This window comes from Spermophilus citellus (genome assembly GCF_964194105.1).
Source record: "Spermophilus citellus genome assembly, chromosome: 14".
Taxonomy (NCBI): Eukaryota; Metazoa; Chordata; class Mammalia; order Rodentia; family Sciuridae; genus Spermophilus; species Spermophilus citellus.
Genome location: NC_138194.1, coordinates 55,833,881 through 55,905,969, shown reverse-complemented (window position 1 = coordinate 55,905,969; position 72,089 = coordinate 55,833,881). Strand labels below are relative to the sequence as shown.

Below are 72,089 nucleotides of genomic sequence, written 5' to 3'. Positions count from 1 at the left end.
ATTCTTCCAAGGACATTAATATTACCTAAGAATTTAAGAGTCCCAAAATTTTTATCATAAGTATTTTTATGGAAGTGAGATAAAATCCCTACAATTATAACGTAGTCATGTTCCAAAAATTGGGAGAAGGACACAAAGAAAAGAAATCTGCATTCATTCAGCATCTTATAAGATAGAAAGCCCCGTGATGATCCTCTCAACAATTCAAAGGGCTAGATTCTCATATTCCCATTTGACAACGGTGCACCTGAGGTTTAAAAAGTCCATTGCTGCAGGTTACACAGCTGTAGATAGGCAAAGCTTGGAGTGAAACCTGGTCTGTGTTGCTCTAGAGACTATAGACTCTTTCTAGTAGTTCCTGTCATGCTAAAACTAAGACTTAGCCTATTTTAAATAGTAGGTTTTATAGAAATCCAAACCATAAAATCTTACTAACCAAAGAATGTTGACTCACATGCAATTTATAAAATACCTGAGGATAATTAAAAAAATATTGATCTACATGAAAAATCCATATGTGACTTGTGAAAAGAAAACAGGGGCCAAAATCCCTTCCTACCCACTCAACAAAGGCAGAAAATGTTTGTTCTATTAACTTATAAAATTATATTTAAAATCTTTATTTTGGGCAAACTTTAGGAAGCATGACAATATTGTCAACATATTTTAGAAAGCATGACAAATATACCAAGTATTGACATTAACATGGTGGTGGAAATTCAAGATTGGTATGTGAATTATAATTCTAGTGCAAAGTGTTCTAAGGAGTGCCTCTCGTCCCTTTTGCCAAAATTGCAATTATCAAGCTGTTACTTGACCCAGCTTGCCTCTTGGTAGCCAGGCACTGATGTGTCCCCATGGTCATGATCTCTACACTGAGTAGTCAGCTCTGTTCTGGGGAAAGCTGTTGCACAACCTCAAACAACATGCTCAACTCAAGCCAGCTGTCGTGAAAGTTCACATCCCTGATCAAAGGAGACCAGAGATAATGTAAGAAAGCATGGATAACTTGGCACTTACAAAAAAAGAATCACAACTGGAAAAACCATGTTGTAGGTCACATTTTACTGAGGAACTGTCATTAGTATCAATATAATGATCATATAATTTATCATTCAAACCAGAATTCTTTTGATATGAGTATTAATAAGAACCCTAGGAGAAGAGGCATATAATGAGGTTGCACCAGCAAGTGGAGAGCTTATATTACACTTGCTATTAGCATCACCTTTATAAACGAGAAGACAAACATCTAAATGATATCTATACACCTTGTAGTCTTGCAAACTCTGGGATCATTTTGGATGAAAGATGTCTACACATTCATATGAGCTAGAAGCATAGCCAATTATCTGGAAATAAACGTCCATGGTTAAATGAACCTCAGGAAGTATTAGTACACAACATGTGAGAACACTATTTTTGTTTTGCTCTTTGTCCTAAGAATATGAACTCTTAGACATAGGAGTGATAACAGAGAGAAATTAAGACTTGAGCTATTACCCAATGATTCACAGCATTTTGTTCACAATTATGTACTAGAACTTAACAAGATCTATAGCTATTTGCTTATTCCGTGTCTGTTTATAAGCAACTCAAGAACAAAGATGTGTCTTACTCATCTCTGCTGCTTCAATGTTAAGCACAGACCTACTAGATGTGTCTTCCGTAAATGTATATAAAATGAAGGAAAATGGTAGGCTCCAGAGTTCAAATCTTGAACTATAGAATCTACTATATGGATTAACATTGACTTAGAGAAATGAATTTCCCTTGACTTAGGGAAAGAGAGACGGACAGACAGAGGGACACTGACCCTCTCCTGACCCTCCCCTGATTTATTTTGATTTCATATGCTTTCATAAGAGTGAAAGCAGAGTAGACCTTTTCAAGCTTGTTCCAATGCTAGCCAGAGGCTGGAAAGCAACCTTAACTTTGCCAGTTACTTGTGCTGTCTCTGCAGGGCCTTTCTGGTGATCTCAGCCTTGCTCTACAGGCAGGCAACCAGTTTTACCAAGCTATATTTGTGTCTGCTAAGCAGAAATTACTTCAGCGTTTCCTAAGATGACTGGAATGGTAAATATTCTTTTTGAACTCTCCCTGCCTGCCATACCTTTCTTTCTCTTCAGCCACCATGGAATCAGAGTTCTAAATAAAGAGCTTACATGTGTTTTTAAACAGCTAAATTCACCTCTATTATTTCACTTCCAGGAATACTCTTTGGCTAGAAACTCTGGAGCTTCATTTATGGATAGCTCAGCTAAGTTGGACGACAACACACTTCCAAGATGGCCTTTGGGCAGAATTCAAACAGAGCTGCTTCAAATTCTTTTTAAAAGCAGACAGGGCATAAATACATATATTTTTTATACCAGCTATGGAAGAAATATGGCATCATATCTTTTTTGAAGTGAGGTAGGATATAAATAGGTAACTATGCAGATTTCCATCTCAGATATTTGTTTACAAGGAAAAGTTCAGCTCCCTCCAAACCATCCACTTTATTTGCCACCAGAGTTATTTTCCTAAAGTGACAAGCTGATCCTATCATCGTCTGCCTCCCATCTTCCAACTCCCTCATTATCTACCAGGATACATTTCTTACCTCCACTTACGAAACTGGGGGTTCTATATAACTTCCAAAGTCACCTCTCACCACTCTTCCATCATCACTTCTTCCATTCCTACATAGAGTCATGGTTCCATAGCTAAAATGACCCCAGTTCTGTATCCCTCCATACTTTGTAATGTTATTATGGAGCAGCTACTTTTTTTCCAGCTGTGTGAATCTGCACTGGCCTAATGACTTGCTTCACTTATAGAATGTAATTTGGGTTGATTCTATGACTAGTTATTAGGAGGATTTATGTACTTTTGTTCTCTCTTAGAAGGTTCTAAGATTTCCAAGAAACTTCCAGGCCTCTGCCATGAAATCAAGACTAGACCAGCTTGGTGGAGGATGAAATCACCTAGAGTAGAGACTAATCATCCCAGCCAAGGCCATGTTCAACCAACCAGCTCCCAGCTGCAGGCCAGGTGGTCACACATTCATGAGTGAACCCAGCTTAGATCAGCAGGTGTGGCCAGCCCAGCAGAAATCTCCTGCCTACCCATAGATTCATGAGAAATAATAAATGGTTATTGTTAAGCCACTGGTTTGGGCATGTTTGTTATTAGCTTTTTGTGGCAAAAAATATCTGATAAGGGGCTGGGATTGTGGCTCAGCGGTAGAGCACTCGCCTAGCACGAGCGGGACCCTGGTTCGATCCTCAGCACCACATAAAAATAAAGATATTGTGTTGTGTCCATCTACACCTAAAAAATAAATATTTAAAAAATATATCTGATATACATACCAAACTACTTATAGTTCCAGAACAAAATGTTGTTCCATTCCTTCATTGCTTTTAAAGGTGCTATTTTTCTCTGCTTGGAACAAGTCTCAATTCAGTTCATAGTCATTAATATGTCAACCACATTCTCCAACATTCATCTTCTCTTTTTCTGCAAGAGATAATCCTACTTACATTTCATGATCTTGCAACCTGTAAATCCCTTGTCAAACCCAGCAATGGTGTGGTAAAATGAGATCTCCCTGATTCTTCCTCTCTCTTACCTCATAGTTACTCACTCTCTCCTCCATGAGGTTGGCCGTGTTGCTCCTATATACATTCTAGCAGTCGTCACTTTATATTGAATTTTTTACATTTTTATCTCTTCCACTGGACTACAAGATCTTAGAAAGGAGAGACATACTATTCATTTTGGAGAAGCCAGGGCCTAACTAAGCCAGTTGCTCCACACATCTTTGCTGCATGGCTGTTTTAATTTTTGAACTCACTATGAGTTTGTCTTATCAATGAATCTTCAAATTCATAAAATAAAGACCTGAGGATATAACATAATATGAGTGAAGTCAATGTTTATTTTCAATCATGTCTTAGGCACTGCTAACATTATGGAAACAAAAGGCAGGCGAAGTGGTAATTAAGCCTTCCACAGAAGAAACAGGTTAAGATCATCATAAAGATTTGTGGGTTGAATAACTCCCAAATGATCTGATTTATCAAAGTCTTCATTCAGAAACTAAAAGATATATTCTTATTGGAATTTGTACATTTAAGAATGAGGCAGAAAAGGATTCAAGCTATTCTATCTTAGCCAAAACATCTATTTACTATATATGCTTCCTCTAGAAGAATAGATTTTCTGACCAGGAGAGACTAATTAATAAATTCATGAAATAGATTAATTTTTTTTAGGTTTTTGATTTATTTATTTCAACTTGATTTGTACATTTCATCATGCAAGTATTTCATATTTGTTCATTGCACCCAGAGATGTGTGTGTTAGGACTATAAGACCACAGGTCTCTCCTGTCCTCTCCTCCTTCATACTCCTTAATAACTCTGTTTTACCTATAACCTCCCATAGGTCCTGATATAAGGTACAAGAAGCTAAAATCAATTTGGCATAGAGAATTAAAAGACTTTTTTGACCTCAAGATGCCTGTCAGCAATGTGTGAGCATACCACAAAATCTCAAAATAAGCTCATAGGTTTGAACAGTCTGGGAATTTGTAGATATTAGTCCCTTAGCAACTTTACAATATATTTCTAATCCCTTCTTAATTAGCCTCTGTCTCATCACCAAAGGATTTAAAACAATTAATACGTGAAATAATTAACAGGAATGGCAGAAGGTGAGAACATTTGGAGTTTACCTCCAGGATCCCTGCTCTTGTCCATATCATCTTTACAAGAGTTTCAAAGAGCATGTTATGATATGCAGTTTTTTTTAAACATCAGAAATTTATTAGTTGCTCAAAACATTACATTATATCAATGTAATGTTTAGATTTTTTTAACATTACAATGTGTTCTCTGTTTTTTTTTTTTTTTAAACGGCAACCATGTTGAGCAGGTTGTAAAAACTTTATCCAGATAGCTTGAGTGATTCAGGCCAATTGTAAGGAAGCTAAGTCCAGGGTTGACAGGCACTTATTTGAATAAATCCAAAGGCACAGGACCGGTGTGACACAAAGGGAACTGGAAAGGGGAAATCTCATAAGATTTGTCCAATCGGCAATGGGGAATCCATGTGTTCTGCCATTAACTCAGCTCCCATCCACCCATCTTGGGGCTACCAACAGTTACTTATTCTGTTCCTCCAACTCACCTGGACTATGTTTACACCTTAGTTAGGCATTTCCTACTTTGGTCCCACCTTCCTTGTGGCCTCTCAGTTTGGCAATCAAGTTCAGACAATCAACTTCTGCTCATGTATTAGAGTACTGATTTGTTTCATGTTCCTAAATCAGTTGCCAAAAGAAGTAAACCAACTGACCCCACCATTTCACCCTTGACAGACTTTTCGCAGCAGGCCTTCTCAGAGGCCATGGGTCATCCCTGAGATTGGCTACTTTGCCCCTTTGAATGGGAATACTGTGTAGGCCTAATAGTAAAGGATGAAATTTACATATTCTCTAAGGCCCCGAGTATCATTAGCTTTTGTTTCAAAGAGAGTAACTATAACAAAATTTTAAAATTCTGATTGTTTGGCTCTTTAAAGTGGATTTTATTTTCTAGAACCGTTTTGGGTTCATGGGAAACTGAGCAGAAAGTACAGAATTCTCATATATCTCTTGCATACACACACACACACACACACACACACACACACACACACAGAGAGAGAGAGAGAGAGAGAACAATCTCCTGGACTATATTGGTATATTTGTTAAAAATCAGTGGAATTACATTAATATCTGATTATTATCCACAATTTATATTAAGGTTGACTCTTGGTTTTGTATATTCTATGAGTTTTGACAAATGTGTGACGCATATCCACCATTGTAGTATCATAGAATAGTTTTGTTGCCCTAAAAATCCTTTGTCTATTCTTCTCTCTCTCTCCCAAACCCTTGGTAACCACTAATCTTTTTATCATATTCATTGTTCCTTTTTTTCCCCCAGAATGTCATAGAGTTGGAATTACCAATATGTAGGTTTTTTTTTTGGATAAGTTTCTTTCACTTAGTTATATGCATTTAAGGTTCTTTCATGTCTTTCATGACTTGAAAAATCATTAATTTTTAGTCTAGACAATATCCCATTGTCTGGCCATACCACTTTGTTTATTTATTCACTTACTGAAGGGTATCTGAATTTGTTTCCAAGTTTTGGCAAAAGTTAAGAACCCACATGTGCAGATTTACACATGCACATAAGTTTTCAACTCATTTGGGTAAATACCAAGGAGTTTTGTCTGGATCATATGGTAAGAGTATTTTGAGTTTTGTAAGAAACTGCTGAACTGTCTTCTAATTGGTTGATATCAAAACTTTCTGCTAATTAGTACTTTTTTTTCTCTGAAGGATAGAATTGGCAATCATAAAACAATCCAGTTGTGCTCCAATCCTCTTCTATTGCCATTCTTACCACTTTCTCTTATTCTTCACAACAGTATTCCAATCTCCATACATTGGCCATCATCCACCTATTGCCCAAAATTATGATTCTAGAGAAAAGGTAGCTCTCCATGCTACCATTAGCCTAGACCTATTGATGGGTGATAAGATATCTCAACCATCACCTCATCAGAGTATATCAACCTCCATGAGCATACTAAGGGCTCACAAATTTTTATCTTTAGCTCTCTCAAAAGCACCCATCAGGATATCTGACAACCATCTCAAACTTGAATCTCCTCATCTTAACCCATCTAATGTGTTCATTCTCCAATATTCTCTTTCTTGATAAATGGATTTCTGGTCATTTAAACAAGTTATGTTTTTGTTCCAATAACTTTGAGCACTATTACAATACTCTTCACTGTTCTCTCTAAACTTAGCCAACAATTAACATGTATCAGAGTGTTATGCTAACAAGCAAATCCAATTGCCACTTCCCTATTCAGAAATCTTTGATAGCTTTCAGCTCCCTGTGAAAGAAAGTGTAATCTGCTTAGAGGTCAAACAAATCCTCCATCATCTGGCCATTCTCTGATTCTCTAGTTCCCCCCTCTTGTCAGACTCACTGATATACTTTATGCTTCTAGAATATTAAATAATTTATTCACACGTGTCATAGAGGACATTTGGGATTTTCAAAGCTATGTTATTCAGGATGAAGAAAAAAACCCAGGAATAATACCAACTTGGTTAACTGAAAGGATATATTTTAAAATTTTTACCCCAAGTTTCTTTTCTTTTTATTATTATAGTTACTAATGGATATTAACTGCACAAATTAATGATTCACTGTGAGATTTCCATACATGCATCTTTCAGATCATGACCATCCACTCTTCTAACCTTGAACCTCTCCCCCAATAAGCTTTTTAGTCCCTGTTAATTTCTTTCTATCCCCAAACCTTCTACCCTTCTCCACCTCTAGTCATCAGTATTTGATTAACAGGCAGAATTTAATGTAAGGAATTGGTTAAACAGATTCAGGAGATCTATACAAAGAAAACAACTGAGGAAAAACAAGAGTTGGTTACTATTAAGGCATCCGCTCCCTACTCCTGTAGTTGGGGGAAACAGAAAAGATTGGAGTTATAGAGTTTGGACCCAGAGATCTTAAGAGCAAGTTCAGCTCTTCTGGTACATCAGCAGCTCAGAAGTGCATCCCCACTAAGCTAAGTCCCAGCTCATGGAAGAGGATGTGGGCAGTTACTAAATTTGTTCTTGGAATGTGGGAAAAAACTCAACACTGGGACTGACTGCCCTAACAGGGTGAATAACCGTTCCTGTGACTCTCACAGTAGTAGGGAGAAAAAGAGAAGGCACAATGCCCTTATTCCTTCCTTAGTTTTCTATCTCCTTTTAGTGCCCACTATTAGCAGACTGTGGAAGAGGTCCAACTGGCATGGAAGAAAAATGGCTTGCAAAGTCCTAGTGCCACTATCACTAAAAAGAGAGCAGGAGTGAATGGCTTAATAACTAGCTTTCAGTCAAGTTTCTTATCTGAGGAATTGCCAGGACTGACATGGAGTCCTGCTTCTCCCTCTATAAGATGCAAGTGGTGGGGCAGGGATGATATCCCTTTCTGAGCTCCCTGAAGCTGGAGCATCTGTTTTCAGTCAAAAGAATGTCTCTCCCAGGGCTTTATTCCTGGAACTAGTGATGCAAAGTGGAAACAATAGTGCAGAATTCATTCCAACGGTGACTCCAGTAGCAGCAGAACCCAGTGTCAAGAGGCAGTGGCCTCATATAAAGCAGTAATAGTGACCTGCAGTGGGGGTGACTGCTGGTAGTTCCGATTCATATAGTATAAAGAACTATCTAGGTGTGAAAGAGGGGGAGAGAGAGAGAATTTTTAATATTTATTTTTAATATTTATTTTTTAGTTCTCGGCGGACACAACATCTTTGTTGGTATGTGGTGCTGAGGATCGAACCCGGGCCGCTCTGCATGCCAGGCGATCGCGCTACCGCTTGAGCCACATCCCCAGCCCACAATATCCTTTCAATACTTCACTTTTTCGCTAAGTCAACCAGTGTCAGTGTCTTTTGCTTTCAGTTTCTTTTGGAATATATATATATATATATATATATATATATATATATATATGTATGTGTGTGTGTATATATACATATATATGTGTGTGTGTGTGTATATACATATATATATATATATATGAAAGCAAAAAAATTATATATATATATATATATATAAATATATATATATGGTATACCCAACATTCTCTCTGTTATGTGCAGTATTTTACCACTTATGAGATTCCTTATTTCCATTTGATCACTTACTCATCTTTCTGGTGCTACTTCCTCTGCTCCTAGACTAATGTGGGTATCCCCACTGCAAAGAGGGTATGCCTTCCATATCAGCAGATGCTATCACACTTGTAGCATGTTCTAGTATGTTCTCTCCTATAGTGGTAAACTTCTTGAGGTCAGACACCTAGCACAATGACTGGAGAATTCTAGAAACCCAAAAACTATTTGTTGAATAAATGAGTGAATGACTTTAAATTCATTGCCATTGTTCATATTTACTTTTAATGTCTAGATAGTCCCTTATACTATATGAATCAGAACTACCAACAGTGAAAACTCACTATCCTTCAGGGCCAAGGTACCCAGTAATTTCAGTTTAAAACATTTAGTAAGATTACAAACATTTTCATCAGGTCATATTTTTGTTTATATCTCTTCTAGTTAAAATGTTCACATAATTACAAGGGAATTCTGTTGATTAATCTAAATCTCAAGTTCAGAAAAATTAAGTCACTATGAAGAAACAACTTCCTTCCACAACCACCTATGTGCTATAATTTATGCATGACTATGATATGTATACAATGTATCTATTCTGACGCTCCTTTGACAACTAATAATAGAAGAATCTGAAGTGATTTTTCTTTTACCCTGTGAGCCTCTTTAATCCCAGGGTAGAGAAAAGACTGGCCACTTATGGACACTTGGGTATAGTGAGAAGATCTCTCAGTCCCCCCTTCCCCTCACAGTGCTATTGTTAAATGCCTTACCCAGACCTTGGCCACTAACTGTGGATGGTTCTGCACCATCTCTGGGGATGGCAGTTTCCTTTTCTCCTTTACAAATCTGACTTTTCCAACCTCTATGACACTTAGTGCTAGAGACTTCCTAGAGTACAGAGCTGGTCCCTGTGCCAGTACATTTGAGTACACTCTACAAATGACTTTCGAACAGAGCTTGTACCTCAGAACATTGGCTCTCCTAAACCACGGGGCTAAGAAAACTGATAATCTTTAAGAAATCATAGGAGATAATTCTAGAGGACAAATGCCTTTAGGGCATTCACTTACAGGTATTCATTCAAGATTTATATGGGCCCAAACCTTGTCCCTGATCCCCATTTGACCCTGAGTGTGCCAGAATGAATTCACTAACCTCTTCTTACTACACTGGAGTAAATGGAGGGGAAAAAATCTTTGTTTCTGGTTTCCTTGAGAAGCACAGACCAAGCTATGAAGTCTGAACAGAATACAGCAGGAGGTCATTCTTAGCCCCTTTCAATTACGGAAACTTTATTTAAGCTTGCTGACCTTTGAGAGACTTGCTGGGAGGTTGGCAGTCACAGAGAGGCTTAAGAGGACAAAAAAAACTAAAGAAATTAAGAAATGTTTATTGGTTTTGGTGGGTCTTTGAATACAAATTTTGTGATTTTTGTGAGTATTATTCAGAAATTCTCCCACTGATATACTTTGAGGAATTGATATGGAGCGAGCCACAAATAAACAGATGGTTATATTCACAATGTAACTATTTAAATTCAATTCAGAATGAAGTACAGTGGATTGTATGAGATTTTACATGTAATCATGTTCATTGTAATGAGAACCCATGTTTATATTTCATTCTTTAACATCTGAAAGTGCTATGAGGCTGGAAGAAACCATTGTCTTACATCATCTCATAACCCAATATATGCATATCCATCTTATTAATAACTTTGCTTAATCACGTGTCTTTTTTTCTTATTAAAGATTCTATGAAAAAATATTCAAAGAAGGAAAGGAATAATGGCTTTTTAGAAAGAAAAGGGAAGAAAACAAATGGATAAGAAAGAAAATATAGGTAGCTGATACTCTCAGTTCTCTATTGGACATACCAATGGCTTCTCTGATGGCTTTAGGAGAGGTCAGTTGTCAGACAGAAATTCATATGGTCCCATAAAATGAACTGACATACAAAGGCTGCAAAAAATGTGTCTCAGTAATCACACTGAGATGCACTAAATGTGAGACAAAAGTTCTGCAAAGGTCTCATGCACAGAAAGTAAAATTAGAATTTGTCCCACAATTTCCCACCCAAATTGCTATGTATGTGTTGAAACCCATATTTCTTCCAATTCACCTTTTCTAAAAAATGACATTTTTGAGGTTTTTACCTTTAGAACAATTTTTATGTAGCCTAATTTTTTATTGTTTATGGATTTCACATCATAGTTGAAAATCTTTTCCTAAACATGGATTATAAAATAATTCATACAGCTTTAATTACTCATATGAGTTCTCTCTCTCTTTCTCCCCACCTACCCACTTCTAAATCCTTGGTCCATTTGAGCCACTGATATCTTTTCTTATGCAAGGGGTGAAATACTGATCTGACTCTATCTTTTCTCAATTATCTTTCATATTCCCAGCAATTTATTTAAAAGCCCATCTTTTCTCCAGTAATTTACCAGTTTTAGAAATACTATATGTTGAGTCTATTTCTGGATTTTAAGTTGTATTTCACTGAGCTGTTTGTCTATTCCTGTGATAGTATCAAATTGTGTTGAGCTTAGAGGATGACTAGTTATGTTTTACTAGCTAGCAAATAAATTTGGTCCCCTTTCACAGCTTTTCTTTTTCTGGATTCTATTGGCTATTCTTGTTCATTGTTTTCTCTTCTCCTGTGCACATTACTATCTTATTAAGATCGACAGATTTATAAATTAACCTGTTATGACTAAGTCATCCAAATTTGTCCAAGTGTACTTTTTTTGTGTCTTCTCATACTGCCCATTTCTTAAGTTAATTTCTAAACATATTCTCTTTTTTGCTATGTATATGGATTTTTCTGTATCATTGCATCTTTTAGCTGACCTTTTTTGTGTATATAAAGGCTACTTATTAATCTATATTCTGCTACATTATTGAACAAAGCTTCAGTTACTATAGAGAAATAAGTTTAAGTGATCTAGTATGCAGAACGGTGACCACAGTTAATAAGAATGTATTGTGTACTTCAAAATTCCTTAAAGAATAATCTTTAATTTTCTCACCACAAAAAATAAGTCAGTGAGGATATGAATGTTAAATAGTTTGACTCTATAATGCATACCTAGATAAACATTACAGGGTAGTCCATATATACACTATTATTTATCAATTTTAAAATATGAACAGACAAAAAGAAAAAGGTTAAAAAGAATTTAATATGATTACATACAGCATTTCAAATAATACTGCATTCATATTTTATGATTATAATTAAAATTACAATGCTATACATTACATAAGCTAGAAATACATGATGTCTTATTAACAAGTAATATATTGATTTCAGAATATTTGTTGAAGGTAAAGAAAGAATTGTCAGGGCATCACTAAATTTATTTGTTTGTTTGTGTGTTTATATATTTATTTTTGCATCACTAAGTTTATAAACAAAGTCTTTAATCTTTAAATGGATGCTGATCTCAAAGTTGGTACTATTTTTGGAAAACTGTTATTTGTAAAAAGTAAAAAATTTATACAATCAGAATAGAAAATTGCATGGAAAATACCATTTTTAAACAAACATTTTAGGTAGAAAAACTACTTCAGCACAAAAGTTATACATACAATCATACAAAGTCATTGTGTTTTTAAAAATATAATAGTAACTGTAGTTTGTGGAAAACTTGCTAGTTTCTAGGCCCTGTGTTAGTACTTTAAAATATTACTTTATTTAAGCCTCAAAACCACTCTAGGCTGATGGTATTTATAACTATCATTTTACAGACAAGGAAACTAAATCTGAGAGACACTGGGATCTTTGTCAATAGTCCCCCACCACAGCTGGTTCATGGTGGAACCTGTCATTCTAGCAGATGCTGTGTCTGCACACAGCAGGGCTCCTAATAATTAATACTTGTCAACATGTCATCAATGTATGAGAGGGAATAAATTGACTAATAATATAAAATTCCAGTATTTATCTGAGATTGTTTTAATTTATCATCTTCTAAAAGATTAGGCTGATCTTTTTTTCTCTGGTGTCCCTTTTGTCTGAAGCAGAATCAGTGTTATATAAAAATATGATCACATTTCCCCAAAGGCAAGGTGGTCAGAGAAAACCAGTGATGATGATATGATACTGGGTATTAAATAGCCTTAAACCGACTTAAATTTCAAGCGGAGCCACTGGTCTGCAAAGAGAAATATCAACATTGCCGATAAGGGTTTTTAGAACCCAGCTTCAGAGTTTTGGATCCTGAGTGATAGTTCCAAATGGTCAGCTAGAATCTCAGATCAGCACTTCAAATGAACTCTACAGAGTCATGGCACTGAACTCAAGAGAAAGATTGATTGTATGTTTGTAGACTTGGCAGCCCTTGCAAAGATGACTTAGGGCAATCAACTTTCACCTCTTCTTTTCCTCTGAGATTTATGGAGAATAATTTTTATTTTTGGAGGCATTTTAAAATTTTTACTCATAGTAGGTGAAATGATGCTTTTGTGACACTCTGATTTCAGGACTAACTCGGAAAATCACAATGAAGAGTTTAATATTTTCCAAAATAATGCACATTATAATTTCAGAAAATGTAGGACAAATCACTGCCCAAGCATTTTTTTAACCAATTCTAAAGTAAAAGCTGAGCACAGACTTGCAAGTTAGCTCAATTATATGTCTTTTCTTCTATTATTTCTACCAAATTTAGGCCAATCATTAAAAGTTGAATAGAGGATGAGGAAATAGCTCTAAAGAGACAATTATTAAAATGAAAAGAACCTGAAATTAACATGATTACCTTCTAGTTACTTAAGAATTAAAATTTTCATCTACTTGTTCCCTATTCCTATAAACCTCTGGAAGAAAAAAAAAGTTTAAAGAGGCTTTTTTAAGAACATATCAAATTTGTATTCTGAAGCGTAAAAAAGTTGTTATAAAGATGGACTTTAGTGGGTGTATACTTTCTCTTTAAGAAATCAACATGTAAACGACTAAAGAAAAATGTGAAGAAAATCATTAAAACAAGTCAGAATCCTATTATATTTATTTTATATATATATATATATATATATATATATATATATGGTGATAAGTTAATCAATAATCTGATTTCTCGCATAAGACATTTCACTATGTACATCAGTTGAATTCAAAATGATATTTTTACCCATTGATGGCTCCTAGTGTCTTGGCCTTAGACCCTGGCTCTTCCTTTGAATATTTGGCTTAATTCTAGGCCAACACATCTTCATTACTCCTAATAAAAGCAGGTATCTACAGCTCTCAAATATTGCCCAGATCAACCCTTCTCAGCCCAGTTCACGTCCTCTCCAGTGACCTTCAACCAGCCTGGTCCTGGCATTTACATAAGAACAGGATATTAAAACATTCCCTGTGCGTGTTTGAAGTTGATACTCACTGCCCAGTTATTTCAGAAACTTTTTAGAACAACTGCTCCATCTTTAAAGTGTCTGCAGACAGGTGTCATGGGTGAACTATCCAAGGGTGTCAGAAGCCATCAAAGCATTATTTGCAAAGTCAAAGCACTTTAGTGATGCTATTCATGAAACCCTATCTCAAAGCCTGGAGGTTATCTGGTCCAGCTCTCTATCTAATTCAAGAACTCCTTCCCCAGCATTTGTGAAAGGAGAAAAGAAGGGGAAAGAACTTGGCATTTGTGAAATCTGAAAGCCTGGGTTTAAACCCTAGCTCCAGCTCATTTACTTCTGTGATCTCAGGCAAAATGCAAACCCACTGAGCCTCAATTTGCACATGTAAGTACGAGACTTGGGACGTGTTTAATAAATAATTGAATGAATAAAAACCTCAGTAATATTGGTCTCTCAAAGTTGTACTTGTAATTTTCCAAATTATTCTCTTCCTCTCAACTGTGCTCTTATACCTTCTATATTTTCTGAAATTGCCTTTGCTCTCTCTCACTGATTTGCTTGGTTAACTAGTACCTATCCAGATAATGCTCTCCTGGTAAGAGCTTTCTACCTGAGGCATCTGCAGCCTGCCTGTCTGACAATCCGCTCATGCAGTTGATGTTTGTGTTTATCACTGAGTTAATCAGGTGGTATAATCATAGGTCTCCCTCTGTATCTGCCTGACAGACTGTGAGTTCCTTTATTTTTGTACTTTTGTGAGGTGCAGGAGGTAAAGCTGATTTCATCTCTCAGTCTAGGGAAATCTACCACTATTTCCACAGAAGTCCTCTTTCTGGCCTTCTCCCTTTAATATATTTTTTGTAGGTTTTTTGGTACAAGGGATTGAACTCAGGGGCACTTGACCACTGAGCCACATCCCCAGCCCTATTTCGTATTTTATTTAGAGACAGGGTCTCACTGAGTTGCTTAAGCACCTTGCCATTTATGAAGCTGGCTTTGAACTCAAAATCGCCCTTCCTCAGCCTCCCAAGCTGATTATTTTTTGTTTATTCATCTTTTATCTCCATATCCATCTCCTAAGTCCTGCACCTGTATAAGTACCAATTATAATGTGATTATATGTATCTTTTTGTTTATGCATATTTTTCAAAATGATTTTGGATTGGACCAAAAGGGATTGGACTTACTTAATTTTAAAATTAAGTAAGAAATTACTTAATTTTAGGGCCTGGGGTAGTGGCTCAGTGGTAGAGCGTTCACCTCGCACGTGAGAGACCCTGGGTTTGATCCTCAGCACCACATAAAAATAAATAAACAAAATAAATATATTGTGTTCATGAATAAGCAAAAAAAATTTTAATTACTTAATTTTAATAAATTAACAGGCTTTTTGCATCAACAGCACTTGTTATAGTAGACCATCTTTAATTTTCAATAAGTATCTATGCACTTAATGCAAATAAAGAATAAGTTAAAGGGCCAGGATGTAGCTCAGTGGTAGAGTGCTTGCCTAGCAGGCATAAGGTCCTGGATTTGATCTCCACTACAAAAAAAGAAAAAACCTAGAACAGGAGTGCTGACACATACAAAATGAACAGAACAGAGTTAGCAAAATTCTTCCAAGAAGCTGGGTTCCATTGTAGAATTCCCCTGGGTTCAATCCCCTGTACAGCAAAAAGATAAGAAAACAATAAGTTAAAATATGGTCATTGAAATTACTATAAATCAGGATTAGAAAGAAAATTATGAAATAAGACATGTGAAGTTGATGGAAATAGTCCAGCGACCCCCGACCCCTCTTAGGACCATAGGAATGACAGGTCACATAAACTGCACTTTTCAGAACCAGGTCCATCCTGTGCTTCTGGTTATCACAACCTATTTGGCAGAGACCTATTCCAGGGCCCATGATTGCTGTGGTGTCAGTGTTTATTATTATTCAGGGCAGAACTCTGGTATGTCCATATGTTTCAGATGGACATTTTTGGAAGAGAGTGGCCCCTCACCGACAGAAATGGCACCACCCAGGTCTCATCTCCAATGTTGCTTAGGTATGGAGAGGCCTGACATGTCTTCTTCACTGCTGTATCTCTCACTCTGGTTGCCACAAACGTCATGCTTCCCAGCACACAAAGCATTGTGGACTGGCCAGGGAGGACATCGGCCAATGTTTAATTCAAGGGGACCAAGGAAATGAAGATTTTTATCCCTGCATTCCTAAAACACCAGCTGAAGTGGCCCCATTGTTCAAACAATATAAAAGCCTGACAAAGTCCATGAGCCCTATCAAGTACCACTGCAAACCAATAGGCCAAAGCTCTGATGAAGAAGGCCACCTCTATAAATGTGAATCCCAGCTCCTCAGAGGTAAGCTGGGCAGAAGGCCCAAACAGAGACAGCTTCCTATGAAGAAAGTCACTGGAAACTCCAGAGAGTTTCTCTCTCACCACCCAAAAGGTCCAGGTGGTTGGTAAACCACCAGAAATCAAATTGGAAAGACATACTTTACCAGATGAAAAAACACAGAGAATATGAAGAGAGCTTTTCCCAAAAAGATCATTTTAAAAGGGCCAACTTACTACTTCGTCTGCTTACCATAAATCAGAGTGACTGTTTTCTAAAGCCAAAATGAGATGATTATCTGATTTGTCTATAGATCAAAAATTGCATGATTTGTTAAGAGCACATGACTTTATAAGCTAAAACTGCCCATGATCATGAGAAGCCACAACAGAGTAATAGTCACTCACCAGTAAAATAGAAGTCAATCAGACATAGAAGAGGGCCCCACTTTCTCTGATGAAGCTTACCCCTGGTGTTTCCTACCCTTGATACACTGGGTTTCCTGGCTTGGAAGGGGGCCAAACCTCCTATTGCTGAATAGCTGTTAAGATTTAGCCCCCTTGAGAAACTTTGGAGGAGGCTCAGACAATGCATACAACTGGCATGGTGCAATGGGTATCATTTTGCAGAACTCTCCAAGGGAGAATACTCTATTACTATAACTGGCGCAGCACCTGCCAATGCTAAAGCAAAAGAATTCTTTTGACATGGTGCTCCTATCTCATTATCAGGCCACCTTGCTCCCTTAGTCCTACTAATACATTTAGAGATTAGATAGTATAGAGATGTCAGCCCATAATGAAGGAACTGTTCATCCAAATGCCTGTGTAACCACTATTATAGCCAGGCATGGTGGTGCACACCAGTGACTTTGAGGCTGAGGCAAGAGGATCACAACTTCAAGACCAGCCCCAGCAACTCAGCAAGGCCCTATCTCAAAATAAAAAATAAACAGGATTGAGGAATAGGGCTCAGTGATAAACTCCTCTAATAAAAAAAAAAAAACTATTATAACTACTTTCCAGTGAGGCCCTCCCGATAAATTTAATGCTCCATGGCCTCCATCTAACCCCTTGCCATCTCAAAATTCCCAGGAGGCCTTCTATCGGCCATTAACGTGTCTAGGTACAATTAGTGACTCTGTTTAGGAGCACTCACTCCAACAAGAGCAAGATATTCTGATTTCCATTAACACACTGCATCCTCAGGGTGGTCCCAAGCACATCCCAAGGGCCCCCCCGGGACCTCAGCCTCTTTAGCTCTGGTCCAGTCCCTTACTGATTTGCACTGATGTCAACCACCCAAACCCCTATCTTAAGAATTGACACGCTCCCTGGATCTATGCCACTACTGGGAGCTGATCACCCCCTCAATACCTTGGTGGTCCTTTGGAGTCTGCACAATTCCCATTAATTCCTGGTTCTCCTAGAATCAAGAACTGAAAAAAAACAGTGCCACCTGAGAATCCTTCTAAACATGAGGAATGTCCTTTCAACTTTAGGTCACTTGTTCTCAAGGCCTAGACAAGTTAATTAAATTTGATGTCACATTTGAAACAATTCCACTGGAAAACTTTTCGTGTTTATTACTTAAATTCAAATTTCCCATAATTTTAATGGATGTCGTCACAGGGCCATGCACCAATTAGAATAAATAAAAATTTGTGCCATTATTAGTGAGTTATGCCACCTATTTGCTTGTACTGGTTAAAATAGTTGACACCCCCACAATACCAGTTAAAACAAGAAACAGAAGAGCTACAACCTGCAACACAAGATAAAAGAGGGGGTCATAAGCCCCAAATTCTCCCCTTAATTGTCCAAATTTGCCTGTCCTCTGAGTCAATAAAAATACATGGAGGTTCCTTATTGATTATTGTAACCACATGTCAAAGTTTCTCCCATCAAAGGACAAATATGTAATATTACTGAGGTGACTGAAAACAAAGACACCCCCATCATGATATATCTTGCTACAATTGACTTCATCAGTATGTTTTATTCTGTCCCCATTATGGGCTTCCCAGACTCAATTTATCATCTTCCAAGTACCAAATCTACCTTTACCTGCTTGCCTCTAGGGTAAACAGCTTTGCCATGGCCCATAACCTTTGCCACCAAGAGCTAGGTAATATATTCAATTGGCTTCTATTCGTTATGTAGATGTTATTCTCTGAATATCACTAGAAATTCTGAAATCTGAATCACTATAGGCTATCTATGTAGGCAGACAGGGATGCCACAGTGTCCCAACTTCAAAACAGAGACTGGGTTATCACACTACTTAAAATCCAATGGCTGGCGACTTCTGTTAAATTCCAGAACACTAGCTAAAGCTCTTGCTTTTGGTTTAGACAGTGGATAAAGGACAGTTCCTTATACAGAGTAGAGAACTATGAGCACTATCCACATAGCAAGAGTTGGCAAGTGCTTGCCTTAAAATCTGTGTCACCCATGTTTCTGTTCATGTCACAGCCAGCACATCTAAGGCTCTCTTCAATGATCCAGCTGATCCATTAATGATAGGTCACTCTACACTCAGCATTATAGGATCTATTCAAACCTAAAGTTCCACCTAAAAATCTTCCATGCTAAATTCATGCTCTTAAAAAATGGGTGATTAACCTAATTTTCCCCTCTAAGTCCCTCAAAGAAATTATTCCTTCAGGGCTATTTCCACAAAAGGGTACATTATCAGAATGGGAGATAACTACAGTTCATAAAGGAAAATGACATTCAAAAGTCATGATAGAACTGGCACTCTATCCCACCATGATAAAACTGATAACACTGGTTACTGGTGACGACAAATTCCATTTCTTCAGATGTGAAGATTGAACACCCAGGAAAAGCCTAGGCAAGCGTAGAATAGTAACACAGGCTTCTCTGCAGAGAAGGGGACGCAGAGCACAGTGTTCCTGAGAGGGGTGACACTTGTCCTTTTTACAGTTTCCAGATTTATTACTTCTCCTGTCCTCTAGGGACATTCAGTGAAGAGAGGGGCAATTCAAGGGGATCCACCCAGGGAATACTCATTAATAATTTCTTGCTGGGACGGACAGTCTCCCTGGAGGCAGGTAACTTTTGGGTTATGGTTAGAGGAAGGGGAATGTCCTGAAGGTGTTACAGTTCAATCCCCCAGAAGCAGGTAACTTTTGCCGTGAGTGATGGGGATGTGTCCTGAAGGTATTAATATTCCATTCCCCTTTGAACCAGCTTCTACCTTCCCATCCCTATTCATCTTCCATCTTCCTGACCAGGCTGGATTTCTCTATCTACACTAACTGCCTGACCTTTGTTCTTGCTTCAAAACCAATAGCAATCATTAGTGCCAGAAAGAAACAAACACCAAACAATAAAAAGCCTATCAGATGCAGCTGCACATCATGGTGTAGGATCTTGATCTTATTATTATTAGTCTGGTTACTTTCATTGTTCTGTGATCTAAAGGCTTAAACAAGCCCCATTTCAACTAGACATGGCAAATGCTGGGGTCTAAATGCCACTGAGTTTGGCTAATGCAAACCCTGCTGCACAAAACTCTCACCAACTTCCCCATCACCAGCCAACTCATAAGTCAGACAAAAGATCCACAATGATTGGTTAAATTGGAGGGGCTTCCTATATGCTAACACTGAAGTTCCCACCTCAACCACAGATGTTTTAATAGGCAAACATCCTAACCAAGGGCAAATGGGGCCATACAATTGACGATCTACGTACAGCAGAACATCTCTCATCACTCATACCAGAAAAACCCTGTACTATTGACAACTTTTAGATGCAGCTACCCTTGACTGAGATTTTAATGGTGCCAGCAAGATTCAGGTGTGTTGTAATTGAACACTGATCCAGTTACAGCAGTACCCAATATCATCTTTTCTGTGGATCCACAAAGCCTTTGACTTAAAAGATGATTGCACATCCATCCCAGAGCCCAACATGTATTCAAATTCTACAAACAGTTCAGCCTCATTATAACACCATAGAGCCACAAAAATATGACCCCATCAATTTAAGTGGGCTCCAGTGGGAAGGATACCCCATTACCACACTGGCCCAACTCAAAACTTTGCCATTAGGAATGATTTTGCTTCTGCCTCTCAGCCAACTACACCAGAACTTGGAAAGTCTCACCCCCATAGGAGACCCCAGATTTGTTTAGTTTTGGTTTTATGGGGTTTTTTTTTTTTTTTGCTTGTTTTTGTTTTTTTGTTTTTTGCCCAAAAACTCAGCCCTGCTCTGTGATCCTGTAAACATCTCAGTCCTGTCCTTTATGATTGTAATCCAACTCCAAAACCTCATTAAAGTTAAGCCCCTTGGGAACCAAACCCAGTGTATCCATAATGCTTCTACGATTCATGTTCTTGCTAATACCACCCGCCTCTCCTGCCCAGAGGGTAGTTTTACTGAAGTCTCCAAATTGTGTGCTCTCCAAAGTATAACAGAATCACACTGGCCTCTTGATACTCAAATCTTTTAGTCGTTGTATTATTTCCCTTTCCCCTCCTTCATTTTCAGCTCCCCCACTTTTACCTCAATCTCTCCTGTCCTAACAGTGTCTATTGTTCTTGTACTCTAAAACACTGAATGGCATAAAAAGTATAGACCCATTGCCCTAGGCCCTTGGATATTTACACATATATCCAAAATGCATATGCATTTGACTGAGCTTACCTATTAGGCATTGACTATCTGTAACTGTTGGACTTGCTATTATCCTTCCACATATCACACCACACATCTTTTCTAGAAATGGAAAATATCCAGTAAATAACTCCTCTTCCAAATTTTCCTGCATGGCCAGTGGAATGGCCTGCCTGTTTCCTCAGTATGTATCACAGATGAACCGCCACTCCATTACCATATGTCCAACAAAAACCACTTTCTCCCTCTAGTGTCATTCTCTAATATTCCCATTTACCTAAAATAAGGTATGATTTTTTCCAGCCTAGAGATAACACCACAGGCTTATATGTTACCCAACAAATAAGGATGTATAACCCCTCTACTTTGTTCTTCTATTAACCACAAATCAGAAGCTACACAGATACATTCTGGTCTCTCTTGGCTTCCCATTTATATAAATGCTAATCATTCTCTACTGCCCCTGCCCAGTATCATTCATACCTATGATACATATGCCACGTTTATACCTATATTATGAGGGCTTATCACTACCTTGGGACTTGCTAGAATGGACATAGGGAACATTACTCTAAAAATCATTGATACTAATCAACAAATGTCCCAAACTCCAGTATCTCATATTTCTAAAGTACAACAAATATTAAGTCTGCTTAGCCAAGGCCAGGGAACCCTGGCCAAAAAAAAAAAAAAATGGTTTTAGGCAATAAATTTGCCACTGATTATATATTATCTAGTCAATGTAATATTTAACATTAATGCTTCCTGCTACCACCAATCAAGTGGCCACTCTCATGAAAAGCCTGGACCACAAAATCATCATTAAAAACATAACTCACAACTTCAACACACGCTGTAAATCAAAGAAGATGCTACTGAGGTCCCCATCATGACCAATGTATTCTGGAAACAATAAACAAAGAAAGGGACTGGCTACAGACCAAAATTCAGGAACTCCTCATGTTCCTATGGGGTCTTTTTCTTTTTACTGTCATAATAAAACATTTTCTATGTTCATTAATTCAACCCTTAGAAAAATTGTAATCTTCTGGTCAGACCAGAAGATGGTCAGTCTTCTGGTCAAACATTTATACCACTCAAGTCACACAAATACCTTAAATAATTGAGCTCAAAATTGATGTCAAGGAATCAATTATTATATATATTTTATTTGTGAATTTTTTCTCTTTTTAATTTATTGTGCTTTCTTGATCTTGTTTTGACACCCTGGCTAGAGGCTGGCCAGTTCCCTTTCTTGAGCAGCTGATTAAGTCCACACCCCAACCATTTCCTTTATCAGGGGCATTTTACTCTTGGGATACTAAGTACCTAACCTAATCACTACAGGGCCAGACAACAGACAAGGAGACAGCGCCTCTTCCCTGGAACCCACAAAAATTATGGGGAACCCGGGGAATTAGCTAACCCCACCCTGTTTGTCATAAATAAGCTGTGCCTGTCTGGTCCACACTAGCTTGCTGGTACTCTGTTTGCAGGTACGACCTCCCACCTGGCCCTGCTCAGAAGACTTCTCTGCTTGGAGTTGTAAGTAATAGAGTTCTTCTGCCTTGCATCTGCCCAAGCATTCTTATGTTGTGCCTAGCAACCAAAAGAACCTCTAGAGCTCACTGCTCTCCATGTATTAAAGTTGAAAAGTTTTAAACCAATTCTTATCAAGCTTTTAAGTCTTGTGGCAGGGGGTATCATGGGAAATTGAACCCAAGGGTGCTTTACCGGTGAGCTACATCCACAGCCTTTTTTATTCATTATTTAGAGACAGGGTCTTGCTAAATTGCCCAGATTGGTCTCAAACTTGGGATCCTCCTGCCTCAGCATTCCAAGTTGCTGGGATTACAAATGTGTACTACCATACCCAGCTAAACTTTTATGTCTAACAAGTTTAAAAATCTTGAAATTTTAGTGAAGAAATATAAATTATTATTTACTTATTCCTTGATTAATACTCAATGGTTATTCCTTTAAGCAATGTAGGTGATAGAACTAAATGAGTTCCTTTAAATATTTTAAACTATGTTAATTAAAAACGTATCTCTTGAACATCTCAAATGCTTGCCATGTTAGTCTTTTATAAATATTTTTAAATGGGAAGAAAATACTAATAACTAAGGAAAACTCAAAAAGGAATAGAACAAATGTGTGTACTAATAATTTTCTCTTAAACATTCAAACTGTGAAGACAGTTGGATATGGTGGCATATGCCTATAATCCCAGCCACCTGGGAGGCAGAGGTGGGAGGATTACTTGAGCCCACAAGTTTGAAAGTAGCCTGGACAACTTAGAGAGATCCCATCTAAAAATAAACAAAACCACTATGTAGAGACTCACGAAAAATTTTTCATATGGTTCATATATCTAATTTTCTAATTTGCCAGGTTCTATTACAAGTTTCAAGTACCTTAAGAAACAATCTTCATAGATTATTCCAATGATTATAAAATTGGGTTTCTAGACTTAATATAAATGTATTAACACTCTAGATTTGATTGAGCTTAACATTCCTGTAGTTATTTCTCTTTTCCCAGAATTGCAAAGTCACTTAGTCAAATAAAGAGAAGAGACTTATAACCTCATTGGGCTGAGGTAACTGTATTGAGAATCAAGGCCAAAGTTGAAATGTCAATTAAAAAACTTGAGAGAGGAGCAGAGACCTGGTTAGGTATTACATCCACCTGAGGTGATCTACCTGATCCAAGGTTCAGCATGCTGGTCATTTTCTTCATGAAACCTGATACATCATATGAACCTTTACCCAATTTTTCAAATTACCTCTTTAACAAGTTTTTTGTCTGATTTGGTCTATGAAAATCCTCCTCCTTGTTAATATTCTTTATCACTTGGCTAAATTTAATTAATTTCGTTATTGGGGTTCATGTTTTTTGTACTTTTCATATCTGGTTTGATGTCAATTATCCAATTGCCATTTTATTGACTTTCCCTACATAATTAGTGCTATTTACTGGATACTTTATTTTAGAACATGGAATTAGATATGCTAGCAGGACAGAACTGGCACTGTGAATTTTCTGAAGGAGGTAATAAAAAAACAGGAAACGAGACTGTGCTAATATAGTACAGACCAGTGTGAGCTAGGTGGGTTCACTCTGGGGCCTTTCTGGCACAAGCACTTTTTTGTGTCCTTCTTGGTGTGTCCTTAGTGTCTAGTTAGGTTTCTCTCATTGCCCTTACCTCAGTGATTTCTAATTATCTGAAGGTGAGTAGTACAGCAGCAAAAAGCAAAAATGTAGGAGTCCAACAGAATTACACTGAGGTGGCATTATGGTGAAAACAACGATGTTTAAACTTCAGGTCTACTTGCTTGGTCTACTTCCAAGATCTTGAAAGGGCCCTAGAAATGTGTTTACATTGTCATAAAATTTACAAAAGACATTACCCCAAACCAGTCAAACCCATTATCATTTTAGTCTCTCTACCTGTCAGTGTACTTCCTTTGTCAAGTGATGGAGAGGCTTCGAGCATTTTTCAGATCCAGACGGGGAAATTGAGTTTAGAATAAATTAGAATAAATACCCACTTAGCATAGTGGGTATTTATGGGGTTCCTAGTCACTTCTGTATACATATTTATAATTTATTGCTAGCCATACTGGCATAATAAAAAAATATTCAGGGCTCAAAGCCATATCAAAATGTGCTAATAGCTCCTAGATTCAGACATTTGTGGGCTACTGAAAAGAAAGAGATTATGAAAGGTACACAGACAGTACTAATCTATTGTAAATTATTTACCTGCCAAATGTGTGAAACTGCAGGCAGAGAATTTGGTTTTCATCTGATATTAGTCAAGATGAAAGTTCTCTCCTCTAAATATATCTGATACTCTCTGATATATGATGAAAACCACATCATACTTTAAAAATTTTTTAATGAAAATAGAACAAAAATTAAAACAAAAATTAAACAATCCTGTGTTCTAAAGCACAGACCTGAAGAAATATTTCAAATGCATATGAAGTTTTTTGCATCTGGCAACAATAACAAATACAAAATGAATTTTAATCGACCATTCTAGAATTATGAATGGAGTCTCTTCCTCTTCTTTCCATAGAAAATAATACAAAATGTCTGCCATTTGAAGAGTTAATCAAAGATTATGACCCTGAAATATAGGTAAAAGGTATGATAGAATTATGTCAGGCTGTGAGTTAATATAAAATATTGTGCTATGTTTTTTGTTCTGTTTCTTCTTTGGTGTTTAACATTTTTAATGTCAGATGTTTCCAAATAGTTGCTTTAGAAACTAATTTTTATAATTAATTTTGCATTTCCTTTTTTTGGTAAAATTACATTCACCATTTTATACATCTTCAGGTTACAGTTTTGTGGCACGACGTACATGCACAATATTGTGCAATCATCACAGCTCGTCATGTTCCACCTTCCCAAACTGGAGGTCTGTTCCCATTAAACAACAACTCCTCCCTTCCCTAGGTCCTGACAACCATTGCTCTACTGTATCTCTGTAACTAACTATTCTAGGTACCTTATAGAATTGCAATCCTAGGGTCTTTGTCCTTTAGAGTCTGGCTTATTTCACTTAGCATAGTGTCATCATAGTTTATCCATGCTGTGGCATGTATTATTCCTTTCCAAGCCCAAATAATATTCCTGTATATGTGTGTGTGTGTGTGTGTTGTTTATTCATTTATTTGCCAATAGACTCGGTTTGTTCCCACTCTTGGCTTTTGTGCATAATCCTGCTATGAAAGTGAATATGCAATATCTGTTGAAGTCTCTGCTCTCATTTCTTTTGGGTTTGTACCCAGAAGTAGAAATGCTGGACCAGATGGCAATTGCATGTTTAATTTTTTGAGGAAATGCCACACCATTTTCCACAGTGTCTGTACCATTTTGCATTCTCACCTACAATGTGCAAGGATTTCAGTTTCTCCACATTATTGATGACATTGTTTTCAGAAGGGTTTTTGTTTGGTTGTTGTTTATTTTATAATAGCTATCTAGTTGTTGTGAAGTGTATTTTTAAGAGGGCCCCCCAAAACATGTGTATCCCCTGGACTCAGGTCTGAACTTCAGTTCTACCAAAGTGGTCAATTTGCTCCATTTCTCTGTGGTTTTGTTTCCTTACTTGTAAGATAAGGGTAATAGTAAGTTTGTCTCTAGGATTGTTTTGAAGAGATTGTGAATAATACATGTGGAACCATCAGCATAGCACCTCCCTCAGAAAGTAGCAATACCTACCTTCCTCACTACCTAACTACATATCTTTCCCTGTACTATATTGTGAGTTTCTTACTCATTTTTTATCCCCAGAACCCAGCTTAGGGCCCAACCACAGTCAGTAGTTTTTTGGGTTGTTTTGTTTGTTTTTCAGTACTGGGGATTAAATCCAAGGGCACTTTACAACTGAGCTACATTTCCAGCCTTTTTTTACTTTTTAGATATACTTTATTTTGAGTTAGGGCCTTGCTAAATTATCAAAGCTGGTCTCGAACTTGCAATACTCCTTCTTCAGCTTCCTGAATCACTGGAATTACAGTTGTGCACCACCACACCCAGCACACAGTCAGTACTTGATGACTGTTTAATGATGGGCTTTAAAATAATTTGTAGAATGCAGGCCACATTCTTTTAGCCAAAAGAAGGTGGAAATTGAGAGCTGGGTTTGTAGCTCAGCAGTAGAGCACTCGCCTGGCACATGGTGCTGGGTTCAATCCTCAGCACCATATAAAAAGAAATAAACAAAATAAAGCTATTGTGTCCAACTACAACTAAAATATAATTTTTAAAAAAATAATGTAAGAATTCAAATATTCTTTGGTGAAGAGAAATTAAAGTAAATATGACAATCTGGGTGCTCTATAATTCACTGAATGCAATTAAGTCCTTATCAGTATAATAAAATTTTTATTGTTCTCATTCCCTAAAGTATCTTTGCCCATGCTCAGCAAAGCATTTTATTTTTCTCATAAAATTGTAAATCATAGCATCTCTCTGCTATTGCTTTAGAACAATACTTGTATTCAGTAGACCCTACCAGACCACTGCAATGAGATTCTGGTGCCCCAAAAGGTAAGAAAGAATAATGTCATGTGATTTAGGATGCTGCCTCATCTGGGATATTTTATGCTCAGAAATATATATATATATATATATATATATATATATATATATATATATATATATATATATATATATATTTAAAGCCTACAATATTCAGAGATCCCATTCCTATGTAGGCCTACATGCCAACACCTGAAAATGATAGTAAGTATGACACCTGGTTAAAAAATAAAAGTCTTAAAAGTATCTAGAATAGTATGAACATAAGTTTAATACCTCCAAGATCAATTAAAACATAAGAAGAGCTTTTATTTATATATGTCAATCATACTTAATCTATTTTTGTGTCTCGATCTGATAATACAGTTTGAAATTATGCATCCTTAATATAGGACTGCTAAAATCACTTCTGTGAAGTTAATAAAAATAAATAAATATTAAACCAGGCACAATAATGTATTTATTTATTCATTTGTTTATCAATAGATACTCAGTTTATTCCCACTATTGACTATTGTATATAATCCTGCTATGAAAGTAAATATGTAAATATCTGTTGAAGTCCCTGCTTTTCGGTTTATACCCAGAAGTAGAAATGCTGAACCAGATGGTAACTGCATGTTTAATTTTTTTGAGGGAATGCCATGCCATTTTCCACAGTGTCTGCATCATTTTGCATTGCAATATGCAAAGATTTCAGTTTCTCCACATGATTGTCAACATTATTTTCTGGGGTTTTGTTTGATTGTTGTTCAGTTATGTGTTGGCACATATCTGAAATCCCAGCTGCTTGGGAAGTTGAGGCAAGAGCATCTCAAGTTCAAGGCCAGCCTGTGCAACATAACCAGATGCTGTCTCAAAATAAAAATTTAAAAAGGCTGGGGGTAGAGCTCAGTGGTCGAGGACCCTGGGTTAAATCTCCAGTACCAAATAAACAAATAAATGTTGAGAAAAGGAAGAACTTGTCATACTACAAAAGTTGAAGTTACTTTTTATTCTATAAAAATTAAAAGCACCTCTATTTTCATTAGCAAGTCAAACTGGGTGGACAAGATTGTTGTTGACTTTCATGTTTATAGAAATGAGCTAGGATGTTTTACATGCTGACTACAATTAAATCATCCAAGGTTACTATGAGGGTTCCAGATCCCTTTCTTAGAAAAGAAAAAGGAAATAGAACATAGCCAACAAGTTTTAAATGTTCTTTAAGAACGTCCAAGGTTTCAGATCTGCTAAAGCAAGGTCACGTATGAAGGGCTTGGCTTGGTTTCCTCTCATTTCACTTTTCCCATGACCACTAACTGCCATTATCATTTGTATCCCCAGAAGTTTGAATAAAGTCTGAGCAAAACTAACCTTCACTGATTCTGCTTACTGAGCTGATTTTCAAAGGGGAACTCGTACAAATAAACATACAAAACACAAGAAGCAGAAGTCCTGATGGGTTGATAAATTATAGATTATACAGTGTCGCCAGTTCTCTAGAACACTTCAGCCAAATCTACAAGCCATCTAGTCCAGCTTTGCAAGCGGCTGGTCTGACTCTCCTCCCTTCCATTTCCTAGCCTGATTCCAAAAGGGTGGGTGCCCTGTTATTTCTTGCTACAAAAGAAGTGATCTGCCAGACACCTTACCCCACCCCCGTATAGCGCAAACCCAGGGATCCTCACTCAGCATTTGACTATTTGTTGAACTATAATCCTGCCCTTCCCTTTCCATTAAGATCCAGAACTATAATAGTTTCTTACTCATAAGTAAACATAACTTCCAACAAGAGATAAATTAACATGGGTAACAAGGGTCAACAACTATCACAGTGCCAGGTGCCCATTCATTTCTCCTTCAGGTAGAGATTTCAAGGACATTTTGAAAAGAGAACATTGCTCCTATGTTTCCTAGTAAAAGGCAACAGGGCCAACTAACCATGAACCCATCCATTGACTAGAGTACTGATTACGATGTGAGGTACCCTGGGAAGTTGCTCTGGCCAAAACCTCTCCCTTACCAGCCTATACACTCCATAACATACAATGGTCAGAAACATATCCCTTTATTTAAGATCTGTTGAGTTTAAAATCACCACATAATACATGGATGGGACTGGAACATATTAAGCCATTTCCTGCCATTAATGACTTGATGTAAATTTCTTTCAAGGTAGTTAACTAGCCAAGGCTAGGCAAATTCGGATGTCAGATTGGAAAGTTCAAGAACTATGTCCTAGGAATCCAGGGTGATCTCTGAAGTGGCTTAGCTGAAAAACAGTGTTAGGAAATTGTGAACTTGGGGGAAAAAAAGGATAGCAAGCAGGATGAAATCTGATATGAACAAGGAGGTAGAAGGGCAAAGCCATTTCACAGATCTGTCAACCAACTGCAATCCTGACCTCTGGTTTCCCTAAAGTAAGAGCTTTCACAAAATAAACATGGTATTTTAATGTACTCTTTGAGGTGGCGATGCAATTATGATATACAATTTAACTGGAATGAGGGGAAACTCCCAAAGGAAGAGCCCAGAAGGAGCCCAAGATTATGAGAGAAGAAAGTGGTGATTGTTTGGAAATGTTCTTAGGTGTCCTGGTCTGCCACTGAACTATGATCTTCAAACCCAAACTGCAAGGGAAGCTTTTTTCTGAGCCTCCCTGGAAGAAACCCATGACCCAAAAATCCTTCTCCAGAAAGTCTGTCCAGAGGCATGCTACTGGTCCAAGTAGAGTCCTATTTGGTTTTAGGAGGGAGGACCTGTGGGGACACAATTATGAAAAGCCTGGAACCTCTTCATTTCAATACTTAGCTCTTGGCCCACCTAAACAGATAGGGCTTTGCCCCCACCCCCAACAGTAAAAACTTACAAATCTCTGAATTTTCTCTTTTTTAAAAAAATATTTTTCTCCCCCCCCCAAAAAAATTTTAGTTTTAAGAAGGATGGAGGATCAATCTTGACAAAATTTATCAAGAAACTGATAAAAGCAAATTGTGCATGTCAACTGCTTCAGTCGCAATGTGTGGCACAATCATCAAAAACATTCTATACTTCTTTATTCAGAAAAATTAAATTTCCACATGTTCAAAGCAATATGTACTGCAACTAAAGGCAGGAAGGAACATTTTATTTAAATGTAATTCACAAAATTCTGCCTTCTCTTTGCTTTCAATGTTTTCTGGTTTTATTTCCACTATGGGTAACTAACTGAAAAGTTATACAATTCATATTATCTTATAAGCAATGAAGAGAAAATGAGATTCAATAGCGCATAAATAATTCTCCATCATCCTTACATCCTTTTGATTTGTTCAGTGCTTTTGTTTTTTTATAACATATGATAACACAGCATATATAGTATTGCAGGCAGCTATTAAACTGTCCATAATACATATTCTCAACCCCATGTCCCAGATATGACTTATCTGCATCTTTCCTGGCCACTGGTCCTGCTGCTAGAAATCTCAGCCATTTCTGACAAAGGACATACAATAATGTTTGTAAAGCAGTCATCTCTAAGTGTGATTCTCAGACCAGCAGCATCAGTATCAGCATCACAGGGGAACATGATGCAAATTCTCCTCTCTTTTTTTTTTTTAAAGAGAGAGAGAGAATTTTTAATATTTATTTTTTAGTTCTCGGCGGACACAACATCTTTGTTGGTATGTGGTGCTGAGGATCGAACCCGGGCCGCACGCATGCCAGGCGAGCGTGCTACCGCTTGAGTCACATCCCCAGCCCAAATTCTCCTCTCTTAACCCAACCCACTGAACCAGAAATTCTGAAGGTGAGGTTGGGCAAACTGTATTTTAACAAGCTCTCCAGGTGATTCTGATGCACACTAATGTTTGAGAACCACAGGCTTAAAAACATGAAGCAAGGATTTTCATTTGTTTTGGGAATTATCCCTCAAGTTTAATTTTTCCATTCACTTTAATGTTTTTTTTTTTTTTTTAAGTTGTGTGTTTCTTTTTTTTTTTTTTTAAAGAGAGTGAGAGAGAATTTTTTAATATTTATTTTTTTTTAGTTCTCGGCGGACACAACATCTTTGTTGGTATGTGGTGCTGAGGATCGAACCCGGGCCGCACGCATCCCAGGCGAGCGCGCTACCGCTTGAGCCACATCCCCAGCCCCACTTTAATGTTTTTTTATGTCATGAAATTTTCCCCTTGATTTTTTTCAAATAAGCACATTTTTCTTTCATAAGAGTATAATGTTTGTGTAGGTAGCATAAAATAAAATAACTTCTCATCTGGTCAGGCGATTTCCAATTTTATAAGGCAATAAAATAATATTCCAAAGTTGCACCCAGCTCCATTGACATGCCATGTCAGTAAACACATAGAAATTGCAGAAATGGCTTTTCTCCTCATATAAGTGTTTAAATATGAGGCTTTTGAGAAAAAAATTTATATAACTATTATAGAAATAATATATACTCACTGTAATCATCAAACAATACCAATGTAAAGCAAGTAAAAATTTAGTAATCTGTCCTGACTCTTCTCTCTTCCAGTCATCTCCCCTTCAAGGCAACAAATGCTGCCAGATTGTATTATCTTTCTACTGTCAATTCACTGCATGCATAAGCTTGTATATGCAAAAAGAAAGCTTTATAAACAAAATCGGATCGTATTATGCTTTTGCTCTGAATTTTGCTTTCAACACTTAAAATACAAACACAGTTGCTTTTTATCATTATTTCATCTATCCTCTGTTAGGTTATTTTGAAATGCCTACTCTTGGAAACACTGATTCAGTTAGTTTGAGTGTGTGTGTGTGTGTGTGTGTGTGTGTGTGTGTGTGTGTTTTCAATTACTCTTTTTAAATTTTCATAGTGTAGAGTCCTAAAAATGAGATTTTTGGTGTTTAAATCTATGTCTATTTATAATTTAAATGAGAACTGCGAACTAATGATTGTAACACTTTACATTTCTACAAGGAATAATATTGATGTTTTCAATTTGGGTCTCCCACTGTTTTGGTTTGCATTTCCAGACACAGTGGTTACCACTGGAGATTTTGCAAGAGGAGTCAAAATGCTTTCCTTGGAAGCAAAGAGGGAAAGTTAACCTCCTGATGTTCTGAATGAGAGTGGGTTTGGTGGGCTTCCCTGCTGCTCAGCTGTGGGGATTGATATCAGTTCTGCTCAAAGTCACAGTTCCTCATCAGGATGTTAGAGTTGACCAGCACAAAGCAGGCTACACATTGGAAACTGACAGAGGAAAACTTTCTCTAAAAAATCATAGGAATATATTGGGTTTAACTAGTTGTACCTATTCAGGGAACCAGAGTTCTGAGTTTCTCACCTCAGGCAAAATTAGCAACCCTCCACCCAGCTGGGAGCCCCTGCCTTCTACCTGAGCCTATACACAACGAAACCTATACCTGTTTGTTCTTAAGACTATATTTTGGAGGCTCCTGGGCCTTGCTTATTCTGCTGGTTGAACCTTACCAGTCAGATGTTGGCATCGAGATTGGGCCATAGATAGGCAAATTGTCATCTTTCCTGATCTCTTGTGTTTTCTTATTTGTATATGGCCACAGTTGTTCTCCCCGTGTTTAAAAATAAACAAGCAAAGGCTATAGAGAAGATGGAGAGGAGATGATTCTACAATGTTAAAAGTTGATCACCCTTTTATAAATTTATCTAGAATAAAACACAAAGTATATAAAGTAATTTTCCAATCCTTCCAAATGTTAATTTTAAAGAAAAAGCCCCTATGTACAGATGAGTGCAGAACATTGCAGCATAAAGACCATATTTGGCTTCCCCAGCCTGCAATGTGAGAAATTCCTTTTACCATAATAATATTAGGAAAGCTCTGTCCAGCCAAGCAGGGTTCACTTTCTTAAGTCATAGAGGTTCATGAGGCCAGGCAAAGTTTCAGAATCATTTAATCTCACCTTTCAACATCCATGATGGTTGAACTGAAGCTATCTACTTTCAGATTTATGTGCCTGTAATTTTTTCATGATGCTCTGAAATGTAGCACCTGGAAGTTTATTCCCCAGGAGATGCTCAGCTGCATCTCTGACCTAACCTTGAATCCTGTTCCTAAGACCTACCCCAGCTCACCAAACACCTCCCCATTTCATCTTGGATCTTTCCGTTCTTGGAGTTTTTCTCATCTGTCTTTTGGGGACCAAGGGAGAGAGCCATGTGGCAGCTGTTGCTGCCAGTATCATGAGTGGAAGCTGAGCACCCACCCCCATCCCAACACCTCTCTCTCCACATACCTCTAGGTGGCACTAAGAAGGACCTACTGCTTGGGCTAATTTGATACCCTCAGATCTGTCACAGTTTATGATCTAATGAAAATTGAACTCATTTATTCTCCAGTTAGGAGGTTTCAGTTTTCTAGTACTAAGATTAGACCAGAGAGATGGTATCTCTTTGCTGAAAATGATGTACTAAGATTCTGGCATGTTTTCCAGAGATGAGATTGATTTTTGTTTGTCTGTTGTCTAGCTCAGTGTATCGTATACCTGTTTTGCTTCATTGAAAGTTTTATTATTTGGGGCTGGGGATGTGGCTCAAGTGGTAGTGCAACCGCCTAGTATGCATGAGGCACTGGGTTCAATTCTCAGCACCACATAAACATAAAATGGAGATATTGTGTTCACCTAAAAAAAATTAAAAAACAAATATAAAAAAAAGAAAGTTCTATTATTCCACTTCCAAATGGATCTTTTTCATGAGCGAAATCAAATGGTTTGTTCTCATTATCACTAACCTTCCATGGAAATAAATGAGCAAAATCAATTCATTTGTTAATTCATTCCAACATCTAACAAATATTTATGAATATATACTTAGCAAAATGAAGGATCGTAGGATTGATAAGATTCTGTCTCTGATTTCAAGTACTTAATCATCTATCATCTGATGGAGAGACAAGTATATATATAAATATAATCATGACTTGAATGTGAAAAAGGTCATAAGGAAGATACAATACAAAGTCTACGGCATGTAGAGATGCTTCCAACTTTCATTAAAGAAATACTGTAGTTCCCCCTTATCAGCTGGCTTTACTCTCTTCAGTTTCGGTTTCCTGCAGTCAACCACCATCCAAAAATATTAAATGGAAGTTTGCAGAAATAAGGCATTTTTAAGTGCTTAGTTACACTCAGTAGTGATAAAATCTCATGCCATCCTACACGGAATGTGAATCATTCCTTTGTTCATTGTATCCACACTCTATATACTACCCATCCATACTACCTACTAGCCCTCTAGTTATCAAATCAACTATCATGGTATTGCAGTACTTGTTTTCAAGTAACCCTAACATACTAGCCTAACTTACATCATGACGCCTACATCATTCACCTCACTTCACCTCATTATGTAGACATTGTGTAATCTCACATCATCATGTGTGTCCTGAATGGGAAGCCGAGCATTTCACATGAAAGAGCAACAGATGTCAAATACTGAAGGTGGAGAGAGATGTATAGTGTAAATCTGGACATGACAGCCCTGTTTTATTAAAAAGTCAACAATATAAAGGAAACTTCTAATATATATGGAAAAGTGGGCTTGAGGCCCTTGTGTGCTATGTCTGGGGTTCACTTATTAAGCAAAGTTGTGGGAAGCTGTTGAAAGTTTCTGGACTGTGAATGAGTTGATTGGAACTGGGCTTCAGGACTATGATTCTCACAGTGTGACTTGAGGTAGACCTGAAAGAACAAAGGCTCAGGCAGTGCTGCCAGTTAGGATGTGATTTTATGTCAGCAGGTGAGAGGCAATGGCAAGGAAAGGAGAATAAAAAAGGAAGGAATAGCAGAGGACATGTGGACCCATATGGGCAGAATTCCTGCCTGGGAACTTCAGGAAGGGGAGGGATAGTTCCAAGAGATGGCTACACTCTGACCCTCAATAATGGCAGAACCATTAAAAGATGTATTGGAGGCAAAAGGAAAACAGTTCCCAACAGTGTAGGCAGCCTTCAAGGAGGCAAGAAGGGCCCAGAGTGTGGGCAAGTTACTCTAGCAGTACTGACCCTTAATCAGATAGAAGGAGCAGATAAGTTTGTAATTAAGAAATAATATTCTCGAGTGTAGGGCAGGGCTCTCTGCTTGTATCTCACTGACTACTCAGAAACTCCCTGCCCCCTTCCCCTGGGCTTGTGACCCTGCCCTTGAAGCACCCTCTTGTCCCCCTGTTGAGAAGACCCTGCCTGCTCGAGAGCTTCTTTTGTCACAGCCCAGTGCCCACTGTGGACAAGGACCCACCAGACAAGGCAGCACCCTGACCAGAGGTGGATTAGGAACCTGCCCTCTGCCCAGTAGCTCTGGTTCTGAGGTGGGATAGGGTGTACTACTATCCTGGAGCCTTCCCCTTTGGCCTCTAGAATGTTCCAGAAGGCTGGATAGGTCCTTCTTTTAGATATCTGCCAGAAGCTGCACTGGGATGCTGTGCCCATCTGCTGGTGCCCTCCAACCCATGCAGCCTCCTCTTCCCCCTTTCCAGGACCTCCCAGCACTTGGGCCCATCTCCCCTGCAGTTTGGGGCCTGGCTGGTAAGGTGAGTGAAGCTGACATGTGCAGAGTGGCTCTGTATACCAGGTGATATAGACCCACACTTTGTCCCCTTGGGGCCAAAGTCAGTGCCATCAGGTAGCAGGAGACGGGCTGTTTCCTCCCACCTGACTACAACTCCCCACTTAAAGCTGTCAGAAAAGTCCCTGTGCTGCTACCTCACCCCACTGCTCCATGGGCTCCTTTGTAAAGGGGGCTCCCTAGCAGGATAATAAAAAGTTTTGAGTTGGAAAAAAAAAAGAAGTAATATTCTCATAGAAACACTTTGAAAGTAAATTTGCATTTTTAAATGATTAGCAGATGGACCTGTTGACATCATTCATCACCTGTATGAACAGAAATATTTGTTGTGCTGTGCTCCTGAGCACAGCACTCCAGGGGTTGGAAGCACAATGGGCCAAGTTTGGTTTTTAAATAATGTTAGAAAATTAGAATTTCTGCCATTAGTAGTAAAACTTTGCAGCTACCTAAAGCAAAAGTGTTGAGAAAAGAAAATATTTCATTTAAGCTTTTTTAAAAAGGGTAACCTGAAGGCAGAATAGTAATTACCAGAGATTGCGGGGGAAGAAGAGGAGTGATTAGTGAATACCATATGTATGTATGGAAATATCATACTGAGCCTAATTTATATGTGCAATATATGTGAATAAAAAAGAAAGAGAGCTTTTCTGCAAGCAAAAGAGAATACAGAGGGAGAGAGAAAGAGAGACAGAGGGGAAGAAAGGAAGGAAGGGAGGGAAGGGGGAGAGAGGAATGGAGGGGAAGGAAAGAAGGAGAAAGAGAGAAAAAGAGAAGTGTTAGTTCTTGGAGGAGAGGGAAAGAGAGCAAGAGGAGGAAAGGAAAGAAAAGGAAAGGGGAAGCAAAGGGAAAATGTTTTATTTTTCCCCTAAATTTTGGATGGATTTGCCACAAAATAGCAACCTCGATGGCTAAGCAAACTTAAGTAGCCTTAAGAGCCCTAATAAAATAAAACTTACACCAAAATCGATCTGACTCCTCTTCGTGCTACTGTGCCACAGGGGAATTAAAGGTGAATAGTTTACATAAATGGCTTTATTGATGATCAGTTTGCCAAACATTTTCAGTTCTTCTTAATTATTCCTGCATAAGTATTTATTATTGACATCAGCAATGATACTTTCCTCAGAGCAATATATGATGTATTATCCATTTAGAAAAATAGAATAATGGATGAATAATTAGTCAATTAACATGAACTAAAAACAGTGGGAAAATATCTAAAGAATGATCATCTTCAGAGTAGTAATGAAACTTATTAGTTCACCATATTATTTCAACTACCAGTATCTGCCCTTGTTAGCCCCACCCCTCATACCCACATTTTATTATTTATTTATTTATTTAGTACTAGGGATTGAACTCAGGCCATGTGCTTCTTCAATGAGCTATTCCCCCAGCCTTGTACCCAAATTTTATAAAGCAAACTCCCTGGACCTTTTTTTAGCTCAGTATGAGCTAATTTTCTTATATCTCCTACCTAAACATGCCAATGCAATCACACTGAGTGCAGAATTTCATCTTTTGACACTCAGTTGGCCTGTTTTCTCCTGGATAGCCCATATACCCCCACCCCCCAATCTCTACCATTACTTAATGAATTCTGGAGTAAGTTGCCCTTTTCTCCCTACCTATGATAGGCTAAATTCTGGCCTTCAAAGACATCCACATCCTAATCCCCAGAATCTGCAAATATGTTACCTTACACATCAAAAGGGACTTTGCACATGTAGTTGAATTAAGTATCCTGAAATGGGAAGATTATTCTAAATCACTCAAGTGGGCTTAATACAAGTACAAGAGTTCTTATGATAGGAAGGCAGAAGAGAAGACGGAGAGAATGGTTGGTTGATGACTTTGAAGATGAAGAAGGGAACATGAGCCACAGAATACAGGAAGCTTCTAGAAGTTGAAAAAGGCAAGGAAACAGATTCTCCCCCAGAGCCTTCAGAAGGGGTACAACACTTCTGACACACTTTGAATATAGCCTCTAAGATGCATTTCAGACTGGTGACTTCCAGAAGTGTTAAAGGATAAATTTATATTATCTTAAGCCACTAAATTTTTGGTAATTTATCATAGGAGCAATGGAAAACTACTACATCACCTCTACATGTAATGTTTCATAAACTCGTAACACAAAGCTGTGGAATGCCTATTCAGAGAGAACAAATTGCATAATCAGCACAGTCCTCAGGATAACAGCAGCTGGAGAACTGGTGCTTACAGCACTGATCCAGAGCCGAAAGGATAGAACGGGATCCAAATAGAGATTCTGTACAGTGAGCACCCACTGCACTCCAGACACCGCACCAAGTATTTTGTGTATGTTCTCTCTTTGACACTTTCTGCTTTAGTCTCCTTTTAAATATCTCTGACATATACAATGACTGTCTTCTTGAGTATCTCATGGCCTTTGAGTGTGAACTCATTGTTTGATGATGTGGGAAGTCCTAAATTTCTAAGTTGGGCCATCTTTCCTTCAGAGAGGTCAGTAACCACTGACCATCACCAACCATGAATTAATTCTCCCAAGTGCCAGCTCGCCAAGGTTTGGTGGTTCTACAAAAGGAAAATGGTGATGGTACAAGATGATGAGAAAGCAGATGGATTTAAACTACATTTAGGAGGAAAAGACTTTTAAAATTGCCAGAGACCTGATCTGTATGTTTGGGAAAAGGAAATATTCAAAGAAAACTCCTAGATTTCTTCATCAAGAAAGCATCAAGGAAGATGCTAGTGCCATTTACAGAGAGTTTACAGGGAGAAAAAATTGTGAGCGATAGAAGACAAGAATTACATATTACATTTTTAATATACTTCTGATTTTATTCTAATTTTTAAAAAAGTTTTAATGCTGAGTGTCCAGAATAATTTCAATTACTTTATAGATTGACAAGAAAATGTCAGTAGTGTCTTTGGTGTTTATATATGCGTATTTTTAGGGAAAATTGGTATTTAATCTTATAAATAAAATCTGATTGGGTTTATTTAAGACACAAAGAGTGACTGAATATATCAAACAAGTGGAGTTGCAGGAGATAAAAGAGTACAAATTTTCACGCTTTCTATCTTTCTGGAAGGATTTATAGAAGAACTGTGAAATGAGTCTCCAAAACCTGACTGGCAAAGATTTAGTGGGATTTGAATGCTTTTTTTTTCTGTATCTTTTATCTCTTGTTTCATTTTAAATTTCTTCTTCTTAACCAAATGCTGCAACCAGGAAATGTAATCTGTGTGGAGCGTCAGCATTTGTTCTCCATGTTCCTCCAAGGAATTCAATCTCCTCTTTGATATATCATGTATAACACCAGTAAATGGGTCTTGATCCAGTAGAGTTTACTCCAGGCTCAGTTTTTAGAATAGAGGCATGTCCTAGGGTATACAAAGGGGACAATGATCAGTGATAATATATGTGCAACTATCACGGACACTAGTGGAATGAACCTCTATTATAACCCCACTGTCCCATGAAGTTGTCAATGATATGTGAGGTCCCATTGCAACCTGCTTCTACAGGATTCTTGCAGAGATGAAAGTGAACAGAAGCTATCCCTGAGTGAAACTGACCTTCTCTTCCTCCAGCTTCCCCTCCTGCCTCTGTCCATCTTCATGTCAGCCTTTCTTTTAGTTTTAAGCTCATCATCTTTCTTCTTCCAGATCTTCTTGACCAATCAAAAAGACAGGTCCTGAAGTCATCATTTGCATTTCACCGAACCTTATTTTTACTTACATGTTAGCTAGTTCAGGTATTTCTATTTTTAAGTGTTATTTGAATTCCCCTAACCCTCATCCACCAAATGAAGTCACTGATTCATAGATCTGGCTCGCAAGAACAGATCCTCCTTACACCCCACCCCAGTGAGAACATCACCCAGTCAATTCCTGGCACCCTCCAGGATATTTCCTGTGCTCAGAAACAAGTCTGCTCATGTCCGCACATCCAGCCTTCCTCTTATGGCTTTTATTACCTCAAAAGCCATTTTTAAAAGGCAATTTCCCTCCATCTTGGCTGCTGATAACTGTACTTGGAATGTGGCTTTCCTGACTAAGGTACAATCTGTGGTTACTTTCTCTATGACTTCAAGGTATCAAGTGACACTGTGTTTCTTTCCGTCCTCGCTGTGCTCAAGCTACTATATTGTACTTTGTGAACTAATGGGCTGAATGTGCCCCAAGTATTGCAATTTGTTACCTGGACCCTCAGAGCAACTTTACCTTGACTGTTGATCTCGCCAAATCCATCTCGAAGACCATTTCTTCGGTTTCTACCTGTCCTATTTCTTCATTTTTTGAAGAAGAGGAGGGAGAAGGAGAAGGAGAAGGAGAAGGAGAAGGAGGAGGAGGAGGAGGAGGAGGAGGAGGAGGAGGAGGAGGAGGAGGAGGAGGAGGAGGAGAAGAAGAAGAAGAAGAAGAAGAAGAAGAAGAAGAAGAAGAAGTTGTTTTAAATCTTCACCTTCTATTCTCTTTCTTTTCCCTCACCCCCAAGAGGTGATTGTGATGACCTGAATTTGGTGGCTACTTTTTTCAAGTACACTGTTTATGTTGTCACTACATAGTATGGAACCGTAAGTTATTTGTTAATTTTAATGCACATTTTAAACTTTATATAATTGGTGTTATACCTTATTCATTATTCTACAATTTGGCTTTTTGATTAATTATATTTTTGAGATTTATCTATATTGATGCATATAGTTCTTACTCCATGATATAACACTGCCACATGTATTTGTCCACTCTTCTACTGTTTGACATATAATTTGTTTTTAGTTTTCTGCTATTAACTACTACAAACAAGTTTTAACATAACTTGAAGCAATCGTAAGTATGGAAAGCTTAAACGAGATTGTTCTTCAGAGATCAGACTTAGGAGCCGTTGTCACTAAAAGTCACACTTCTTCGGAGGGATACAGTTTGGGTAAAGAGAATCAAGATGAAGAGTTGCTTTCCTGGAATATCCCTTCCTTTCCTCTTCTTTCTAATTCTAACACAACTTTTCCTTTTTCTCACATATCACCAGGATCCTCACATTTCACTTGTCCAGAGCCATCCAATCTCTTACATTGGCTTTTGGAATTAGTCAAGCTCTGGGTTAAAATACCACCTCCACCTCTGTTAAAGCTTGAACAAAGTTCTAGAAGCCATCTAAGTTTCATTTTTCTCATAGAGTGATATTAATCACTTTAGTGTGAGGAATAAGAAATGATATCTGAGGCCTTCCATGGCAGGCTGGACTCTTGCTGTAGAGAGGTGGGCTATATCCCCTCTTCATGAATGGGGTGATCTTTGACTTAAGGCCTCTCCTGTGATCTCTTTAGTATAATAACCAGCTTTCTGAATGGAGGCACAGGCCTCCAATAGAGTATTCCAAGAAAAGGAAACTAGTTTCTCCGATGTCCCTGATGCGCCTGGAAACTGGCATAGGGTCTCTTCCACCGTTAGTCAAAGCAGCAATAGATGATTGGAATAGCCTCCTCACCGGCCTCTTCAGTCATGGATCTTGCCCCTTTAAATTTGTTAATAATTTACCATTGGGTTTAATATAAAATAACCGTACACATGTCAGGTGCTCCTATCCACTTCCCTAAGCTCATCTTATTGGGAAAATCAGGCAAGCAGCAGCAAAGGGCACTTGAAGAGTGGGAGAAACCAAACTTTATTTTACACTGGCGGGCCCAGAGGAGATCAGCACTGCAGACTCTGAGAGTCCCTTAACCAGTTTTTCCCAACATCTACAGACTACCTAGTGTCATAAATTCTCTAATCTAAAATGATACATGATTGTGCACAAGGTTTCAAAAAACAATATATGATTGTGTGTGTGTTTCCAGGCAGGAAGTGTGTTTACAAAAGCTGAGTGCAATAGAGGAGTCTGATCCTCTTACAAGGTAAATCTCTAGCCTCTGGCCCCAGCCTTCAAAGGGGCGTTTCCTTCAAAGGAAATTATTAGATCCTAAGGAAAGTCCTTTGTATCCAAAATGTAAGAGTGCATGTTGCTAATTGGTTTCCTTGAAAACCAGCTGTCTGGAAAGGGGAGGGGAGGGAAGGAGAACTCTCCCTTTCCCAGGCACTAATTTTCACAGTGTCCTTAGTTTATTTTGTATCCAGGCCTGGGTGAGTTACCCATTACGTTCTCAGAGCACCTTTTCATGAAGAGAGGACATAGCCCACCTCTCTACAGTGCCTTAGCTCTGTTTCAGTTCCTTCACATGCAACAAACCCCTTAAAAACTCAGCAGCTTAAACTATTTTTAAAAAGTCACATGACCAAACATAGGGGAGAACAAGGTAAGGGTGTGAATGGTAGGGGGCCCAGATTCAGTGGAAGCCATTCAAGTGGCAAGACTGAAACACCTAATTCTATTTAAGGCTCCAAGCTCTTGCCTACCTAAGGGCCTTTGCAAAATCTCTTCCCTTTATTCATTCAACCAATGCTTAGGTATCCACAGATACTGGATAAAATGTTCATGACTCTCATGAATCTTTCTTCCTAGAGGAGGAAAGCACATAATAAACAAGTGAAAAAATAAACAAGATAATCTTAAATGATTTTTAAAAAGCTCTGAAGAAATAAACTGGGGTAGCAGGTAGAGAGTAACTTGCAAAAATGGAGATGTTAATTGAGATCAGGAAGCTGTTCTGAGAGGTGGTGCTATGTCTGAACCTGAGTAAAGAGGAGAACCAGATCAGTGGCTCTACAGAGATGGAGTGTTATAGGCAGAAGAAACAGCTCCGGCCTCTACAGTCATGGATCTTGCCCCATAGTTACAATGTAACTGCCAGGTTGCCAGGGGGCCCTTACTACCACCCACCTAGTTAACTCCTTTAGAGAATGTGCCAGAACTTGTAGGCGGCTACTGTTATTTTCTTGTTCATTGTGAGTCCACAATAAACTATAGTACCCATGAACATAGGGCCATGTCTATGTATTTCTTGAATATTTTCATATAACTTTGCTTAGTCAACATTCAAAAAGAATTGTTACATGAAGAAATAAATAAATTCACAGTCACTCTCACAGGCTAAAAATAGAACTACAAGATGATGAGTAGGGTAGAGACAGGCCACCTGGGTCTGGATTTCTCTCCCCAGGTTAAGGTTGGGGTCAACCCACTGTGCAGTTTCTTGGTACCCTTTTGGGAGATTCACTTGAGTGGATATTTGGAACTTCCCTGACTCTGAGCTTCAGTCAGTGCTGCCCTGCCAAGCTCAACAGGTTTTAATAAAATTAAGTGCCAGAGAGAAAGCTTTGGGGGATTCATCCTTTTTTTCTGTAAGAAGTTTGTTGGGATTTTTATACTAAATCCCTAAACTTTTCTCCTGCTCCCTTCAAATTTGAAACAATAAAAAATAGAGCTTGTATTCTGTTTCATTAGAAAAACCACCTCTCATGAACAATAATAGCAGCTGACCTTTGTATCCTCCAAAGTAGGAGTCTTTCCCTCAGTGTTCAGAGGAAAACATGGAGGCTTATAGAATTGAATAATTTCCACAGTATATTTGAGGAGTAAATGGAGATCAGGTGTTCAGATCCCCTGTGTCCATATGGTCTTCCTGCAATCCACATTGCCTTTGTGTTGACCTGCTCAGCACAGGGGCTGAAAATGCAAATTCACAATTTCTTATCTCCAGTCCTAAAATCCCAATATCTAAAAACCAAAAGTTTCCCTGCAAAAACCTGACCTGGCTTAACTTGAACTCATCTGTGGGCAAAACCTACTTTAAGCAGACATGAATCTACTTAGACTTTTTATTCTACTTAGCATAAATACTCACACATTTTACTACAGAAATAATAATATGCTCCCTCAGGTCTTATGAAGGAAATTACTGATGTAGTTTAGACTTTGCATTGTATTATTTTCAAAAAATCTGAAAAATTCTGAATTCTGAAATATGTGTCCCTAGGATTTCACATAAGCACCTTGGAATTTGTAACAAGTAATATTTGTGAATGGCTTTATAATTCACCAAGCTTTTTAAGAGTTGAAGAATTGTATTTTATTTTCTTCTAACACACAGAGGACTTTGGCAGATTTTTATGTGCCTTATTTCCTTTCCTTTCTTTAAAGCAATTTTGTTTCCTGATGTTTGGCTACTAACCACACTTAATTCCAATGGAACTTTTGAATTATTATTCCTGTAGAGAGATATTTAATTTTCAAATGAAATGAAATGAGGGAAAGCATCTTAAGAAACACTGATATTTTAAATTAACTTTAAATTAATGAATGTATTTATTTATTTATTTCGGTGCTGGGGATTTAACCCAGTCGTGCTTAACCAATGAGCCACATCTCCAGTCCTTTTTATTTTTTATTTTCAGACGGGGTCTTGCTAAGTTGCTGAGGGCCTCAATAAGTTGCTGAGCCTGACTTTGAACTTGCAATCCTCCTGCCTCAGCCTCCTGAGCCTGAGGTATATTGTTATATTTTGTTGCATGTACAAGTATGTACATGCAACAGGATATAACAATATACCTTGATCAATTTCATTCCCTAGTACCTTATCTTTTCCTCCCCGCTTTCCTCCTCCAATTCCCTTTCCTCTGTTCTGTGGGTGGTTCTCAAACTTTCAATAAGAGGAAAGGGTATTCTAAACTCTTTTGTACCTTTGAACTTAGAACCACAGGAACATAGTGCCTATTAAAAAGAATTGAAGTTGTACGTTAAAACATCTATGGATGATTTTTTTACAATGTATTGGAACCTCAAGATGCAAATGCTATGCAAGTCAGCTGAGCCAGAGTACATAGCTTTATGATAGTTTTAGTGTGACACACAATTAATGACCCATATTCTTCTTCTCCCATTTAGGCCAGATGTTTTTCCTCACATTTTCCACCACTGGCATGCACACAATGCCTTTTGTACCTGGCTCAAGCTAGAATGTACTCTTTCCCTAAGGCTTGGATCCCTGGACAGTATTCTCCAGACCTAAACTCAGCCAATGCTCCAAACTGTTACCTGAGCCTGAATTCAACTAATGGTCTTTGAACAGCAGAGGATAAGAGGGTCCTAGACTAGAAGCCAGGCTGAACTGGCAGGCAGAGGAAGCATGAGTCCTGAGGCAGCAGTCAGTGGCTGTGACATAGGCCAACCATACGTCAAAGGCAAAGTCAGAGTCCAGATTGGAGGACTAGAGCCTGTCCAGAAAGCTGAGTCGTTCCCGATGACAAATGACAGAACAGAGACCAGGCATAAAAGTGTAGGTCTGATATTCAAACTAAACTAAATTCAGCTACCAGAAAAGACAGGTTCACATGTCTATTCTAAGATGTAACTAGAATTTATGTCCCCAGCACTGGTTTTAAGCTCTTTACCTGCTGAGGACATATAAAAAGTGAAAGGAAAGTGACCACAACACTCGGAGTGACCAAAAGATCTTTATTGCAGCAGTGCAACAAAGAGAAAAGAAGGAAGGAAAGAGAGAGAGAGAAGAGAAGAGATGAACAGGGAGAGAGCAAGAGCAAGAGAGAGACAGAGAGCGCGCGCAAGAAAGATAAAGAGAGCAAGAGAGAGAGAGAGAGAGAGAGAGAGAGCAAGAGAGAAAGAGCAAGAGAGAGAGGGGCCTGGCAGGAGGGAGTTTTTATAGCCCAAATCTAATGGGGCCTCTGGGTCTGCAAGCTGCCTTGTTGGCCCAAGGGGGGTTGAGTGCTCAGCCTTGAGCGGGACTTGACACAAACAGGTGATAAAGGACCAGATAGAGGGGGGTTTGAGTGTGTGGGCTATCTTGCAGCCAACATCTGTTCAGCCTGCCCTGCAGACAACACAGTTCAGCCTGCTGTGCACCCAACATTCCTCCCTTTTTGTTTTTCTAAGTGACATGGGGGATGGCGTAAAGTCCTCTGGCTACTTCGTGCTTAATGGTGGGCGGCGTTAGACCTAGAAGGGGAAGCGGAGGAATGTTCGGGGGACAGGTCTGAGAACACCAGGGCAGCCAGAAATAACACTCAGTGGCTACAGACAACTACTGTGGTAGGGGTAAAGTCCATAAAAGTTTCTTGAAGCCACAAGTCCTCGATGGCATCAAACCAGTCCTGGATGGAGGAGATTCTTGGTATCAGCCAGTGGTCCTGTAGCAGGGACTCTAGGAAGTATTGGAGGTGGCTTGGTTGAATCCAGTAATGTTAAGGGTGACAGACCGATTGCAGCCAGTGGAAGGGCAATCGCCTTGACACATAAACTGGGAGTGGGTGGTGTCATCCTGGTGTCATGTCGCTTGGATGTAGAAGCAGTATCTGTGGTTTGAGATAAAAACTTGAGAGAGAATAATGATTAGTAAAAGAAGAAGAGGGTTGGCGAGAAATTTTGAGTTTGGTGGGTGTGGTAGAAGTCCAGGACTGAACATTTGGAACAAGTGCCTTTTTAAGGAGGGAGAAAAGGTACCAGGGGAAGTTTAGGTTTGAGGCTTTCTTGTGGGGATACTGTAGAGCAGACAGAATAAGCAGAGTGGACGTGCTGGAGAGTAGTTCTCATTCCTAGGAAGTGAAAGAGGGGTTGTGAAAACTGGAAAAAGGGGTTAGAAAGGGTTTTAGAAGGGCACAGAGTCTCTGGAGCCAGAGGAGTTGGTCATGAGTCGCAGGTCTCCATCTTGGGCATCCGGGCTGGTAGTCTTAAAGAAGTAGTTGATTGACCAGCTTGTTGGTGAATTTGTGTATCTGATCTTGCAGGAACTTCTGTAGACAATTTAATAGACATGGTCCTATTAGGAGAAACATAGAGAGGACTAATAGGGGTCCTGTGAGGGGGAGGAGCCAAGGCCATACTTGACTGAACATTCCCCATGGAGACTGTTGGCCTAGTTGCTGTCTCCTCTTTTCTAACTGTTCTTGTCTTTCATTACTCCCAGGAATGACTGTGTTTTGGCTTAACTGGTTTTGGTAGGTGTTTAAGATCAAGCTGGTCAAAACTGACTTTGTTTCTATCTATTGTTAAGAGTCAGCCGAGTTCCCATAGGGGAACTTGAGAGCAGCTTCTCAGTTCTACTAGTGCCATTTGCGCTAGGATGGGTTCAGGTCTTGCTTGACCATGTAGCTTCCCTTGGAAGCATCAGGGATGTCTCCTGTCTCCAATGACCCTCCTATTCACAGCAAGTGCACTCATTGGCTTTCCATTCTCCAGTGGTCTCAATATCTCCCTGATCAGGAGGTTATGTGGCCCAGAGTTGCAAAGCTCTTTAGAGAAGTTCCCTGTTCCCTGGATTCAGACTGACTCAGAGGGCCAGAGCCAAATATTGGTTTTTTTGGCCATTTTAGTTTAACTTTAAGTCTTGATCATAAACATCCAGCAAAGTCAGTTTCACCCTAAATTAAGAGTATTGGGCTTTAGCTGAAGTCTGGCCTACTTTGGAGTCATTCTGACATGTAGTAAGATGGGAGGCATAGCCTTATCTCAGGTAAGTCAGGGCTCTTTATAAATCTTAGGTAAAGTGTTCTAGTATTGAAACTGATCTTTTTTTTAAAATATCATTTTATAAAGTTTATATATGCTGTTGCTTGATGTCACATTAATACTAGGTAATACAGTATATTACATTTAAATTGTTCCCAGTGTATAGAACTTTATATTAATCTTATTGATAACAGGTCCAGTTATAAAACATTAAATGATATAAATAAATCTCCAATAAGTTATTTTTATAAGCCTAAAATAACCATGCAACCTTTTGGAGAACACCAGCTTGATATAGTTTTTTAAAGCTTCTATCTTAATGACTTATATACCTGGAAAATATGAACACATTTAATATACAGAGAAGAGTAATAGTACCACAATTATTATTGATGTTTTTATATTAATCAAGTTTAGCTTTTAAAGAAATAACATATTACAATATTGCAAAATAACAGTTGTTGTTTAACCATAGTTGTATATACAGACCTTCTTTAGTACTTACTTAAACCTATATAGCCAGCATACACAGACCTTCTTCATCACTTGCTTAAACCCTCTTATTTACTTAATAGACTCTCTTATCCAGAAACACATTTTCCTTCTATTAAATCCATACTTAGAACCTTCTAATTTCTCTTTCCTATCTGTTAACTCCTTTTTTATTCACACTTTGAAACAATCCTTGTAAATTTCTGAATTTAGGCAAATTATTCCATTTTAACAAGAGATATTTTGTTATTTGCAACACACAATTAATCACATCTGTTGACCATTTCATGAAAACATGAACAATGTTTAGGTATATAGAATTGTAAGGACAGACAAGGCAAGGCACCTAAGATAGCACCGAAGATAGGGAAACAGTCTTATTTGGTTGCAGCCAGATTCAGAGCGCACTGCTTCTGTTGTAATCAATTAATCCCCTGAACCCCAAGTTTAGGTTGTTTCAGAATTTTGTACCCAACATGTAAGGGAAGGGGCTCAGAAGTTCACAGTCTGCAGAAGTTCACAAAAAGCAGTTTTTTTTTTCCCCCTCTGTTCTGGGCAAGTTAACCCTTCAAGGACACTTGGGAGGGGGAGAGATTTTTCTTCCCTTTCTCTCCTCTTCCCTCCACCCTCCCCACCCCTGCTAGCTGTTATCATGGAGCCCAGTTGGGCTTCCTTATCTTAGACATGTAGCCTTCTCTGTGAAGCCCCAGCTCAAGGCCAGAGGCCTTGTTCACATATTTTGTGGAAAAACTAGTAAGGAGGTGTCTAGCTTTTTGAGTGCTGATTTTTCCAGTGACCAAGTAAAACAGGGCAACATGAAAATAGGAAGTTTATCTACATTCAACTTTTTTTGTAGAGATTCTTTTGCTGAAAGTCCTAAAATCAGCCATGGTGAAGATTTCTGGAGAAGATCAGTTAAGCCTTTTCTGTGGGCCTGGGTAGGGAGGGGGAAGACGGGAAGGCAGGGCTGAGAGCAGCTGTGGATCTGAGAATGAGGAAGGAGTGATGTAAAAGAATAGGATTTTCCCTAGTAAGGAAAAGTTGAGCAGTAGAACAGGTAGAGCAGAGGGGAGGATGGGAGTGAATATCCCAAAAAGCCTGTAAGGGACAATTCTTAGTAACCTGTTTTCAGTGATGACAAAGCAACTTTAAAGGCCATTTTCACCAGATCTCTGATAGGGGTCCAAGGGCTCTCTTCAGCTTGTTTGAGCTTTGGGTTAGCTGGTAAGAGGACCTGGTGGGACCTGGTGTGGGCGCTGACAGAAGAAGAGAGGAGTGAGTGGGTGAAGGGATTCCTTCAGTACCTGCTACCTCAGAAAAGAGGCAATGGTTTGAGGAAAGGCGGTTGTTTAGTTTTTGATCTAGTGAGTGGAGAGGAGAAGTCAGGTTGTTCAGGTGGGGGAGACAGTGGAGGGGCTGGGGCAGAAGGTTGAGGGTGAGGACCTATTTGAGCCGGGCCATAGGGTGGAAATTCATCAGTAGGGTCAAAAGTAGTGGATGAGTCTGGAGGAGGAGAAGATTGGGGATCAGTGGTTGTGGGTGTTGGTTTGCAAGCTAGAAAAATTTGCAGAGGTCTGCAAGAGGTGCAGAGAGCACAAGCAAGAAGAAAGCTTTGATGTAGCAGCGTTTTACCCATTTTTTCGAATGCTCACAGTAATTGTAGAAATCCCTTAGAATGGAGGGATCCAGGGACCCAAAAGGGGGGCCATCTGCTTTGGTTGTCTAAGGGATAAGTGGGCCAGGCCTGGGTGCTATATTTGATCAATTTTGGGGGTTTGATGTCTGGTGTCAAGGAGAGAGTTTTGAGGTTATCCAAGAGGCATTGTAGGGGAGAATCGACTGGCAGAGAGGACACATTACCCATGTCGCAAAATAGTATAAGGAGGAGGGAAGGGGACGCAAACTTGGTATAGAGGAGAAGGAAGGAGACGCAACCATAGTATAAGAGAGAAGGAGGAAACTGATTTATTGGCAAAAGGGGCGTCCCCGCTAGAGCCAAAAATCAGGAGTGCCTTAGTGGCAGGTTCGAGCTGCAGAGATTGGTCGTCACCGAATCCTGACAGTCGAAGCTCTCGTCCTGGATGGAGCCGGAGCCGTGGGAGACCTTGGCCAAGGCTTTTCTTTTCGGGACCCCTCCTGGAGAGGCCGGAGACTCGCAGGGCCACAGGGCGGGAAAGAGGGGAAAGAGAGAGACAGGGGAAGAGGGAGGAGGGGGAGGGTAAGTGTCTCTCTGGCGGCTGAGTCTTGAAGGTGTGAGGACTAGGATTTTAGGAGAGCCACCAAGATGGTGAAGGTCTGGGTGGGGTGTGATGTTCAGTTCTCTGTTATGTGTTCCTGGAGGTTACACAGTCCTTCGAGGGAGACCTACAAAGCCTATGCTGGGAAATTACCAGCTGGGAAGGGAAGGGAATAATTTTGAACCCAGGAGTCTATTCTGCCCTAGGAAGGAGTCCCTGAGGGCCACCGTGGCCTTGAAGGCTGTGGTGGGGTGTTTTCCTCCCCGCAGGTGGGCAAAGAGGTTTGCCAGACAATCAATGGTCAAATCCTCCTGACACCACCATTGGGTTTAGGACTCCAGGAAGAGGAAACTCACCAATCGAAGGTCGGTGGTGGATGGAGTTCTGGCAGTCGAGAAAATGGGTTCAGGCCTGGGTTCAGGCCATCCGGTGAGTGGCACTTCCGAAGGAAGAGGGACCCAAAAGTGGGTTTTAACCCTCTCCCGGGTTTCGGCAACAATGAAAGGAAAGTGACCACAACACTCGGAGTGACCAAAAGATCTTTATTGCAGCAGTGCAACAAAGAGAAAAGAAGGAAGGAAAGAGAGAGAGAGAAGAGAAGAGATGAACAGGGAGAGAGCAAGAGCAAGAGAGAGACAGAGAGCGCGCGCAAGAAAGATAAAGAGAGAAAGAGAGAGAGAGAGAGAGAGAGAGAGAGAGAGAGAGAGAGAGAGAGAGGCCTGGCAGGAGGGAGTTTTGGGTTTTTTTTTTTTAAGAGAGAGTGAGAGAGGAGAGAGAGAGAGAGAGAGAGAGAGAGAGAGAGAATTTTTTTAATATTTATTTTTAGTTCTTGGCGGACACAACATCTTTGTTGGTATGTGGTGCTGAGGATCGAACCCGGGCCCCACGCATGCGAGGCGAGCGTGCTACCGCTTGAGCCACATCCCCAGCCCAGGAGGGAGTTTTTATAGCCCAAATCTAATGGGGCCTCTGGGTCTGCAAGCTGCCTTGTTGGCCCAAGGGGGGTTGAGTGCTCAGCCTTGAGCGGGACTTGACACAAACAGGTGATAAAGGACCAGATAGAGGGGGGTTTGAGTGTGTGGGCTATCTTGCAGTCAACATCTGTTCAGCCTGCCCTGCAGACAACACAGTTCAGCCTGCTCTGCACCCAACAAAAAGAAGGAGCAGGATTCTGCAAGTGCCACTTGTAACATGGATTAGAGCCAAATGTGGTTTTCTCCCTTGCCACTTTCAGTGACATCCATTCCAAATCTTATTCTCTTTGAAGTCATGGGTCTTTGAGTTCCAAACTCTCCATCCATCCCTTAGAGATGGGTTGACTGGTTTGGATGCAACCCTGATGTTTAAGGAGACAGGCTGGTGACATCAGTGACACTGCATGAGTAACTGTGTTGCAAAAATCAATCTACAGGGCTGGGGATGTGGCTCAAGCGGTAGCGCGCTCGCCTGGCATGCGTGCGGCCCGGGTTCGATCCTCAGCACCACATACAAACAAAGATGTTGTGTCCGCCGAGAACTAAGAAAAAATAAATAAATATTTAAAAAAAAAAACAAAATCAATCTACAGCTTATTTCAGCAACCAGAGTTATGGTGCCTGAGGCAAAGCCCAACTGCTATGGTACCATTTGTTTTGTTGCTTGTTCGTATTATGATGAAGGGATTAAGTTGTGCTCAATTTAGCTTCATCTAGACACTTGGTTCAAGTCCTCTGTCAGTAGCTGCATTTTAATCCTACTGAATTTAACAGCAACGCCAAATATCTCTAAGGTACCACAATTTATTATTGATCTTTACGTTGGTTCGACAGCAAGCAGCCTTATAATTAATAACAAATGCATCTGGTCCTTGCCTCTGGGTTCTCTGCAGAGGGAGTGAAAAGAATTGGATTGTCCAGCTTGCTTTGGAAGAGGCAATAGGAAGGAGACTGAAAACTGATCATAAATCAGTTGCCTTAGGCAGAACACCTGCCCTGTCAGTCTTAGCTACATCCAAATGGAAAAATGGGTGATCTAGGATTACCCCTGAGCAATGCCAATGGCCAAAGCACTGAAAGGTCACATCTATTATGGTTGGCATTTCTCTCCCCACTGGGCTGTTTTCTGAGTGGATGTCATATTCATCTCATACAGAAGGCATGTCCATCATGTCAGAGCATTGCTGTCAATATTTGATCTAATAAAAGACACCCTATCTTTCTTTTCTTCAAATTTCATTATATCTAGCAGCTGCCAAAAGATGATTCCTTGCTCCCTTACTACTCCAGCACATTTTAGAGACTGGAAGCTTTAAGCAAAGCTTCATGGAGTGCCTCTGATTTTAAAGTGAAAATGGTTCTTTTAAACATTATTAAGCAAATGAAATGGCACAGTCAGTCCCCTATCCAGACATGGCTTTATATAAATAGTCAAGGATCCCTTGGAAGAAGCCAGTGGCCCTTGTAAATAATATCATGTTTGCCAGTAATCAGAAGTGGGAGGAGGAATGGAAAAACAGTCTTAAAACACAAAAATAAAATAAGATAGAAAAGAGAAGCAACAGCTGGGGCCAGCTGCAAGCAACCACACAGTAAAACTCTGTCCAGATTTGCAGGGGAATTTATAAGAATGCCCAGAGCTTTCCACAGGAGCAACAAAAGACCACAGTATAAGAACAGCAAATGTGAATCCTGGCTAGCCAGTGCCCCTAGGAATTACCAGCAGGAGGCACTGAGAACATTGCCAGGAATTCATCTTCCCCAGATCAGATCACTGTAGAAAACCAGCTTTATTTGTTCTAAGTAGTCTACACTCATGACTTCATTCTAACCAGAGTATGGTTCTTAACTATTAAGATCCTTAGGACTCTCTTGGACCTTGTGGGTCTCCATTTTAAAAGTGTTATTGATATGAACCTGGGAGGTGTTTTTCCTGGAGTTCTTTCTCACCAGACTGGTTCCGGCTGCCTCCTGGGTGATGATGGAAAACTATGACACTTGCCAACATGTCATTCCCTCATTTTGTAATCCTCAGGCAGTTGCACAAAGGTTATATGGAAGCTTACCAACTAGTGAAGGCAGAGTCCAGGACGCTCTTAAAGGAATTAGGTCTACCATTGCAGTTTCCAAGTATTGCCTATTGAGGGACTCCACCACAGTGCCAGATAAACTCAGTGCGAGGGGATACAAAAAGAATCCTTTCATTTGACACCTTTTCACTTATAACCCTGGAGTTTTGAAACGTAAGGCCTTTAAATCCCAGTTGAGAACTGCTGCCTAAGCAGCTTCTCCAAAATTTTCTGATTCCAGAAACTAAAGGAGCTCTAAGAAACCAGACGACAAAATCCTATGCCCTCTTTCTATGGGAATTGTTGCTAAAGAAGAGTCATACTATAATAACCAGAGATCTTTAAAAGTCCTTAAAACCCATCATCTACTTATAGCTAAATCTATCTTAGAGATCAGCTTACTATTTTTTTATATATTCAGGTTAACTCTTTTTGGTCTAGAACAATCTGAGAAAAAAAAATCAGAAAGAAAAGCAGAGGAAATTCTGGCCTCTATCAGCTAAACTAATATGTTAGCCATACTTTCATTTCTGTGCCCATAATACCTGACAAGAAGAACTTAGAGGAGGAAAAATTTATTTTAGCTCACAATATTAGAGGTTCAGTCCACGGTGGGCCAACTCCATTGCCCCGGCCCAAGGTGAGGCAGAACATCATGGCGGAAGAGTGTGGTGAAGGAGCTGCTCCATTCATGGCAGCCAGGAAGCAGAGAGAGGGACGGGGCCACACGGGAGAATCCTTTCAGGGCATACCCACAGTGACCTACCTCCTCAGGCACACCCTACCTGCCTACGATAACCACCCAGTCAATCTATTCAAACTAGGCTGAACTGATTGTTATGTGTCTCATAATCTAATCATTTCACCTCTGAATAGTCCTGCATTAACACAAGAGCTTTAGAGGACAACTTTATTTAAACCACAACAATTAATTTCCCAAGTAATCCTTTGCAGAAGGGAGACAGGATCAAAAAGGAATCAAAATATAAAAAATAAAATATTGAGAGAGACTTTTAAAAAAAGGAATTTCATTTAAATCTTGCTAGTTTGCCTTTAGCTAAAAGGATAAGGATCTTTTCTAAAATCTTGTTTTAGGGACTCTAACACAAATTTACTGTTTTTTGTTTGTTTTCTTGCTTGCTTGCTTACTTTCTATCCGACAAGTAGAAGGAAGGAGGAGCTATTCTTTTCTGTTTTGTGCTCTGATTCTTTACCCCAGGACTAGAAAAAAATGAAGGTTTTATAGAAATGCAGAAATATGCCTTCCCCAGCTACACTGGGATAAGGGAGTATAAACCTTGGTAGCTTGGTTTCTCTAAAACAAATAGGAAGGATAAGCAGTGGGGATACATGAGAGAGCACCATGATTCAGGGCAGGCTGGCTCTGGAAATGGAAAAGTCCACAGCATGCATTCCTTTGGGAGAGAGGATGATCCATATCCCACCACCACCTCTCACAGATAGAACCAAGCCCTGTCTACATGGACATACAGGATCTATTTTAGGGAAACTATAATGACTGCTTTGAAGTGATAGCTTCTCATATGAATGCATTCTTTATGATAGTAAAGTAAAAAGTGATGGGAAAAAAAGCTATTGTTAGTTTGATTTTGTCAATAATTTGTCATAGTGGGAAGAATTCTTGACAGGGTTTGAAGATTTATCCTTCTAATTCTAATGCTTGTATCTGACTTTTGACAAATGGCTTAGCTTCCTCATCTGGGAAATTCATTTTTTTTTCATTTTGAAATAGAAAAACTGACATTTATATTAACCAACTCGAGGGTTTCTTAAAAGTTAATAGGATCATGTGAGTTAAAACTATAGTTGGATAAAGCCCCATTCTATGGGACTATTCTAAAAGAAAGTACTTCTTTCTTGAAAAGCAGCTGTAATCATTCTGTTTACCCCTTAGCTATTTCTCAGAAAAATCCCTAGGGAGGATTATGCCCTGTGGCTTCAGGGTTGATTAGCTAATAGGCTTCATCCATCAGTTGAAGTCTTGGAAGCTCTGGCAGAGCCCTGGGTCCTTCTCTCTCTGGCTGCAGTTAACTCTCCCATCCTACTCAAGCATAGCCCACACAGCTTTCTGTATGATAAGTACATCCAGGAAAAATAAAGTCTCTTACAGTGTATCTGCTGCTTGCCTGTATCTCTAATACTCATTTAAAAAAAAAAACTTCAAGGTGAGTTATTAACCCCGGTTCACACAGACACACAAAAGAAATAGCACTATTGAAAAAAAAATTTCACTAGACAGATAAAGAATTCTATGGTTAATGTAATAGCTGTGAAGCAAAAGAAGTCTGGCACTGAAGGAACACTGTAAATGTCACCTCAGTCCATTATGAATTTTTGTTCACTATTTTAAGATCAGTGAAGAGAAGCTCCATAATATACTTCTCTCTCTGCCCTTGGATAAGGTGTCATTCTGCAAACTGCTAGTTCAAATAGCACACTTGCCTCCTTTTTTATTTTTAAATAAATCTACTAGAAGGAGGATCAGATAAGAACAAATTAAAATGACAACCTCCTGCATGCAAAAATGGATATATCCCCTGCCAAAAAGCATTGCCTCTACTTAATAATGGATCTGACCTGAGCTTTTGATACAGACACTACTGCAGAGCAAGCTACTGGCCCATATTTAACATACTGACTGGATAGTTGAAAGGGTATGGCAAAAATGAATGAAAAAAAATCATTTCTTCTCTAGATATTACCAAATGCATTATAAACTTAAGAAATCTGATGAGAAAAGAGACTAATTTAATACAAGAATGAGTATTTTGTGAAGTGGCTGCTGAAATGAATACTAATTCACTGTTTTCCTAAAGGACAAAGCATGTCCAGCATGTCATTTAGAATCTTTAAAAAGGGGTTGTAGAAGTGCCCAAATGTGTTTTTCAAATATCACCAGGGAAATGCCTGGTAAAAAAAAAAAAAAAAAAAAAAAAAAAAAAAAAAAAACCAGATCCCAGGCCTCACATGCAGAAAGGTCCCATTCCTCAGTGTTGCAAGGGGTCCAAGAGGCTAGTGTCACTTGCAGGTAAAGATACCTGCAACCTCAGATAAGTTATGTGCCTGTTTGCTAATAACGCTGTCCAGCTGAGGAATTTGGCCAGAGACTTGCCCTCATTTAAATATATATCTCTCAGTAATAGATTTTGGGGGGTAGAATCAAATATCCCCCAAGGTATCTGTATACTTACAAAAAGAGATTGATATTTGTTAACCACCCAAATTGGCTAAGGTCATTTCACCAAAGTAAGAAATTGAATTAGATACACACACATAAATTTTAGTATCACCTTCAGGTGAATCTGAGGCAGGTGATCTGCAAACTATACATTAAGAAACACTAGATTGAGAAAGGACCTATTTAATTGTGAATGTATTTTAGAAATCTAGTCTTTGATAAAAGCTCCTTTGATAAAAGAAGCTAATGAAGTTATTAGGTGAGTTGGAACATTTGTTAATATAATTTTCGATAGACACCCCAAAAAGGTACACGAAAGAAGTTAGGACAAAAATGATTGACAGGACTGACCTTGACCTCCTTTAAAATTTACACTTCAGAATTTTTCTAAACACACAGAGTTTAGTTCAATATGCCATAAGCAAATATCTGTTATGCAATTGTTTGAATTTCAGACCACATTCAATCCCTTGCATTGTTTTGTTTTTATATAATCATCTATTTTCCTGAGAATTAAAATCAACTTTTTTTTTGAGGCTAACTTGACCACTTAAATTTGTGCAGTGTTTTATGGTTTACAAAGCATTGTGCATTTATATTGCTTTCTTTTTAAATGAAAAATGCTACTTAATGTTGTCATTGTTATAGGAGGGCATACTAACTCCCCATCTAATTATAAACACAAGATAAAAATGATATTTCTCAGTTTTAAAGATAAATATGAGGATTGTATGGCTAATGTGCCAACCTACATTAGCCACTCATGCAGTAGAAGAGATTCCTAACTATTATCTTAAAAATTCACAAACCCATATTCTCAGTGTATCTTTCCAACCAGTAATTTCAATAAGCTTGTAAGTGAATTAGACAATTTAAAATTCAAAAATTTCAGAAGCATGAATATTTAAGATACTGTGAATATGTCTGTCTATGCTATGGGTTAAAGTGGTTATCTAGCAGAGTTGACTTAGTTGTTAATAAAAAATATTCATCAACAGATTTGAAAATTGTTTTCAAAAATAAAATATTCTCCGACAAGAAATACAAGTTTGAAAATTTCCTTCAATCATGGTAATAAAATCCTTAAGAATTATGAACTTTTAAAATGTATATGTCAAAAATTCAAACCATATTTGAAGAGTTAAAGTTTGACATTCATAAAGTGTTAAAAAATTTGACACTTACAAGGACCAAGGTTGTCACTCTCCCAGCAATGACTGACAGACACAGTTGGTCACCTCATTTCTCCCATTAATAGAACAGCGAGGGTAACTTTCTTTTTCCTTAGTCCAAATATGATCATGAGTTTACTTCTAGCAAAGCTCACTCACATGCTCACACATCAGTGTGCCACACACTGCTGAGTTTAGATCAATGTGTTGGGTAGGCTTAGTCCCTGAGGAGCATTCTGTCCTTCCAGTCTTCATAAAAATAAAATAGTTGAAGTTAAAAATGATATATAACTCTCCTCTCCACATTTATTGAGCACCACTATTTTCCAGCCAGGTTATAGATAAAGAGCATACAGTGGTGAAAAAATAGACAAGGTCCTACCATCATAGAGGTATCATTTTAGAGAAGTTATAGATATTAAACAGCCTTGTTGCTCTTAAGTTTTAATTGCATATGGATTTATTCAGAATAGTCTATCCATAAAAACAAAAAACATAAAAACAAAAAATGTTTTTGGATTTGATCACCTTAGGAAATATGCAGTTTAGAAGACCAGAGGCTATGTACATTGAACACGTTCTTGATATATCAGTTCAAAGATTATAACCCTAGAAAAGCATACTGGAAGATGTCTATGAATGAAATTGAAATGAATGCAAAATTAAACATCTTGAACTTAGTGTAGATGTCAAGTTGGGAGAGGAAAAGACTCTGAGCAAAAAAAGAGGGGTCAAGGTAAATTGGAGGATGTTAGGGATTAAACCATAGGTGCTCATTAAATTTTACATCCTCTATTTAAATTTTATGCTTGTGGGAGTACTCAAACACACCCTGAGAATATAATAAAATAAAGGGTCATAATAGTTAAGTAATTTTGTACCTAAAACTTTAAATGAATGTTAAGGCATTCATGTGATGAATCATATTGTAATCATGTAATGAAGTGGGGGTTGTCTTTTTCCAAATATGTTGATTAATATAATCATTCAATTTTATAGTTTAAAGAGGTTGGCCAAAGGACACATAATTTCAGTTAGATAGGAAGAATAATTTCAAGACATCTATTGTACAGTGAGGTGACTATGGTTAACGACAATTTATTGTATTACTAAAAAATGCAGAGTGGATGTTAAATGCTACCACCACAAATATAGTTATGTGAGACAATGCAATTGTTAATTAGCTAAATTTAACCATTCCACATGTATGTGTGCTTCAAAACACCACATTGTACACAATAAAAACATCTATAATCAGAATAAATACAGCAATATCCAGTTTTTAATAGTAAATTAAAATTTAAAATTTTTAGAAGGTCCCTTTTAAGCCATGTCCCCTTATGCTTATTAATGCCATAGAAAGGAAGCTTAGCCTCTTCCCACTCAGTAGTTATTCATGAGCCATTGTCCATTCTTCACACAAGGCAGTGTTCTACCATGAGGACAGAGGAGCAAACTAGTCAGTCTTGCCAAAAATGGCTCCTGACCCCCTCTTCCTTCAGGGGTTGCAGGCAGCTTAGGCAATTCCAGCTTGTGAAACGAAGTGTAACTCTCATTATTTTGGAAGCTTATTTTTCTGGTTGTATCCCCAGTGAGCACATATTGGGCCTTGAAAAACAAGGACCTAGCCAGAGACCAACACATACTAATCTGTTATCTTTGCCTCCCTGAAAAGTCCTGTGGACCTTCTCATACCTCAATAGATGTGAGTTATCAATTGATCTTAAGAGAATTGTGGGCAAAGAAGGAGAATTAGGGGCTCATCCACCTCATAACTCACCAGCGTGGCATTTGGCAGAGATATAGTGAGGGAAGCAATTTAACTAGAGGCAGAAGTCTTGACTTCTTGCTAGCTGAAGTGAAGTTCTGAACATCTCTCTACTACAAAATGGTAATTCTTACTCTATAGAGTGTGTTAGTAAAATAAAATAGCTTGAAATGAAGTATACATTTGTATGGAACTACAAATAAAAAGGCTTTTATCCTAGTAGACTTATTTTATGTAAAATAAATATATGTAATATTTAACTTTGGTATTAATAAATCTCCATTTATGAATTCCAATAGTGCTCCAGAATGAAGAGCTTTATGAATAATATATATTACAAATAGTAATTTCATTATCTAATTCTAAATTAATTTCATGATACTAGCTCAGTTCATCCTGTAAACCTGCAAATTAATCTTCTTATTAGATTATAGTATCTAGTATTGCAAGGGTGGAATTGGAAAACTTAAGTACATGAAATATTTTTAATTTGGAAAATACAAAGAATTGCATTTGACAATATTTTTGAATAGCCTAAAAGAAAGAGGACTTGGTATAATAAAATCTATAATTTTGATATCTTTCATAGTAAAATAAAATAATGAGCTAACCCTTGTAGACATTTTTGTTACAACACCTTTTTTATATACCTCCTGATAAGCAAGAGAGATGATGAAATAGTGGCCTCATAAGGGCAGAGAAGTTTCTATAAAAACCCCATGTGAAAGTTGCACAGTTGCAGTTGGTTATTCCAGGTATTATTTTTGTTTTCAGAGAAAGAAAACTAGAAGACCATGGCAAGTTTAGACTGGGGATACGATGCCAAAAATGGTAAGAGTACTTCTTTTTCTGTAAATCAAAATAAGAGCTTATTCCTTTTTCTAATAGATGAGGTATGATGTTTTTAAAATAATATACAGCCACAGTTATTCCTTTTTCTAATAGACGAGGTATGAAGTTTTTAAAATAATATACAACTCAATAGTTTGAGTTGACTGTTTTGAATAATTACAATATCTTTGCAAATACTTTTAGCTGTTCTTTAGAGCACCTCTATCTATAAAAGGTATTTGATATATGCTTGTTGCACTCTATTGCTTATAGTAAGATACTTATAGTCTAATCTTATAGAGTGGGTGTATAAGCCTATATCACTGATGCTGACAAACTTTTACAGTATAATTTAGAAAAGGGACACTGCCAAAGACAGAATTTCCAATTAACAGAATGTCATTTAAGACAGCTGAATAAGCTATAATAAGCAAACAGGTAGAGTCCTCAAACTTAGAATCAAGCATTCGGTAAAGTGTTAATTGTGTACATATATTCATCCTGGTAGGTCCTGAGCAATGGAGCAAGCTGTATCCCATTGCCAATGGAAATAACCAGTCTCCTATTGACATCAAGACCAGCGAAACCAAACGTGACACCTCTCTGAAACCCATCAGTGTCTCCTACAATCCAGCAACTGCCAAGGAAATTATCAATGTGGGACACTCCTTCCATGTGACTTTTGATGACAATGATAACCAATCAGGTGAGCCCTAAAATTATTCTGTTATTTTTTCCTTAGAATCTATTGGGGAAATTGAAACCAAAGTGCTAAGAAACACAAACTGCCATCCCAAGTATTTTGTGCAAATGTGTAACATTGCCTTTATCTGGTGAGGCATTTGGGATTTCTAGAAAATGGCCAAGTGGTAAAGATATTTTGGTGGAGGGTACCAGGGATTGAACTCAGGGATACTCAACCTCTGAGCCCCATCTCCAGCCATATTTTGTGTTATTATTTAGAGACAGGGTCTCACTGAGTTGTTTAGCACCTTGCCTTTGCTGAGGCTGGCTTTGAACTTGAAATCCTCCGGTCTCAGACTCCTGAGCTACTGGGATTATAAGCATGCACCACCACACCCAGCAGTTGTTCTCCTCCTCAATGACACCATCCTATCGCTTCTGGCCATCCCAGGATCTTTAGGCTCACTTCACTCTCAGTATAAACTACTTTTTCCCCAAAAGTCTAATGAACAAATAATTATGAATATAAAACTAAAAAGACAAACATATTCTAATTGAGATGAGGGTGAACACAGTAGGGAAACGAGATAGGAAACAACTGAGTTATCCTCCTACCCTGAAATCTGTCATATTGCCTGCTACATAGACAGCTTTTCATAAATGTTTGTTGAATAAGTTGTAACAATTCCCAAAGATAGTTCTACTGATGATAAAGCTAAATTTGTTTTAGCACTTCCCTCTGAGGTTCCAATCCTAAGGTACATTGGGTGCTATGTCTTTTATTAATATTAGATTAGGTCTGGTACCATGTGTGCTTAAGTACTTATGATTGTAAAGACTCTCCAAAATGACAGGCCATTCAATATAAAAGTTTTTCAAGTAACCTTGCCTCACAGGTGCTTTCTTTTGGTCCCTGGCCAGGGACTCTCGATAAAGCTAGCATGGTTGTGTCATGATTAAATACAAAGTATGTGATAAGCAATTTGATACTCAAAATAAACTGCTCTAGCCTTCAACGCATGCCATCTCTGTTGAAAGAAGGAATGAATAAACTTGCAAATTAGAGATTCAAGAAAAGCCCTTAATCATACAATCCATTCACGTCACAGTATACTTTCTTGGAAGTAAAAAATAGATAAAATTGTGCTCATGTGCTGGGAATTGTCTATAGCTCATGAACTCTGTCTTATCAAGCCACACTCAGAGATACACCATACATATACATGCCATTATCCTAGATGAAGGGATTAGAAATCAGATGAAAACTTTGACAGTGCTGTTTGCTTTCATTTTACTAAAGAAAAATTTGTGTTGGTATATTAAAAAGTGCAAAGATAAGTTGGCATTTATGATCATCCAACTAACAGTAGTTCCCTTTTCTTCCAGTGCTGAAAGGTGGTCCTCTCTCTGACAGCTATAGACTCAATCAGTTCCATTTTCACTGGGGCAGTACCAATGAGTATGGTTCTGAGCACACAGTGGATGGAGTCAAATATGCTGGAGAGGTAATGTAATGAAGTAAGAGATACTTACACTGCAAGTACTCCCCAAAGTAGCTCCACTACTACATAAGTCACCATCATAATGATTTCAAAGGAGTGAGCATTCTGGTCTCTGTGAGGAACTCCCAGTCTCCATTAAAATCAAACAGATGCAGCACTATGTTTGGCAACTGAGGGACATTTATCATGTGAAAAGGGATAGCTGAACTTGGAGCAGCACTCTGAGCCCAGAATTTACCTCTTCTGAAAATGACTAAAATAGCATGATCTAACCTAACACTGATGGCCCAGCTTCCTTTGAAATTCTAACCCTAAGTGGGAACATCACTATTCTCTTTGTACTTAGACTTCAAGTTTGGAACACACCTGTCCTTTGGGTGTGGCCAGGCAGAAACACTTCAGTAATAAGTCTCTACAAGGAGGTCAAGTTCAATCCCAGCAATGGTCACAGGGAGGAGCACACACCTAGTGAGGTTCTAGCTGCAGCAGCCTCTACCCAATCACTACCGTTTCCTGAACTGCCCTCATATGGGAGGCTGTGATCATTTCAAGACATTATTATCTGTGTATCTACAGAAAAAAATATGCACATGTGCATTAGATTCAACCCCGGGGTCTGAAAGATTCAAAGGGAGGTTATGTGCAAATACATAATACATATATGCCCATATATACAGGTTAACTTTACTTTTATTAAATAAGTTTTATAATACATATACTTTTGAAACTTGGTGTTTTTCCCACTTTGCAGATTATCATGATTATTTTTCCAAATCAAAAGGTTTATTAACACCTCATTTAAAATCTGTGTATTATTTCAATTCCATAAATACATCAGAATTTATTTAATTGGCCCCATTGGTGGATAATTATAATGTCTTCTGATTTTTATTCCATTGTGTTCTTATTCTCTTACAAAAAATACTTTAATAATTAATTGCATCATACTTGTATCTCATGGACCAGTGAAAGTGATTATGCAGGACAAATTTTTACAAAAAGAGATGGCGAGGGTAGAGAGTAAATGCATCTTTTATTATGAAAGAGGATTTGGGGACTGTACACAAATATAACTTGCTTTGTGTTTTATTGTAATGTTTGGATGATACCTTTTGATGCGGCATAAATCTATTAAATGCTCATCTGCCATTTCTCACCCATAAAAATTGAAGGTAGACTAAAATCAAATGAACTAGGAATCTAAATTAGTATTATGTTTTTGGAAAGATCCTTGGTAGTATTCAAGAAATCTAAATCAGTGATTCTCTCATCTAAATGGAGAAAAGTAAATAAAATCAAGGCTAATGATGAGAGACAGTCACAAAGTTCAACAAGTCATTCAATAAACCTAAGTGGGTACCTATCACACTCCAGGTTAAGAGGTAGCACAGCCTTGGGGTGAAGAATGCAAGCTCCTCAGCTGATTTCCAGAGTTCAAATCAAAGTTCTGCCACTCACTGGTGGTACATCTTTGGGAGAAATTCCTGTGTGTCCCAATCTTCTTATCTAGAGAGCGAAGATAATATATTAGTATGTTCCTGAAACAATTGTTGAAGAGAGAGAAATGAGTAAACCCATATAAGGCACACTTAGGCCAGCTCCTTTCACACTGGAAGTGCTCAGCAGTGTTACATTTTTGCAGATAAGACACAAGCAAGTACTCCTCAGGCAAGACAGATATGCATAAGTGATTATGATTAAACAAACATAGTAGTAAATGCCAGTGTGAATATTCAGAAAGCACTCTGGGGATATAGAAGTAAGAATAATCAAGGATAGAGACAGAATCTAGACTGGCAGCATCAGAGAAAACTCTAAGTAATAAGATGACACTTCAAGCGTGACTGGGAAGTGGCCTCTTTTGATATATTGTCCTAATTATTCTTTTTTCTTTCAACAAATTGTTATTGATCTGGACATAGTAGCACAGGCCTGCAATCCCAGTGACTATGGAGGCTGAGGCAGGAAGATCGAAAGTCCAAGGCCAGTCTCAGCAACTTTGAAAGGTCCTAAGTAACTTAGTGAGACCTTGTCTCAAAATAAAATACAAAATGATAAAGTGGGCTGGGTATGTAGCTCAGTGATAAAAATTCCCCTGGGTTCAATCCCTAGTACCAAAATTAATTAATTAATTAATTTAAAAATACACACGAGAGAGAGAGAGAGAGAGAGAGAGAGAGAATGCACTTGCCATACACAAGATATTATTTTCAGAAAATACTTGCTATCAGAGCTTTCATTTTGATAAAGAAAAATGTATAAAGGAAGGAAGCAAAGGAAGAAGAGAGATTAGATAAGCAGTATTTCGAGAAATTATTTATGGTCATTTTATATTGGATAATCAAAAAAGAATTCTCTGAGGAGTAGTATCTGAATTCAGGCTTAACTCAAGACAAATGTCTGCTATACAAAGACCATAAGGAAAGAAATCCCAGAGAAAATCAACAGCCAATGCAAAGACTCAAAGTTATGATCAAGTGAAGAGATATCATCTGTGAGATATGATGTAGAAAATAAGAAGTTGATGATAACTGTGGTACTTTTTGATTAATTAGATGGGTAGTATTACCTTTTCCTACGAAGGGAAAATAAGGCACGTTTGGAAAGGGGGAATCAAGAGTTCTGATGTGCCCAAGAGATTCTGTCATTGGCCATGGTTCCCAGGCAAGCCAGGCAGCCCTTCTTACAAAGTTACCGCAAATTACCTCATGTGAAAGGAAATTACTTCAGTTTTTGTCCTAGAGCTAGTCAATCAGATTTCCTGATCTTTTCATGCCAGAGAGAGATTTTTTGTTAAAGGACTAACATTGAATAGTTGATGATATTGTAGGAAAATAAATCTTACTTATGGGTCCTAGGAATTGTCATCAGTACACTCATGCTAAGAGTGGAATGTAGACCTTCCTACTCACCGGATAAAAGTTCCCATGTATTTTGTCTGTCTAAACACATTATCATATATGGTCAAGTTGACTTGCAACTTACCTTTTTGCTTTTACCTTTGTATAAATAACTAACCACATTGTCATTTTTAGTGTCACATTGTTCACTGGAATTCTGCAAAGTATCCTAGCATTGCAGAAGCAGTCTCCAAGGCTGATGGTTTGGCGATTATTGGTATTCTGATGAAGGTGAGTTACAGGTAGTCACCCTGCTCTGCTAATGCTATTTCTCACCAATCAGACTTCAGAACAGGATGACAGAAGGCAAAAGATACTTGAGTTCTTCTTTTTAGAACATTCCTCTTCTACTTATAACTACAGATAAGCAGATTCCTTATACCAAATTCCCTGTTCTCTAAACTTCCTACCTCATAGACAGGGGTTTATTTATTTACTATCTCATCAGGAATGAAATATTAAGAGAATTTTCCCTAGAAAGTTCAACAGATTATTAAAGTAGTGAATGTTGCTCAAATCCTCTATTCTGGAGTCCCTGAAAAGTTTTATAACTTTGAAATTAATTATATAATTCAAGTTAACCTTGATTGAGCACTCAGAGTAAGCCAAAGACATGCCAATCATAACTAATAGAACAGGACAAAAATAAAAGATTTTGTATCACAGTTTTGCTAAATATCCACTTTGTCTTGTATAGCTTTGATTATCTTGCTCATAATTTAATTTAAAACAAGATCTGTTTGCTACTTTATCTGCCAGTATACCTGATGAACAATTTATAGAGTACAAGGGCCTACAAAGACAAACACTAACAGAATCTCTGCCCCTAAAGCATACAGAAAAGTACTATACCTCTCTTCATTTACTGAAGTACATTAAATAAAGAAAGGAAGGAGAGAAGGAAGGGAGGGAAGAAGGGAGGGAGGGAGGGAGGGAGGGAGGAGAAGGATTGATTTAGTTCAACAGTATTCTCATGATTATAATCTTTATCACTTTTTTTTTTAAATCTCCAGGTTGGTCAGGCCAACCCAAAGCTCCAGAAAATACTTGAGGCTCTAAATGCAGTTAAAACCAAGGTAAATAAACTAAGTTAAATTCTGAGAACAAGAATCCAGGGAAGTAAAAAAAATCATTTAATTGCTTATTGAAGTGGGAGTAGGAAGACTGGTGTAAAAGCTAATTTGAAAATCAAAGTCCTACTTACAAATTGTCTGTGTCTAAGAAAAACCCCAGTGCAAGGATTTGTTTTGTTTCATTTTCATATTATTTGTCAGTTTCAGCAGGATGAAGCCTATGGAAAAGCAGGTTACTGAGTCAACCAAATTTGCTTGAAAAACTAAACACAAATGAAATGTAAATGTTTTTCTACTTCATGAAACATATCTATATTTTTTCAGAAGTACAAAAACTTAGACATGAAGAGTATTCTTTTGAGATACCATTAATGGGCAATGTTTGATAATCATGATTCCCAACTAAAGTTTAAAAAAATGGATTTTTTGAAATATTCATCCTTAGCTTTACCACTTTAACAGCAAATAAACCACAGTGTCAGGGATTTCTTTTTTTCCCATAGTGTGGATAACTGTGATATTTTTATATAAAATAAGTATGTTTTGTGCTAATTCCAAAAAAGATTAAAGCTAAATAAATATATTATAAAGAGAAAAAAAGAATATTAAAAAATACCCAAGATATATTTTAAAATATGAACAGAAAATATAAGGGCATAATGAATAAATATCAAAGTACAAAATAATAAAATAATAAAGAAAAATGATGACTAAGTAGAAAATAAATTTTCATCAACAAAAAAAAAAAAAAGTTGATTCTTTAGAATAACCAACAAAAAATAGTACATTTTGGCAACTTTGGTAGTGGAAAAGTGGAACATTACAAAATATTATTAGAAATAAAAAAGAGGATATAACTGAATATATAAAAGAAAAAAAATATGACATCATGCCAGTAAATTTGAAAATTCATATAAAATGGGTGATCTGTGAAAAAATGAAGAGAACTGACTCAAAGGGTGCTAGAAAACCTACATAGACCAAAAGCCTAAAAGTAAATCAAAAAGATTGTCAAAAAATATTCATTAAAAGAAAACTCTGAACCTATATCATTTTAGGGAAAAAAAAAACATTCCTTAACCTTTAAGAAACAATTGTGTATCAGTTGCCTAGGTGAGGAAACAGACAAAATACACTCATCAATTTAATTACACTTAATACCAAAACCAGATAAAAATAATGCAAAAAGAAAACTGTAAGATAATCTTTCTTAGGAATATAGGTAAAAGAAATCTTAAAATTAGTTATAGCAAATCAACTTCAACATTGTATCAAGAGAGTAATGTTTCTGAACTAGTAGAGTTTATCCCAGAAATGTGATTAATATTAGAAAATCTCTAAATATAATTCATTAAATTATATTTAGATGGAAATTATATCACCAACTTGTTACATGCTTGAAAAGCATTAGATTAAAAAAAAAAAAGAAGAAAAAGAATGGGTATTGAATTTTTGGGGGGGTACCAGGGATTAAACCCAGAGGCACTCAATCACTGAGCCACATCCCCAGTACTTTTTTATAAATATTTTTATAGAGGCAGGATTTTGCCAAATTGCTTAGGGCCTCACTAAATTGCTGAGGCTGACTTTGAACTCATGAAACTCCTGCCTCTGCCTCCCAAACCGCTGGAATTACAGGCATTTGCCACCATACCCACCTCCATACCCATTCTTGAGGATAAAACAAAATAAATGAAAACTTTTAGAATTTGATGAAGAATATTGCTCACTATTATATATAATTATGATGTACTAATAAAAACTTAAAAAGGATTATTACCTAGAAACAAATCAAACATCAAACTTAATTTTAAAACAATTGAAGCATTTCTACTTCAATGAAGAAAGATTTTAATTTTAATTATGATGTTTAATTGTGATGGTCACAGGGTGCCAACTGTGACCATCACAATTAAACATCATAATTAAAAGTCTGAATCAATATAATAGTAAAGAAATAAGGGCAAATATTGGGATGAATATTGGGAAAGCAAAGATAAAACTATTATTATGGACAAATGATATAATAATTGACATTTACCCTGAAAATTCAAAAGAATCAGCTAAAAAACAGAACAGATATAAAAGTCTGGCAAAAATGCCTATACATAAAAGGTTAGCATATAAATATCAATTCATTTCACAACAAATAAAAAATAATCAAAAAGAAACTGGGAGAAGACTAATATATTACCAATTTGCATGTCAATAAATATCTCTGTCTCTAGAACAAAATCTAGCATCATTTCTAGAGACACAGAAATGCTTTATATTGGAAATTAAATATTTTTTGATGATCATAGATTGTAAAAATTTTTTGAACTTTTGTTTATCTTCAATTAAATGAAGATGAAAATTTCTTAGTTAAAACATCTATATAGTTCATCTTCTGCCTTTTCCATTGTTTTTAGTTTGTATATCCACAAACATACCAGTCAGGAAATAAAATACAGAAAGTCAATTCGACTCTTAGCTAAAATCTCTAGATAATATATAACAAGGTAAATAGTACATATGTGTAACATTGATATAACTATGTTATATCACAAAATAATGATACAGGTTTTCCTTTTTTTCCCAGGGCAAACGAGCCCCGTTTACAAATTTTGACCCCTCCACTCTCCTTCCCTCTTCCCTGGATTACTGGACTTATGCTGGATCTCTGACTCATCCTCCTCTCCATGAGAGTGTAACCTGGCTCATCTGTAGAGAGACCATCAGCATCAGCCCAGAACAGGTAGCGTATCCAAGTGAATGAGTGGGAACGGGGAGTGCAAAGCAGAACGATCTTCAATTGACAGTGCCAGCTGGAGCTATTATAATTTCAATCAGGTTTCTGAGGAGTTTATTTTCTTTTCCAACTGAAAAAGATTCATTTCTGGAATAGCTCTTCTGAATTATCCAAAAAAAGCATGTTTATTATACTGTTTTTACTTTGTGCATAAAATAGAAAATGTGGAATTCAGAACTCCCACTACTCTCAAGTTTTTAAATATTAAAAATGTTTCTTTAATAATTTTTTACAATGATGATGATAAGAATCATCATTGATTGAACAATATTTTTTATTAGGTGTCTTGCATGTGTTCTGTCAGACAATTCTCATAATACACATGCAGAACAAGCCTTGTATCTATTGCTCTCTGACATTTATCAAGCACATAGTAGGTACTCTAGTATTGAGCACATTTAAGTACTATCCATGTATGGGCCCATTTAATCTTTACATCAACCCAGTGAAGTAGGTACTATATGAAAAGTGAGGCACCAAGTATATGTCACTTGCCCAAAGTACCCCAGTTGATGAGTGAGAAAGTTAGTGTTCTGTAACCCAATCATTGATAATTTAAGCAAAATACCTAGTTTAAAGGACCATAATGGATCTTGGTCGTCCTCGATTGCCAATGGTGAAATATTGCAGTTTTCTAAATATTCCGTTTTCTAAATAACAGTGTGTTCATTATACTGGAAGGAAAGTGCTTTGTGTGACTTACTTGCTTTTGATTCTTTTATATTTCATCCTTCCAGCTGGCACAGTTCCGCAGTCTTCTTTCAAATGCTGAAGGAGAAAACCCTGTCCCTATACAGCACAACAACCGACCACCCCAGCCTCTGAAGGGCAGGACTGTGAGAGCTTCGTTCTGATTGGCTTAAGAAGGAGGTTATCCTCTCTCAAGAGAAGGTCCTGCAGCTGACATAATCCAGTAAAATAATGATTTTCAGGAAACAAGTTTATTTCAATATTAACAAGATAGCATGCCTGCAACATTTAATCTGTAGAACTAAAACAACATTAATTTTAGGTTCTAAAGCCTCAGATAAAAATCTGTAAGCCTGCAAATATGTAATCTGTATGCAGAAATTTATGCTTCAATTCAACTTTATTTTGTGGAATTATTTTACAATTGAATTGAGTGATTTGTATCTTTCTCTTTGTTTCATTTTAGCTAAAACAATAAAATAGTTTGATCTCTTCCTTCTTGTCTATTATACATTCTATAAAAACCATTAACTTTGTTCTCCATTTACATTAAAAAATCTTAAATATCTTATTTGCAAAAGTATTTTGCCTTCAATGTAATAACCTAAGAAGCTTGAGGTGAGATATTGAGAAATTCATTTGCTTACTCTCAAAGGCAAATACAGAACAAAAGATGACATATGCATGTAGTATTACTATGCTGGCCCAATATTGCTACCATCTTTTCCCCTGTGATAATAATGATATCTTTTATATACCAAGATGATGCTTCTAGAGACCACTTCCACATTTTCTCCCTATAATAGAAAGATCAGTGTGTTTGTTTGTTTACCATAATTATAACTAGTCGATTTGCAGGCAGAACCTGTACTTTAAAATGAGAAAAAAAAAAAAAGACACAAGTGAATTGTTTATAAAAACACTGAAGGAGCCTGGTGAAGTGGTGCTTGCCTGTAGTCCCAGTAACTCAAGAACCTGAGGAAAGAGGATCAAAGTTCAAGGCTAGCCTGGGCAACTTTAGTGAGTCTATGTCTAGCATGTCAGTACCACAAAAAAAAAAAAAAAAAAAAAAAAGGAGGAGGAGGAGGAGGAGGAGGAGGACGAGGACGAGGACAAGGAGGACGAGGAGGAGCAGGAGCAGGAGGAGGAGCAGGAGGAGGAGGAAAATTCTGAAGGAGTCATGTGGGTGTAGAATCATAGAGAAACATTATTCAATCTTTTGTGCAATTAACCTGAAGTCAACTCTTTCCATAACTATGCCTAAATTCAGAATTTTACAAATCCTTTGTCCACTATTTAGCTTTGTGGTTTACTTTAGTTCTTTCATCTGGGAAAAAAAATCATATTAGAGAACAAAGCCAATCCCAATATTTTTGTTTTGTCTAATATCACAGGATCTGTCAAAACCCCTAAATAACTAGAATCAAAGTTAGACAGAAGCAGCAGATTCTTCTTTGCTCTGAGGATCTTGGTCTTCCTCTGTGGAGGCTGTGTTTATTTAGCACCTAATAATCATTCTAACAAACTTCTTTTGACATATTTTAATTGAAATCCAGAATTTACATTAATCCTCTTTATTAAAATATGGACCCAAGTAATACATTACCTCTTCTCCCATAAGCTTCTCTAAATACAAAATACTTTTTTTTGCAAAGATAATCTGTATAAACTACTCTGCATTTGCTATAAATGGAGAAAATTTAAAATAGTTACCTGTCCTGTGATCTCTTAGTGATATTGATTTGAGATATTGAGATATTAATTGTATTTTAATCTGAAAGTTCCCAAAGGTCATCATCAGAGCCAAAGAAAGAGGGATATAAATTTAATTTGAGAAATACATCTACAACTGATGTTCAGGACTTACAATATTTGAAAACATTTATGGAAAGAAAGTAAACAATTTAGAAATAAATTTCACAGGAAAGAGCTGAAATATACTTGACCTGATGACCCATGTATTTTTTAAGAAGGTTAAAAATGGATTTCAAGATTTATGTATAAGTCCATGAATCCTCTAATAGAATGGGTAAACAGGTGACAGGAGATATACAGTGATCATCAAACTTAACCCCTAAGCTGAATGCCCCCTGGGGAGTTCATTTCCCCTTTCTGCTTCTGCCAGAATGTCATGGTTGTGGGTTTTAAAATACTTAGAAACTCATGCTTTTCCTTCCTTCCACATCACAAAGTCACTTCTGAACCTCAGCATAAGATCTTTTCTCTAAACTATTTAAAAAAATAGAACAAAGAGCTCCAAGTCTCTCTTGATCTTGCTTCCTAATGTAACATGAAATTTTGCTTTTTCTGCTCATTCTTTACACCAAGTGCCTAGAGATAGAATGATAATATATTCTGGAACAGTTAGTGAATTATCTTTTTGTTGTTTTTTTTCTCTTTTCAAATACTTTGAGTGATAAACTCCCATTGTAGAAAAGATGTAAAATGACAAAAAAAAAAAAAAAAAGAGAGAGAGAGAGAGAGAGAGAGAAAGAGAATCCACATTTCAGTGAATTGTTAATGGGTGGGTAAATTAACAAAGGTTACAAAGGAAAAAAAAGTGAAAAGGATGGAATAGAAAACACTCACCTGAAGAAGATATCATCAGATTTGT

At 37.8% G+C, this 72,089-nt stretch overlaps 1 protein-coding gene across 2 annotated transcripts; it reads left to right on the top strand.

Annotated features, from left to right (window-relative positions):
• Positions 1-40,119: 40,119 nt before the first annotated feature.
• On the top strand, positions 40,120-69,992 carry CA1 (carbonic anhydrase 1). Of its 2 annotated transcripts, none has more exons than XM_081266405.1 (8): positions 40,120-40,266; positions 59,779-59,835; positions 60,344-60,541; positions 61,906-62,024; positions 65,057-65,152; positions 65,935-65,997; positions 68,576-68,731; positions 69,523-69,992. In XM_081266405.1, the coding sequence occupies exons 2-8, from the start codon at positions 59,799-59,801 to the stop codon at positions 69,637-69,639; spliced, it is 786 nt and encodes a 261-aa protein (XP_081122531.1). In that variant the 5' UTR covers positions 40,120-40,266; positions 59,779-59,798; the 3' UTR covers positions 69,640-69,992. The 2 variants fall into 2 exon arrangements, with proteins under 2 accessions (XP_081122531.1, XP_081122530.1); XM_081266404.1 differs by lacking the exon at positions 40,120-40,266 and adding an exon at positions 58,894-58,941.
• Positions 69,993-72,089: the final 2,097 nt, after the last annotated feature.

Bases quoted from the DNA above. Each gene is read 5' to 3' on its own strand.
- CA1 (XM_081266405.1), top strand. From the start codon at position 59,799: ATGGCAAGTTTAGACTGGGGATACGATGCCAAAAATG. The intron at 59,836-60,343 runs GTAAGAGTACTT...TCATCCTGGTAG, and splicing joins GGGATACGATGCCAAAAATG to GTCCTGAGCAATGGAGCAAG. The intron at 60,542-61,905 runs GTGAGCCCTAAA...CTTTTCTTCCAG, and splicing joins TGACAATGATAACCAATCAG to TGCTGAAAGGTGGTCCTCTC.